The sequence below is a fragment of the Biomphalaria glabrata genome, chromosome 2 (assembly GCF_947242115.1).
Source record: "Biomphalaria glabrata chromosome 2, xgBioGlab47.1, whole genome shotgun sequence".
In the NCBI taxonomy this organism is placed as follows: domain Eukaryota; kingdom Metazoa; phylum Mollusca; class Gastropoda; family Planorbidae; genus Biomphalaria; species Biomphalaria glabrata.
The window spans coordinates 33928742-33988741 of record NC_074712.1 but is presented as its reverse complement, the minus strand read 5'-3'; the positions used below and the strand labels follow the sequence as shown (position 1 = coordinate 33988741).

At 36.0% G+C, this 60000-nt stretch overlaps 3 protein-coding genes across 5 annotated transcripts in view; 2 read left to right on the top strand and 1 right to left on the bottom strand.

Moving 5' to 3' along the window:
- Window positions 1–2693, bottom strand: part of LOC106079747 (chitotriosidase-1-like) — a 174250-nt gene extending 171557 nt beyond the window's left edge. The window contains exon 1 of the mRNA XM_056020174.1: window positions 2122–2693. The gene's annotated coding sequence lies outside the window, so the exon portion shown is untranslated. The remainder of the gene's footprint in view (window positions 1–2121) is intronic.
- A 12513-nt stretch (window positions 2694–15206) lies between these two features.
- Window positions 15207–24591, top strand: LOC106061848 (putative RNA-binding protein Luc7-like 1). Of its 3 annotated transcripts, none has more exons than XM_013220067.2 (9): window positions 15207–15433; window positions 19052–19146; window positions 21974–22072; window positions 22226–22336; window positions 22440–22583; window positions 22835–23011; window positions 23166–23395; window positions 23912–23998; window positions 24167–24591. In XM_013220067.2, the coding sequence occupies exons 1-9, from the start codon at window positions 15373–15375 to the stop codon at window positions 24279–24281; spliced, it is 1119 nt and encodes a 372-aa protein (XP_013075521.2). In that variant the 5' UTR covers window positions 15207–15372; the 3' UTR covers window positions 24282–24591. The 3 variants fall into 3 exon arrangements, with proteins under 3 accessions (XP_013075521.2, XP_055876150.1, XP_013075522.2); XM_056020175.1 differs by having other exon boundaries at window positions 15208–15433; window positions 24164–24591; XM_013220068.2 differs by lacking the exon at window positions 19052–19146 and adding an exon at window positions 19255–19323 and having other exon boundaries at window positions 15209–15433; window positions 24164–24591.
- Window positions 24592–29915: 5324 nt separating this feature from the next.
- LOC106057552 (uncharacterized) lies at window positions 29916–57115 on the top strand. The gene is given in 13 exon segments (XM_056020173.1): window positions 29916–30076; window positions 36088–36281; window positions 36886–36991; window positions 40785–40957; window positions 41792–41892; window positions 43984–44102; window positions 44824–44962; window positions 46934–47080; window positions 47082–50659; window positions 52185–52389; window positions 53702–54118; window positions 54637–54726; window positions 56760–57115. Coding segments are annotated over 9 exon segments (1692 nt in total). The 5' UTR covers window positions 29916–30033; the 3' UTR covers window positions 47752–50659; window positions 52185–52389; window positions 53702–54118; window positions 54637–54726; window positions 56760–57115.
- The last annotated feature ends 2885 nt before the right edge of the window (window positions 57116–60000 follow it).

The following is a 60000-nucleotide window of genomic DNA, read 5'->3' as shown; positions in this document are numbered from 1 at the left end:
ACTTTTCTCTTGACTGTTGTAATAGGAACAACTTTTTCTCTTGACTGTTGTAATAGGAACAACTTTTCTCTTGACTGTTGTAATAGGAACAACTTTTCTCTTGACTGTTGTAATAGGAACAACTTTTCTCTTGACTGTTGTAATGGGAACAACTTTTTCTCTTGACTGTTGTAATGGGAACAACTTTTTCTCTTGACTGTTGTAATAGGAACAACTTTTCTCTTGACTGTTGTAATAGGAACAACTTTTCTCTTGACTGTTGTAATAGGAACAACTTTTCTCTTGACTGTTGTAATAGGAACAACTTTTCTCTTGACGGTTGCAATAGGAACAACTTTTTCTCTTGACTGTTGTAATGGGAACAACTTTTTCTCTTGACTGTTGTAATGGGAACAACTTTTTCTCTTGACTGTTGTAATGGGAACAACTTTTTCTCTTGACTGTTGTAATGGGAACAACTTTTTCTCTTGACTGTTGTAATGGGAACAACTTTTTCTCTTGACTGTTGTAATGGGAACAACTTTTTCTCTTAACTGTTGTAATGGGAACAACTTTTTCTCTTGACTGTTGTAATGGGAACAACTTTTTCTCTTGACTGTTGTAATGGGAACAACTTTTTCTCTTGACTGTTGTAATGGGAACAACTTTTTCTCTTGACTGTTGTAATGGGAACAACTTTTCTCTTGACTGTTGTAATGGGAACAACTTTTTCTCTTGACTGTTGTAATGGGAACAACTTTTTCTCTTGACTGTTGTAATGGGAGCAACTTTTTTTGTGTGAGAAAAAAATGAAATGTTCGCAGCAAGAGACGTCTTATTTTAACACGAAGGTAATTTTTCGATGATCACTTGCTCACACGTTGGCGCTCACTATTCATGGCCGCACTGTCACCATGTACCTCATATATCACTCGTTAATAGTACTGGCCAGTGCTGCCTCATCCTTTATCAGGCTCAATTTGATATGCGACTTTTTTTGTTACCAGTATGAATAGTGAGCTCTGTTGTAAGGAAACACTTCAATATCGGCCTGTCCAATCTTTTATTTTTACTTTAGACCTTTTTGACGGGAGACTTTTTACTATGTGATAAAAAAAAATGAGTTCTGAAGGTGGGAATGCAGAAAAAACGCTGGCGTGGGAGCATCCAGACCCCGCTCGTTGAGCTTACAGCGTTCACCCAGGCCCCCCTTTTTGGGTGGATGGCAACTTGCCTCCCCAAGACTACTCCCAAGAATATCCCCATTAAAAGCCTTTTTTATTATTAAAATTATCAACAAAACATTGTTTTCGAAAAGATTAGGACTAAATGGATTAACTTTAATGAACATTTAATACGTAAATTTAGATTCTTAACATATTGTAAATATTTATGCAAAAATAAAACAGAAGAATTTTGTTATAGCTATGTCCTTAAGGTTCTTTACTTTTTCACTACAATCTAAAAGGCATTTCCGGACTCTGTTATGAGAGCCTACAAAGCGGCACTTTCAAAATTCTTCTCGTTTAGGGGGGGGGGAGGGGCGACACAGGCAAAAGTTTGAGATCCATTGAACAAACCTGTTTTATAGGAAGACGGAAAAATGGGCACACACACACAAAACATGAAGCAAACAAAGTAGCGAAATAATTATTTCATTAACACTTTTATTAACAGATTTAAAAAAAAACAGCTTTAAAAACTGAATATATTAATTCTAGAAACAAAACAATGTGTAAATAATTTTGATAAAAGCATTCCTAATAATTCCACTCCTTTTTTTAAAATTGTGTTTGTGAATGTTTGTTTTTAATTAGAGTGACTTGTCAAATACGCCATGTTTGTGTGCGAGCCCACAGAAACGTACTTGACCTATTTAAAATTTGGTATTTTGGATGAAATAAAGGTTATTTTTTATTGTATAGAATTAGGTTAATTTTTTTTTATTTTGTCCGTTAAGGGAACTAAATATGATTAGATCACTAACACGAAATGTTGGGTGTTCGACTCCCGTGGCCGACACGAATCCCGTAGTCTTCAGTTGGGCCCAGGCAATACAGCAAAAATAAGTAGGCTATTTTGAAAGGAATTACTTTAATGAGTGTTGCAATACCACTACAGTATACAAATTTAATACATTACCTTGTAAAATGTAATTGCGTCTGTTTCAATCTGTGTATAGGCGAACGATCAAGTGATCTAGAATGTATCCAAATGTTTCTTTTCTAGACATTACATCCACAAAGACATGAGATCACCAAAAGGATCTTTTCCTAGACTTAGATAATGTCACTAGATAATTCACCAAAATAAATCAATCCTATGAAATAGAACAAGCAACACCCACGCATGCACATACAAACCACTGTTTAGAATCGACTTGTGTCTCTGAGTCGCAAGCAATGATTTCCTAATGCTGTAATGATCTTTTTTAAAATCCAATAATAACTTGTAAAGGTCAAAGTTAAACCACTTCTAAAAGCTCGTGCACACATGTAGCCACACATACACACATTGACGTGTGAACTTTTTGTGACTAAGTGAATAAACTTCAAAGTATCAAAGAAAAAAATGTCGTCAAGTTGTGGATGGGGCGAGAACTTCCAAACAAATTGCTGATTTTGGGATGAGGAGAGTATTGAAACATAAGCAGGCCTAGTTTTTAAGTAGTCTGATGACCGTTTTCTCACTCTTGAAGCTACGCCGATGAAAACAATGTAAGTAGCCTAAATGTCGACATTTGTATGTCGCTGTTTGAAAATCTTCTTACTTCTGCTGGAGGTCATGTGACTTTCACTACAGTAATTGTCAAACAGGTCTGCTTAACGCGCCTCCCTGGGGGAGCGGGAAAGAGAAAGGATGTCAGTAAATGTCTTTGTAAGTTGTCCTCAATGATCCTCAGCGTGTTTGCAAACATGAAAACTTGGCGGGAATCTTCTTTCTTAGCGTTCGATTTGTAACTTTTTGTGTTTCTTCTTCTGCCTTGGTCAGTGTAGACAGAAGGACATGGAGTAGAGATTAGGTTAACAAACTCAGCAGGGGAGAGAACAAAAAAAGATTGTGAGCCTGTGAGGTGAACGAAGTAGGAGATAATAAGGGATACAATCACATTGTAATATATATATATACACAGTGCTTTTTTGTGCCAAGGTGTGGTGGAAGTACGACCACGTTTCACTTTATTTTATTTTTCAATCGCTCTTTCTTGAAAATGGGCGCGTCATTAGCGGCCCCCGAAAGGGGAAAAGACGCTATTAGTTTTGTGCAAAATGTCTGTCCGTCTGTCCGTCCGTCCCGTTTAGATCTCGTAAACTAGAAGAGATATTGAAAATCCGACTTCACAATATTTTAGACCATTCAAAGTTCTGATGCAACGGCTACTTTTTTTTTCCTTAAAGCGAAAATTCTAATTTTTAAAATTAATTATGCAAGCAGTTTTTTTATAAAAAAAGCTAATTAGTATGCATTATATGTTAGACCTAATTTAAGACGAATAATAATCTTATAAACATCATTTTCGTGAACATCTTTTCTATATAGAGTTTTTTTTTTTTTTTTTTTTTTTTTGAGGATTCGAATATGAGATTGAGCCTTTTCAAAACAATTAACTTGTTTAGTTCGAACCGAGGGTCCCGGGTTCGAATCCTGGTGAAGACTGGGATTTTCAACTTCTGAGTCAACCCAGCTCTAATGGGTACCTGACATTAGTTGGGGAAAAGCAAAGGCGGTTGGTCGTTGTGCTGGCTACATGACACCCTCGTTAACCGTAAGCGACAAAAACAGATGAACTTTACATCATCTGCCCTATAGACCACAAACTAGTTAGGCCAGGTTCACATCTAACTTTACATTCACTTTCACGTATCCTTTGATCTGTGGGACGGTTGGGGCACTACACAAGATCTGTTAACCTTCTTTCTCCATTCTTATCTCACATTTGTCTTTGATATAATTTCATTCGGATTTTCTTTCTGAAAATATTGAAGCCTACCTGGGTGGATCACTGGTCGTGCGGTTTGCGCGCTGGACTGTCGTTTGGATTTATCGACGATCGAAGGTTCAAACCCTGCCTGCTCCCATCCCCCGTCGTCCTGCGGGAGGTTTGGACTAGGAAGTAAACTATCTTCAACTCTGAAGGATTATCCGAATTATGTAAAACATTTTACTTCGGGTGCCGATTTTGAGTTTGTGTTTCCACAGAAACTGTCTTTTGTAACCTTGTTTTTAGCTTTAAAATAGGTTTTATTTTGTTTTCTACTAAAGGCTGACTTCACCCATCCTCAGGATACCATCTCGATAGATTGTGTTCTGTACTTACAATCGATAGCCTATCAATTGTAGTGATGTAGATTAACAAAAATTCACTTTTTTTACATTACCCTTATATTTATACATGTTAAATTTTTAAAGTTTTTAATGGCATTTAATTTTAATTGTATTCTTATGAAATGTCATTTCATTTGCCATTTAAATAAAAAAGTGAATATATTAAATATTGCTCATTTCCTATAAGATAAAATGATCAGTTGATGAAAATAACAGGGTATGAAATGACCGGAGATGAAATAACCGGGGGATGAAATGACCGGGGATGAAGTGACCGGGAATCTATATAAAGTAAAGTTCCCCTTTCAGACCTTGTGGTCTATAGGGCAGATGATGTAATGGTCATCTGATTCTGTGGCCCACGGTTAAAGAGGGTGTCATGTGGCCAGCACAAGGGCCAACCACCTTTACGTTTCCCCAACTAATGTCAGGTACCCATTAGAGCTGGGTGGACTCAAAGACGCCCAAAAATCCCGAAATTCAAAATTCCAATCTTCAGCAGGATTGGAACCCGGGACCTTCGGTACGGAAGTCAAGCGCTTTACCGCTCAGCCACCGCGCCCTCGGGAACCTATATATATATATATATATATATAGTAAAACAAAAGTCGAATAAGTAATTTAGAAAATGTATATGTTTCAAGCAAAATGCGAAATGATGACGACCTATAGAATACTTGACGTTTTCGACAAACTACGAACAGAAGAGCTTAGTACATTTGAGTCTGCAGTGCTAAAAAATGCAAAAAATATATATATATATATCATATCTTTTTAAAAATATAACTTATCAATACTTTTACTTTAAAATTTAGGCATTTTTCTTTTTAGCGGCCCCCGTAAGGGGAAAAAGCCGCTATTAGGTTTGTGCAAAATGTCCGTCTGTCCGTCTGTCCGTCTGTCACACTCAGATCTCGAAAACTAGAAGAGATATGAAAAATATTATTTCATCATTAAATCCGGCTTGAAAAGTTTAGGTGCAACGGCTACTTTTGGTTTTCTAAAAGCAAACCGTTTAATTTATAAAATTAATTATGCAAGCGATTTTTTCATAAAAATACACCAATTCTAAAACAATTACGTAAATGTAAGGGAGGCAATGTTACAATATGCTAACAAAGATGGACAATTTTTGTGTATTTTCAGTATCACTAAGTCAAATATATTTTTAAAATGTACAGGAAATGTTTACAACAAATACAAATAATAGTTAAAGACGTTTTTTCTGGTCAACTAGCTGCTAAAATTAAAAGAAAACATTTCTGTTTGTTTATAAAGGCTAATAATGCACTTTGTATGTAAATATCACGCACATTTTTTTAAATGGACTTTTTATGCAGCGATTTTCGTGCAGTAGCGTAACGTCGCAACATGATCAGGTGCTAAACCAATTCCTTAAACTTTTTTTAAAAATCAGATTTTATTTATTTTTTGTTTAGTGCCCCCATCCGAATAAAAGAAGATTATTTTTGTGCGTTTTGTCTGTTGGTCGGTCTGTCCGTCACGATTAGATTTAAAAAACTAGAACTCTAAAAGCTATTGAAAATCTGATTTACCCTTTAATGTTCCTCCCATAACATCTCAATAGTTTTAAGTATCTAAAATTGATTGTTCCGGATTTTTTTGTGCAAAACTAATCAACGCCAACAAATGTTTGTTTGCTCTTCTAACTTATATTACATTCAATTTCCATGCTTAAACGTTGAAGAAACACATTATCAATAATATGTTGTTCCGTTTTTTATGTAAATAGCATATTAATGCTAAATCATAATCTCTAGACTGACTTATATTTCATTAAGTGTAAAAATGTTCCGGATATTGTTTTATAAAACATGAATTATGCCTAATGATTGTTTGAAATCGCATAAGGCTTTTAAAAAAAGTAATTTACTAGAATTGATTACTGAAAATTACTTTTTAGACATTTAATTTTCTTGTAAAACATAACATCGAAGTTTTGTAATCGATAAAGAAAGTTCCGGATTTTGTTTCTTACAAATCGTCGCCAGAAATTTCCGAATTTATTTAAAAATCTACTAACGCCAAATAATTGTTTGAACTCCCTCTTCTAATTAATAAACAAATAATCTTCTCATTTACGAAATAATGTTTTTACGGATTTTTATGAAAAATATTTTAACTCACTACTCTCTTATAGTACATTTAACTTTCTACCTAAAACATTAAAAAATCTAATTATCGTTAATATTATGATCCGATTTTTAAGGACAACAGAATCCAAACACCAAAGTAAGGTATGAAAATCTCTCCACGTGGCTGTAGTACATCTAATTTTTATACGAGACCATCCAAAAAATTTAATTAACGGTATTACATTTATCTGAAATTCTCTTTTTCTTTTACTATTTATACAAACATCCGGAACAATCTATTATATAAACTTTTCAATTGTGTTCATACCTAAAAATTATTGCGATGTTTTGAAACGTAAAATAAAGGTTAATCAATTTTTAATAACTTTTAGTTGTTTTTTTTATATCAAGATAACGGACAGACCAACTGACAGACAAAACGCAAAAACAATATGGCTTTGATCCTTTTTAAATAATATCTATTAGAACTCAGTGCACCAATGTCTATGAACCCTCGTTAAATATCTCGTGTAAATAAAGACATTTTTTTATGCTACCGGTACTAGCCTATTGTGAGGTAATGGAATTTTTTTTCTTTGACGTCATATGAATGGACTCTTTAAATGTAATGTTAAAAGAACGCACTCGGTGCACCAATGTCTATTAACCCTCGAAAAAATTGCTTGTATTAATGAAAACATATTTTAGTCTAACTAAGCCGTGTGACGTAGTGTTTTTTTTTCCTTTGACGTCACATGGAATGAATTCTTTAAATGAAATGCTAAAAGAACGCACTCGGTGCACCGATGTCTATGAACACTCGAGAAATGGCTCGTGTTGATAAAGGTGATTTTTAGTCTAGCTAGGCCGTGTGACGTAGTGTTTTTTTTTTCCTTTGACGTCATATGGAATAAATTCTGTAAATGAAATGCTAAAAGAACGCACTCGGTGCACCAATGTCTATGAACACTCGATAAAAGGCTCGTAATGATGAAGGCGATTTTTATTCTAGCTAGGCCGTGTGACGTTTTTTTTTTTTTCCTTTGACGTCATATGGAATGAATTCTTTAAATGAAATGCTTAAAGAACGCACTCGGTGCACCAAAGTCTATGAACACTCGATAAATGGCTCTTATAGATGAAGGCGATTTTTAGTCTAGCTAGGCCGTGTGACGTAGTGTTTTTTTTTCCCTTTGACGTTATATGGAATTAATTCTTCAAATGAAATGAAAAAAGAACTCGGTATAGTAATGTTTATTAAGCCTCGTTATTTGACTCGCGTTTAAAAAAGGAATGATATCTTGATTTAGATCTAATCTAGATTTTTTAAACTAGATCTAGATTTTTATTACAGTATATCTAGATCTGGATTTATATTCTAATTAAAATTATTTTAGAGTCTAGATCTAGAATTTCTAGATCTAGTTTAGACTAAAATAGACTAGATTAAGATGTAGAATTTCAATTTCTAAACTTAAAGTGTAAAAAAAAAGTGTAGATTTTCATTTCCAAACGTTTTGATCAATATTGTAATGTTTTAATATACTAAAACTAATCTACTATTTTTTTATTAAATTTAAATTTAAATTTACGGCAAATGAATCTTTGAAACATTATTACTTTTGACCATCGGATGGCTGCCTGGTCGTGCGGTTTGCGCGCTGGACTGTCGTTCAGATTTATGGATGTCCCAGGGTTCAAACCCTGCCCGCTCCCATCCCCCGTCGTCCTGCGGGAGGTTTGGACTAGGAAGTAATTATCTTCAACTCTGAAGGAACATCCGAAACGTGTAAAACATTTTACATCAAAATTAAATCACCTCTTGAATATTATTTGCGAATATGCAGATCCGACAGGGATCCGACTTCGACGAGGGCCGCCTCTGAGTTTGTGTAACACAAACTCTCTTTGTAATCTTGTTTAATATATAGATAGTGTACTCCTCTACAGATAAAAATCTCTAATAAAAAAAACTTTGCAAAAATCTTAGCAATTCTTCCAAAACATTTTTTTTGTTCTTTCATTGCTACCTGTCCTTTCTACTTTGTACCATTGGAATGTACACCAATAGAGAAGTTGGTGGATGTCATCTGTTCTCTTAGCAACTCTTGTTTGTTTGTTGTTTTAATATATTGGACTTACATACGGACTAAATGCATTTTTTTCCTTTTAAATAAGAAATAAACACTTTCTTTTAATTGTTAGTATATTGTAGAACACAAAATACTTAGGCCTAATTTAGTAAATCAAATATTTTTGTTTATAACATAATTTTAGAAAACAACAAAGCCTTTTTCATAAATATGTTAAGACAGTGATGCCCAGACTTATACAGCCTGCGGGCCACATTAATGAAAAGAAACAGAAAAATGAAATAGAGACTAAACCATTTTAAATAGTTTTATACCGTGGATGCAGTAGATCTACTTACAGCCATAAGTCAATTACGTAACAAGGATTTCAGGAGTCTTGTAACTAAAAAAGTTTTTTTTCTACTTAATTAAGTGCTTGTAAACATTGTTTTCGGAAATGTGCAAGGTTAATGTAGACAACAGGGCATAGAAATCTATTGTCTGTATTGCTCGAAATTTCTCAAGCAGGGAAGTCTGGCTTTGAAAGTCAATCAGTTCCAATAGTAATGATTTCACAATCTGCTGCTCTGTCATTGAGTTTTGAATGGAGATTTTCACCAACATCGTCCACTCTTTTTGCAGTTGTCATGTCAGAAAGGATGCACAGCTTCAAATGCATTTTTTTTTCTGGCCAATTTTATTCCATCACTGCTAGCAAGCACATGTTAGTGCTTCATTTCCCATCTTAAAATGTGATCAACTCTGTAGCCTCCATTACAGCCGATTCATTTTCTTGACTTCCAGGTAAATATTTTCATCCCTCGCTCAACTCTAGACGTAACTTAGCGACTCTTTCCTTAGCGGCTCAAGCTGACAGTGCCTCCATATTTTTGTAATGGTTTGTTTTAGAATGCCTTTTATGTTATGTTCTTTAAAACAGCCACACTTTCTGTACAAATCAAACATATTGGCTTGGTAATTTAGATTTAATAAAGATCTGTCTACTTGTCTTGGAAGTTTCAACATCCAATTATCTTTTCTTCGACATTAACGTACAAGTTTGACATGTTACCTATCATGTTGATGTCAAAAGTACTCGAACCAAAAAGATACAGAAAAGATGCGCTGTGATACACACATGAGATGTCAAGGACACAGCTAACTCAAGACAGCCGCGGCATCGTCCGAGACTCTAAAATAACTGTCGATTCTTGTCGCCAAAAAAACTAACTTGTGTTCTTATAGAAAAATAAATTACATGAATAACTAGAATAGCTCTCTCCACCGCCTCTCTTTCTTTAGCTCTTTCTACCACCATCTTTCTTTAGCTCTTTCTTCTGCCTCTTTAGCTCTCTCCACCGCCCTAGCATTGAGAAAATAATTTTTTCAACCTTTTTTTATTTTCTACATTTTGTGCTGATGTTTTGGCGGGCCTGTCAGAACCACGTCGCGGGCCGGGTATGGCCCGCGGGCCGTAGTTTGGGCATCACTGTGTTAAGATATAAGATTGTAGCCGCCCACATTAATACAGTCTCTCTATTTGTTAGTACATGGTTATAAAAATTATAATTTTTATGAAAACCTACTTGCATAAGCAATTCGAAGAATTAAACGGTTCACTTTCAGAAAACAGTAATGTACACATGTCCTTCTTTTTCCGGACGTCTGGTAACCCTACTGTTTGGAATAAATCATACTAGTCCACCGGCGGCGTAGCATACCCCGCTATTTTGCAGTGACGACTTTAGGCCACTGCAACCTATGCGACCTTAGTGGGCCCCGCACTTTTATAGGACCCGTGCTAATTTTAGGTGTATAAATTATTAAATTAAACCATTTTATAACTTATAACAGATTTGCTGCGGCCTCCTGTCGATTTATACATATAATCCCTACCCAAACTTGGCCCCGCGAAATCCGTTTCGCATAGGGCTCTACCATGGTTAAGTCCGATTCTGCTATTAGTGACGGATGAATACTACTTCCATTCCTCCCCGCCCCTCTTTTTTTTTCGCCTCTAAAATTACCCAGGATGACTACCTCCGTCTGAGTTGCAAAAATAAAATAGTGATCTTTGCATGGTGTCGAAACTCTTGAGTGTGCTCTATCGCCTCGATAGTTACTACAGAGTAGATTACTCCCCCCCCCCCCCCCCCAACACCTTTTTAACGTGAGGTAGAAATTTAAAAAAAAAGAGTGATATTTCCTCTTATTTTGTGACTACGTGTTCTCTCCCCCCCCCCCCCCCACCCTGTTTTTTTTTCGTGGGGTGACTATCCGCAGAAATAATAGAGTGATCTTCCCATTTACTTCTCGTCTGACCTTATTAAGGAAGAAGAGAATTATATATAAAAATGCAACGCTTAATTTACAGACTTATGTATTACGCGTTAAAATGGGCTGAGGGAGATCACTGCGGAATTATGGAGTACGGCTCGAGTTGTCAGCATTGGGTTTTTATTTTTTTCAAGCTGACAGTTTCACGAATACTTTGTTAGAGTGATTTAGTGAACGCCCGTACTTTTCGTGCAGACTAATCCAAAGCACATATATATATAATAGGTCATTTAGAGACACAGAAGAAATGTGTCAGTTGTTCGTAATTCATTTGTATCCAATTCTTGGCATCCAACTGAGAGTATGGTAGAATAGGCCTCTTCGAAAATCAGTGTCCTTTAAAGCAATGTTTCTGACCACATTTTTTTGCATGAGACCTGGGTGCTAATTCCGATGCTTCTAGGGCTCCTCAAACTATTCCATCAAAGGTGCCTTCGCTTCATACCTTTGACATCTGTGCAGGATAGGTACTTTTCCAGTATCCGAGTTGTCCGCATAGTAAAGGTGATCTTGCAAGGATGGCGTAAAGAAAGTGCTACACGGAAGTGCTATAAAAACAAGACTACAAGGAAAGTTTGTGTTATCACGCAAACTCAGAGGCTGCCCAGTCGGATCCCTGTCGGATCCGCCTATTCGCAAGGAATAATCAAGACGTCAAAAGTCAAAAGTAATAATATTTCAAAGATTCATTCGCTGTTGTAAAAAAGATTTTTGTTTCTGTTTTACATATTTCGGGTGTTCCTTCAAAGTTAAAGATAATTAACTTCCTTGTCCAAACCTCCCGCTGGACGACGGGGGATGGCAGTGAACAGGGTTTGAACCCGGGACCGTCGAGATAATCAGTCCAGCACGATAACCGCACGACCAGGCATTGCTGTTAACTTAATAAGAAACTAATAGCCTATTAATGATAAAGAGATATATTACACATTACGGTATGACAACTACCGGATATGTACATTATGTCAGACGAGAGATTTTAGTTCATCTTTTGGTATTGGTTTGTAATGGAAAAAGAAAAGAAGAAGAGAACAGGTACTGAGCTTGTACTTCCACAACGTCTGCTCGATACTCATTTTTAGCGGCCCCCGAAAGGGGAAAAACACTATTAGTTTTGTTTGGTCTGTCAGTTCGTCCGTCCGTCCCGTTTAGATCTCGTAAACTAGAAAAGATATTGAAAATCCGACATCATAGTATTTTAGTCCATTCAAAGTTCTGATGCATCGGCTACTTTTTTTCTTTTCTGAAAGTGAAAAATCTAATTTTTTAAATCAATAATGTAACAGTATTTTCATAAAAATACACCTTATTCACAACTATTCACTATTAATAGTAACAAACGCTTTAGTCTTTTTAGTAAGGGAGATTTACATTTACCATATTTTTATCACATTTATGCAAACGGTTTTAGGTTTTTTCTTTAAAAAAAAACTTTTTCTACAATTGTATTGCTAAGTTAAATAATCTCTATCATAATAATTACTACATTTACACAAAAAAAAGTTTACATTTTTTTAAAGAGAAAAAAATCTATTTAGTATGCATATAAGTGGAACATAATTTAAAACACAATTAATAAGTAGTTTTTCATATTATTGCGTGAACGGCACACGGACTCTATCCCTCTGTTGGACTACTAGGCGTGTAAGCCTGCTTAAACGAACCGTTCTGTCTGGAAGAGGTCCAAGTAGATATATCTGGCACTCTGTCGCCGAAGTCCGAGCACACCGGGAACCCCCGCCATTTTCCTATGTTGTACCAAGCTAACCGTGCAGGATTCGCCATGTAACGGTCCCTTGAGAAACGGCGCATGGATTATCGACAGGGATGTGGAAGCTCTCTTTCAAGTCCGCACCGTGTCGAAGGAAAGTATCACTATTCAGATGATTCATACAAAGATACAGCAGTCGAAAAAATGAAAATATCTCTTGATTTCCTTGATTTATAACTCTATAACTGACTCCTAAAATCTGTCTTAGCCATTTTTGTTGAGCTAAATTTAGTGTTTTTCGATTTCGGTAGATGACTATTCACTGCAGTTTATTAATGGAGCCCTGCCACTGGTAAAAATGTGTAACTTCTCTTGAATATGCTCTTGGAATTAAGTGACTGTAGTTTGCTTTAGATTTTATATCGAAAAGAGAAGTTTTAACGTCAAAATCTTCTGTTGGGGGTTTTCCACATCAAAATGCTCTGTAGGGGGATCTTAAACTCAAAACCATCTGGAGGGGTTTTAAACTTTAAAAAAAAAGCCATCTGTAGAAGAAGGGTTTAAACTCAAAACCCCCGATTAGCTTGGCTACGCTCAAATAATTTTAGTGTGTAATTTGCTTTTTTTTTTTTATATTGAAGATGTATTTTTAGCACCAAACCCATCGGAATGGGGGTTTAAACTCAAAACCCCTTTCGGCAACGTTCATAGCATTTTGAGTGCGTAATTTGCTTTTTTTCTTACACTGAAGATGTATTTAAATTTCTCCTCAAACCCCACTGGAGGGGAGTTTAAACTCAAAACCCCTTTGACTACACTCATAACATTTTGAGTGTATAATTTGCTTTGTTTTTATTATTAAAGAGATATTTTTTACCTTCAAACCCCGCTGAAGTGGGGTTTAAACTCAAAACTGAGTCAAAACAATTTAGCCACGCTCATAACATTTTGAGTGAGTAATTAGCTGCTTTTTTTATATTAAAGAGGGGGTTTATTGTAAATTTTAGACGGGGTTTTCAAATCAAAATCTTCCTTAACTGTGCTCTTGGAATTAGGGGATTTTCGTTTGCATTTTTTTTTGTTTTGTTTTATAGAAGAGGGGGAGTTAACTGCAAAAACCCCAGGTAGGGGGTTTAAAACTCAAAACCCCTGGTAGGGGGTTTTAAACTCAAAACCCCTAGTATGTTTTTTTTAACTCGAACCCCTCTGGTAGGGGTTTTAAACTCGAACCCCCCCCCCGGTAGGGGTTTTTAAACTCGAACCCCCCTGGTAGGGGGGTTTAAACTCAAAACCCCCTGGTAGGGGGTTTTAAACTCAAAACCCCTTTGGTTGTGCTGGGGCAAGTGATGGTTCAGTATTAAAATCTCACCTAAAATAAACAAAATCAAAGCAAAAAATCAGTCACTAAATTCCGACTCCCCCCCTTCTGGGGGGGGGGTCATTTCGGGGGGGGGGGGGGTTGAACCCCAACCCCCCCCCCCCTGGCTACGCCCATGGTACAAAGGCATTCTTTGCTCTCTGCACTTTTCCTGAAGTTGACGGATGGAGAAAACCATGTCAATTGTGGATCTCCCTGAGCGAAAGCCGCACTGTGATTCTGGATAGACTCGATCAGCAAGTTTTTTGTAGCCTGGGAAGTATCACTCCAGCAAAGACTTTGCCTCTGCTACAATGCATAGGAGAGAGATTCCCTTGTAGTAGTTGTAGTTGTTGCAGTCGCTTCTGTCACCTTTGTTCTTGTACTGGGTGATGATCTTTGCATCCCGCAGATCCTAAGCACAGCACCTTTTTGCCAACATTTGCAGACCAGTTCATGTAGAGGTTGGCTAAGTGTAGCTATAAGCTCAAGTTAATCAAAAACTATCTCAGGAGCACAATATGGCGCAAGAAAGGCTTAGCATGACTTTAATGTTAGTGGAGTCACAAATAGGCCTACTAGACACTATAGATGTAGATGATGTTATAGATGTCTTTGCTGCACAGAAAGCACGACGTGAAGCGATATGAATTGAATTTGAAAGGTGTTATTTCGCCCATGAACAACTGTATTATTCATTAATAGAGTCTTAATGATTATTTCTTGTTAACTTTACTGATATACTGTATTAATTTGAATGTAGGGTTATATATTTATTAAATACATTATCTCATGTCATGGTGTCGAATATCAAAATGCAAGGGCCCCCAAAGAGGTCAATCCGCTCGGGCCCTCAAATCCATAGCTACGCCCCTGTCAGAGGCGTACCCTTGTGACATAAGCGGCACAAGAGAACTGTGCAACCATTGAAGAAGCGTGTAACGAGGGCAAACTATAGCTACAGATCGCTGTTTCAATTAGCTGTCTGTAAAAATCAAATCATCATTCTCCATTGTAGGCTAAATAAAAATCCTTTCCGCAACGTTTTCGTTGGAACCAAGTTGAGTCGGTTAGTCCTAGATTTTTACATCAATACAATCGGAAACATTGCTGTTTTTGTTGGGTTTTGGGGGGGGGGTAATTATTATTATTTGCTATTAACTTTATAACAATGAGTTGTACAGTTTTGACAGTTTTTGATTCTCGAAAAGATCCACTGCACCGCTCATTAATTTTCGGCCATTTTATTTGTTTTTTGTTTTGATCCCTTTCTTTTTTATTTTATCAAAGAAGTAAAAACTTTTTTATTTTCATAAACAGGAAAACGACACTCGTTTGATACAGCCATTTTGCCAACAGTTAGGGAAGTGTTATTAGATCTAGGTCTAGATCGATCTTATGTAGACTCTTGTTTTACGCATAGTCATAAATATAGATCTAATTACAATTTAATTGAGTTTAGATATCTAGAAACTAACTTCTTTATATAAAGAAATGACTGCTCATGATCAGATTCGAGCTATGCTCGATGAATTAATGGGAACAACTCGCGATGGTAATTTTTTTTTTTAACTTAAAATATTTTATTCATAATTCAGTGTCTACTCTGAGTGTCTCACTAGAATAGATGTCGTGTACTGACTGACTGTCTATTGACTACTACTACATAAAGGCAAATAGACTGAGACTATATCGAACTACCGTAATTTTCTCTAGATCTTACATGTAGGATTGTAGGGAGGTGAAATAAAAAATTAATCTTTGAAAAAACTATTTTTCGTTAGTACATCATTAAAATACTTTGAAAGAACTTTCCATTGGCATTGGTGTTTAAATTATGACTGTATGTTTAATAGTTAGAAAGTTAGGATTTTTTTGTGTCGTTTTGGCTTAACATTCATTGGTTGACATGGAACAAGTAAGATGAGAGCGTCTCGCTCGCTAAGCCAGCGAGACACACCCCCCGCTCAAAAAGTTAAAAAGTTGGAATTGAGTTTCGTAGACAATAGATCTACTTATTAAATAAGAAATTTAATAGTAGATCTAGTATTGTAGTATTCATAGTGAATTTCTAGCTCACAAATCTGATTTCATTTATAATTTATATTTATGAACTTTACTTGTTTAAAATGTAAATATTGATGAAATAAACAAATTATTGGGTCTAGATCTTCAAGAAATTTCAGAGAGGCGGGGACAAAATGGCGGCGTTGTGATGGCAGAAAATAACAAAATATTTAAAAAGTGGGATCAAAATCGTCTGAAACAATTATTTTTCAAATGCACTTTAAAATTCATGCAACGACAATTAATACACAAAAACTATCCAGAATATTAGGCCTTACATGACGAAATTTCCTTATCAAAAACTCACAAAAAACTGTAAATACCATAGCCCACAATGCTAACCGTATTTTCAAGTTTTTGAGCGATGCGACAGAGATATTGCGATAAAACTTGGTAGAATTATTGCCAGGCATGATATCTAGCATAAAAAAAAAAAGAATAATGGGGCATTTTCCTGGACCTTGTATTGCTAAAAACAAAAGAGTATTTTTGATAATAAATTTAAAAATGATAAATAACTTTTAAAAAAAAAACTTAATTAAGCTTTAGTTAGGCCATTGTCTAAAGTAATCGATAACACAAGTTTAAAACTTCTCACATTTCATTCGTAAGTGTAATAAATTTGCAAGTGAGGCCTATGTAAAAGAAAAGTCAAAATCGCAATCTCAACTTTTTCTGTCGTTTTTTACTTCCGCACTTCCGGGTTTTATCGCCTAGCTACATCATGATCATGTACTGATGTAGGGAGGTGAAATAACAAATTTATAGATCTATTTGAAAAAACAATTTTTTATTACTAGAGTCTAGACATATTAAAATACCTTAACAGAACTTTCCAATGGTGTATAAATTATGACTGTATGTTTAGCAGTTAGAAAGGTATGATATTTTTGTTATGTTTTGACCCAACACTGAGCCAATGGAACTTGAATGTGAGAGGAGAGCTTGGCTAAGCTGGGCGAGACACTCCTCCAGGTCAAAAGTTGATATTGAGTTTCATGGATGATAGATCTTCTTATTAAATAATTAAATAAGAAATTTAATATTAGATCTAGCTTATTCTGTCACAATTCTGATTTCATTTATATTTATGAACTTCACTTGTTTAGAATTTAAAATGTAAATATTGAAGGAAATTATCAGGTCTTGGGCTACAAGAAATGTCAGAGTGGTGTGGACAAAATATGGGCGTAGTGATGACAGAAAATAACGAAATATAAAAAAAAATTGGGATCAAAATCGCCTGAAACAATTTTTTTTCAAATGCGCTTTTTAAAAAATTGCAAGGTAAAAACTTTTTAAACAGTATCTTGATCTATAGCTAATAATATCTGCTACAAGATTATAATTTCCTTTGTTGAGGAAACACAATTCCTTCTATAAAAAAAAAATGAAATGTCCATTGAGGTCAATGTTATTTAGTTTTTTCAAATTTGTAAGATGTCGATCCAAAAATTGGTAGGAATATAGCCAGACACATGTACTATTAGCAGAAAACAATCAACACTTTAAGACTTACCTGTAATGAGTATCAGTAAAAATAAAAATGTATATATATAATTATAAACTTTCAATGCAAAATATTTAAATAATTTATTTTTTTTAAATTGTCAAAGACAAAAATGTTCTCCATCATCAAAAGTAATCGAATTCACTCCTTTTAGCAATGATATGTTAACATATACTGAGCATAGTTGATTTCAAAGACCTGTAGCAGTAAGGGAAAACTCTTGTATCAAGATTTTACGCCATTTTTGGACAGTGGAATTTCTGGAATTTCACCTCCCTACATCATGTTTACTTAACTTTCTTCTTCCTAGACTAGTTTTAAGTTTAGTAATTGAGTTTGACAAGATGTTTTTCTTACTTAAGAAGAAAACAAATGAAAGTGGCTAAATTAGTAATTCAGTGTTTTTCAAGCATTTTCTAGTAGTCCCCCCCCCCCCCTTTCCTAGACTAATCCAATCTTACATGTTGGAAAGCAAAATATCAAACCCAAACAGATTCCAATTAAAGCTCAGAATCACTATGCCTGGTTGATGACCTTGCTATTGCTCCCCTTTTTTTCTCATACATCACACATTGATCTTGATCTTTGATGTAGGGGTCTCATATGGTATAGTCTATTGATACAGCCTAACCTTATAATAGAGCATTACTAAAATACAGAGTCTGAAACAGCAGATATACAATATGTTTACAAGTGTATTCATTTACTTTTTTAACTAATTAGATCTATGTTCAAGTCCAATATTAAAAGATGCACAGAATAGTTTTGATTTTAAGTATTTTTACATTTAATAAGCATTTTTTTTAGCTTTTGTAAGGTATGCATTATAGTATAGTAGAGGTTTAGAACAATTTAGTAGTTACCAATTATTTGAATTAATATTTAAAAATCTTCCTCAAAGTCCTACTTGGATTTTAATCGTCTGATAGATTTTCTGAATTTATTATTTAGTTCATGGGATTTTAATCTGAAGTAAAGTCAAGTCAAACTGTATGTATTTATAGATTTAAGCATTGTAAATGTTCCAAGGAACTGAAGAGGACAGTTCAGTTGTATGTATGCACATTAGATTTTGTTTTGAGCTCTGCAAAGTTGTTGTTTTTTTTGGTCAGACATTTAAATAAAATTATATCCTTAGATAAACTCAATTAAAGTTTTTAAAATATACTTTAGTTAAACAGAGCATATTTTAAAATTTTTTTTTTCTTGTTAGCTTACTTATGAAATGAGCAAACCCACACTTTTAAAAATTTTCCACCCATTTTCACCCATCTCCCATCAATAATCTGGCTTTTTTTTTTCTTAGTCTAGATTAATAAAATGAATCACATGCAGTGAGAATTAGAATTTTTGGGCAGTTTTCATTACCTGGGGCTACCAAACTGGTTAAAAATATGCTCTGGTTGAAATAGGATTTCGTTAAACGTTTGTAGAGCTCATGATAGTTTAGCAAAGAACTGGCCAGGTCAGTCTCCAGTAGACTTTCCATCGGAGTCACAGCAACATGTATGTATACCTCCCTAACAGTTGCTTGGGTTTTATTTAAAGATGTACTGACGTTTTTGTTTTTTCTTCATAACTTTTCATTGAATGTAGGCGATAGTGACAAGTATCGAGTGAGGTTTGATGACCCTCGGGTATGTAAGAGCTTCCTACTGAATTGTTGTCCTCATGATATTCTGGCTAGCACGGTGAGTGGTTGTTTTGGCAAGTTCTTGGCTTGCCAGCCCTCTTTTTATCATTTATTTCCTCCAAGCAATTATTTTAATTTCATTTTTTTCTCTTCATTCCTCCTATAGCTTCGAAAATGCTTCTTGGGATCAGGTTGGTGTGTCATTCTGTAACATACATTGACATGCTAGGATTGGGTACGTAAGAAACCGTGAGTTGGACCCATTTTGAATCGCCATCCTTTGTTAAATGACTTGTATATGATTTCTTGGTCTGGACCTATCACATGGTTGGGCGTGTGATAGATGAAACATTGTTCAACTGTTGGTGGGAAAACTCATTCTCTTATCTATTAAGATTTCACATGTTTACTTTGTCACCTGGTAAACATATACCTCTTCTCCTGACAACTTAAGATTTATGCTCTTATAATGCAGCTTTTGCTTACTTGGAGGAAGAATTCATCTCTTGCTAGGATTTTTTATAAATGAATTATTATGTTTGTATTATCTTAATACTACTCAATTCACATCAGTATGTAATTTATTACTGACTGGTGTTAATTTTGAAGAGTCAATAACTTGTGGATCCTAGCTAATAATATATGAAGAAACCTATAAAAATGTATACATTGATAAATAGACTTGTTTCTTCTGTACTGTAAATTTTGTTAGATATTTTTAACTTGTTTTCTTTTTCAGATATAATTCTTTTTAAAAAAATATGTCTTATGCATATCCATGTGTTAGTCATTCATGAATTTAGTGATTTTATGAAAAATTAGTTCAGAAAATTTTTTTATCATGCCTTTACATACATACTATTTAAAACTTATCATTATGAATTTTCTAGGAAAAGAACGTTTGCAAAGAGTTCAGTTGATATGACCAAAACAATTGTGTGATATTAGTAAACTTCCATGCTTTTCCCCCCTTCAAAATCATATTTTTCTCTCCATATGAAGTATTTAGGCTTTTAAGGAAGACCGCAATGGGTGGTGGGATAAAATGGTTATCCCTGACATATCAGACAATGTCCCAGGTGCTAATTGTTATTTGAGTGTGACAGAATCTGCTTAGCTAAACAGGCCAGATCTGGCAAAATTTGTCACAGTTCTTGCATTGGAAGGATGAAACAGCTTTCCTCTTTCCCTTAAGGTCACATTATCCCTTTTGATCTCTGTAAGAGTTGTGCCAGCTTACACTATCTGTCTCATTGCTCTCTTCTTAACATAGTTTTGTTGATAGTTGTGATACTGCAGGCATCCCTATCGGTGAGTGTTGGGTGCAGTGGGCATGTCAAACCAAAGAAATCTTTCTTAATATTTAAAGTGCATAGATATTATGTGTATTGGCCTGTTTCAAAACTTCTTTGTCAGAGACATGACCCTTGCAAGAAATTCATATTATGCTTCTCAGACTTCAATCATTCATCCAACAGCAATATATTAACAATGATCACACTGACCTATTGTAGATCTTATATCTGGACATAAGTGTGAGTGATTGGAAACAGATTTTTGTTTTCTGCAGCTATGACAATTTTCTGTGGCTGTATCTGCAAATATCATCACAGCATTCCTTTCTTTGTATGTTGTGTTTGTTCTATTTTGTGGAAGTTTTTTTTTTTAAAAATATTTCTAGTAAGGATCAATAAAACTGTCTTAGTTTTAGAATGGACAAGACTTGCTAGACAGACTCACCCCAGTTAGTCACTGTTAACCATTAATGTGTCCAGTAGCACATTTCCAGTAGCAAATAAAGCATCTGGAATTTTCCAACTAATTTGGGAAAATTTTTAAAATGTATAAGATGACACATAAAATATGTTTTAAAATAGTAGGGCCGATCTTATTTGCTTTTTTTTAATGCTCTTTGATGCTACGGAAGACTATGATTAGGTTTAACTAGAAATTTAAGCATCATTGTATGTACATCAGTGTATAGAAAATTGCCTAGCTTTTTTTTTCAGCTTGTTGATTACAGTCTGGCTATAGATTGCTAGTTATTTGTCTTAAAAAGATGAGGCTATGAATTACAATGGTTACTATAAGGTCACAACTGAACCATCAGCTTATCTCTGTGGTTATATTTATCCATTTTTTTTTATTCTTCAATATTCCCATAGTGATAATAGATGTTAAGTATCCAGACAGTGTCTTGGTGTGTATGAAAATATCTGCCATTAGAGTTGAAACACTTTTAGTTATAATCTTGCAAATTGAAACCTCAGCATTTTGGGTTATTATGATTACGTTAGAGAATAAGAACTCAGTTGCACTGTACAAGTAAATAACTTTTAAAAAATAAATGGACAAAGTTTTAATGAAAAGTAGAGGCATAGAGGAATCTGGGCAAAAACTAACCTGTGTAAGTCTACTGAGTTTTACATTCCAATATTGAACATGTAATTCAGTTTTTCAGAAACGATTGTCAAACTAACAATATTTTTACATTCCACATCTCAAATTACTTTAATAGTCCACAATTTAATATTGATTTATTGGTACGGTTTATTCCTTTATTATTGAAACACTTTTTTTTTTTTATTGTATTAATTTGTTTTGGGAGAATATGCTTCCATGTGCAATCTTTTGGGGTTTTAAGCACAGTCTAGAATAAATTATGCTTGCAATCTAGGGTTAGACTGTATTTTTAATATTTTACTAAAATAATTTGCAATAGTATACTTATTTATAATACATAAATATTTTTTTTTTTAATCAGAATTTTGTGTTTTGATGTTTGAAGTATATTTGTTCTTATATTAAAACAAATAGTTCACTTTGCATTTTAAGTCAATAATTGCTAATCTTTGGAAGATATTTTGAATTTGTTTGTATTGTAGCGTATGGATCTTGGAGACTGCCCGAACATACATGACCTGGCTCTTCGCGCAGACTATGAGCTTGCTGCCAAGTCAAAGGATTACTTCTATGACATTGATGTAAGTTGTTTTTTTATCTCATTGGTGTGTCAAATGTTTTTTTTTTTTTAAGTTCTTTAATAGTCTCTTTAATACAAGATTTGTTTTTTGTGTTTTTGTATATATTTTTTTTAAAATTAGCTTCTTATTTCATTGTCATTGTTTATTGAACAGGCCATGGAACATCTTCAGAGCTTTATAGCTGACTGTGACAGAAAGACAGAAGTTGCTAAACGTCGATTAAAAGAAACTCAGGAAGAACTGAGCGAAGAAGCTAATAGCAAGGTTTGTGAACAAACTGCTCAATAAACATTAAATTGTAATATGAATTTCTAGAGCATCATTCTTATCCATGGTAGCTTTTCATTATTGAACATTACATTTTTAGGCAGAGCAAATTCATGCTCTTGGTGAACAGATTGGTACACTTATGGCAAGAGCAGAGGAAATTGCTACTGCTGGAGAAGTAGATGAATCTATCAAAATGCTGGAAGAAGTGGAAGCTCTCAAAGCTAAGAAAAGTCAAGCAGAGGTATGTGATTTCATGTCAAGATCGGGTCACTTGTCTATTGTGCCATTGTATTTTAAACAATGAAACAATGTTAGCCCAGTGCAAAAATGTATGCAAGTTAATTGAAATTGTCAAAATTAAGAATTAATTAGCTTTTATAAAACATTTTAACCTTTGTTACCAAGCATTAACTGTGTGGGCTTGTCATTATGATAAACAAACTTGGCAGAGTAATAGTGAGAGTCAATCCTCTTTTGAATCTTTGTTTCTAGATTGAATTCAGGAATTCCATGCCAGCTTCAAGTTATCAGCAACAAAAATTGCGTGTGTGTGAAGTATGTGGTGCTTATCTGGGCATCCATGATAATGATAGACGATTGGCAGATCATTTTGGAGGCAAACTTCACCTTGGCTTTATTACAATTAGAGAAAAGTTGGATCATTTGAAGGTAACCTTTGAAGTTCAATTCCAACAACCATTAGGTTTTATTGTTATCCTTGCAAAGTAGCTGAGCTGTGTTCAATGTATTGTTATGGTTGTGTACATGATATTAGGCTGAGTCTTTATTGATTGATAAAATTGAACTATTTGTTTACTGACAGGTTCTGGTCTCTGACAGACGAGCTCAGCGTGAAGCACAGAAAGAAGAAATAAGACAGAGAAGGGAAATGGAAGATGCTGATAGAGCAAGGGGTATGGCTGCCTCAGACCGCAGTCCCAGTCGGAATAAAAATACATACGATCGAGATGCTGATAGGGGTGGGAGAGATAGAAGCAGGGACAGAATTAGAAGAAGATCCCGTAGCCCTGACAGGCATAGGAGGAAGCGAAGGTATGTACCTACGAAATAATTTATTATACATTTTTTAAAAATGTATTGTCTGTTATTAGCTCTTTATTTATATATATATATATATATATCCTGGGTACATCAATGACTACATAATTTTAATTTAATTTCATTGTAAACTTAAAATCATTTTTTGTATACAGTTAAGGTTGTTGTAATGAAGGACTTGAGTGCAATACATATTTTAATTCTTTCTCATGTTTGAAGTTTAAAAGTGTTGTTTTTAATTCTTGTCTCTTCTCATAACAAATAATTGGATACAAGAAAAAAATAGAACTTAATATTTTAACAAATAGTAGCACTAGCATTAAAGAATTTGAGTAACAGCAAATGGTGCCTTTTAAAAGAAGGGTTGCATATTAATAAAAGGAAAGACTTGGGGAGTCATGAGAGAACAATAAAGTCTACTGATGGCTTCATGACACAAGTTTTATTCCTACTTGGGATACTTCAAGAAATAGGTAGTTTATTGGTATTTGGTTTTATTTCTTTTTTAAGCTCAAGGTCCAGAGATCGCAGTTCCAGAAAAAGATCAAAGCGCAGTCGTTCCCGGTCCAGGCGCTCTCGCTCTGGTTCTAGAAATGGGTAAGGAAAGTGTCATGTTTGAATTAAGAAAAATGCATTAAACATAATCTTGTTTTACTATATTATAAGCAGTTTTAATTAAATAAGCTTGGTTCATTATTTCAAAAGCTTCAATTCATTATTTCAATTGCAATACTTAAAAATATGTTGTTTTTTTGTTTTTAGCAGAAGGCATCGTTCACGCAGTCACTCTAGACGTAAGCATCGTAGGAGAAGCCGCTCAGACAGTCGGGGTCGCAATGATCGGTCACGTTCTGGGTCAGGTGAAAAGAAGGCAGAATGATGATATTTCTTATGATAAACTTTGGGCTTAAGTCTTCATTTTTTTTAATGTCATGAAATGGGAAGTTTTTATTCAATTTACTTTTGAGATTTTACTTATGTATAGAACTGGTAGGATTTTGTTTATGGTTCATTTTTATATCTGGTGATTAGCTTCTTAAAGGAATTTATTTTAAATTGAATATGTCCCATGTTTGATGAATTAGTTTCTGGATTACATCCAGCTCCTTTCCCCCAATGTCCTATTTTGTTTTGTTGGTTATTTTCTTTGATTGTACTTGTAAAAGGTCAAATAAAAGATTGGCTTCTTATTTTGTTTTTTTAATATATTTACAGTGTCTGTTTTTTATGTCTTGATCATTGGCTTGCTAATGCTGTAGTTTTAGCAGCAATTAATATTTTACTATACATGTAAGGATGTGGGGATGTGTAGCTATCAAGGGGGCTCAAATCTGAATGCCTGACTTGAGCTGAGTCGTAATTGCATAAAGGCAGTATGAAAACCTCATAGGTACTAAGACTAAGACTGCTTTATTGATCCTTACGGAAATTTGTTGTGATTACAAGGACTCGTTTCTCATATAAAGACAACACAACAGAAAAATACACATAAATACAACAGACAACATAAAGAGTTCATTCAGCGACTACACACAGGTATCTTGGTGCATTTCATGTTCCCTGATCAATGAGTGGCGGTGATAGAGTCTGACCGAGTGAGGTACGAACGAGTTTTTGTACCGCTCCGTTCTTGTTTTGATTGACAGCAGTCGCCCACTTCGCGACGACCTGGCGTAGTTCTGATGGAGCGGGTGGCCGTTGTCTTCCAAGATTTTTTCGATTTTTCTTAGGCACGTTTGTTCAAAAAGTTCCTTTAAATGTGGTAATGTTGTGAGTGTAATTTTTGATGCTTTTTTAATGATGTTTTCTAGACGTTGCAACAGTTTAGATGAGGCGTTGCCTTGCCAACAACTTATTCCGTATGTTAGCAGATTTTGTACTGTCGCGCCGTAAAATGTCTCAAGGATCTTCTTGTTTAATTTAAAACTGTTGAGTTTGTATAGAAAAAAGAGTCGCTGGGCTGTTTTCTTTGTCAGAGTTCCAAGGTGGTCTTCCCATGAAAGCTTGTTGTTGATGATAATGCCTAGATATTTATATGCCTTTACTTGTTCTATAGATGTAGTGTTTATTTGCAGTTCACGTATAGTTTGTTTTTTCTTTCTAAAATCTATTATAAGTTCTTTAGTTTTTGTTACATTCAGTTCTAGAAAGTTGTCGGTGCACCAGTTTGTAAACTCTTCTATCGAGCTTCGATACTGAGTTTCGTCTCCTGAAATAAGACCGACTATGGCAGTATCATCAGCGAATTTAATGAGTTTAACTGAGTCATAGATGCTTCTTATGTCATTAGTGTAAAGAGTGTATAGCACAGGAGAAAGTACACAACCTTGTGGAGCACCCGTACATAGTACTCGAGTTGACGATTTGGTGTTGTTGACTTTAACATACTGGGGCCGTTGGGTTAAAAAGTTTAGAACCCATGCTTGCAAGTAAGGGCTTACATTTAAGTTACTCAGTTTGTTTATCATTAGATGTGGCTGTATGGTATTGAAAGCCGAGGAGAAATCTACGAAGAGGACTCGTGCATATGTTTTGGGTATATCGAGATGCTTATAAAGCTGGTCCAAAAGCAATAGAATGGCATCCTCAGTTCCTCTAGCTGCTTTGTATGCAAATTGATGAGGGTCTAGGCTGTTATTGACTTTTGCTACAAGTTGTTTAAGAATATATTTTTCAAAACATTTCATAACAATAGGTGTTAGTGCTACTGGGCGGAAATCATTTAAGCAATCTATTTTTGGTTTCTTAGGCACTGGTATGATTTCTGAAGTTTTCCAGATGTTTGGAATTACGCACGTTTGCAATGACTGGTTAAAGATATGACAGAAGATAGAAGAAATTTGCTCCGCACATAGCTTGATCAGCTTGCCACTAATTTTGTCCGGTCCACAAGCTTTTGTTACGTCTACTCTCTTAAATAACAATGTCACTTCATCCTCCGTTACAAAATTGACGTAGGGCTCTTGTTTTCCTTTGGACAGAGTGTTGAAAAGTTCTTTGTGTAGTTCAACAAAATCTTCTTTGTCAAAACGAGAATAGAAGTAATTTAGTTCGTTGGCGAACTGATTCTAGTCTGATTCTAGTCGGTCTAGTATAAAAATTTTCAACATTCTTAACAGAATTACATATATAATTTTTTTTTTTTTAAATTGATCAGAGGGGCATTGAAAAAAAGTTATGTTAATCCTTTTTTTTTCCCCTAGGCTGTAGACTTCTGCAAAAGAAAAACTAAATTTGAATATAAATACAGTAAATTGAGTAAAATACAGCAGGTGTCTTACACTTTATGAAAAGTTGATTAGAGCTAAATGGTCGTTGTTATAGAAATATTAGTTTCAAGATGGGAACCAATTCAGTCTTCTGAGAGCTTTGTAATCACGTTAGACACAGGTACAGTAAGAGTGGAATGAAACTGCCTCGTGTTGACTGAAGAGCCTGATCCTTCCTAATGAAGCTTCAGATTGACAAACAAAATTGGATGAAAATAATGGGCCCTATTTTCATGTTGCCAATGTTATCTAGGGTGTACTCTAGGCCTATCTGACATTAAACCTGACAAACGGATGAAATGATATTTTCTGTGTAAGAGCATTTGTGCATGATTGCTGAAGAAATATAGACATACTTTCCAAAACTACTTGACATTCCAGAAGTCATTTCACAGTCTGTTTGTAGAGATCACAGAAAGAGTCTAATAATGGCCTACTTCACTCACGAAGCTACAATGGATTATCTCATGAAAATGATATGCCTGGGCATTAGCTGTGGTCGGAACGATGTCACCCACACAACAGTTCTCCCCTCTCCACGCTGCTGACGTATCCAAAGGAATGACAAGTGCCCATATAGTTTGGAGCCAGCGGCGTCGCAGGCTCTGCCAGGATGTAGCACTGAGTGATGCAAACTGCCTAAGTGTTGCTAGCTCCTGATTTGTTTTCTCAAGGTTGACTTGCGAAGCAACAGAGTTTATGGAACTAATTCACAGTAATGTAGCGAAATATTTCTCTTCAATCTAAGTTACATAAATCTAGATCAAGTATTTGCAGTCACATCCAGATTAGTCTGTGTTGCATGGTCTTTTTCTACCCTCTTGGTAAAGTCTAAATACAGAAAAAAATGCTTAAAAAAAAACGTTGTTTAGGCTACTGTAACATTCATCAAGATACCATTTTCTTTCTCTCCTATTTTCCTAACTGGTCTAGATAAGTAATAGCTAGGCTCGTAGCATATTGAGAAGGCTAAAGGCATAAAATAGCGCTAAACAAAAACAGTTGGTAAAACTATTTCTAATCGCACAGATTTATTGTTTTTCTTGTTTTAAGATTTCCATCCCCATATAAGGAGTAACCTGAATCTGAGAATCTGTACATTTATTCCCTGTCTCAAACTTAACCCTATTATGTCAGACGGAAGATTTTACGACAATGTGGTCTACTGTCTCCTCATCTTCTCTCTTGAGTCATAATTTGGTGCTGCCAGGAAATCGTATCAGTGCTATAACCTACATACCCACCTCTCATAACCTCTCGATCATCTTCACAGAACCATCTATATAGACTTTGGTGGCTACTTCTGTAAGAATTGATAGTTTCATTCAGTGGCGTAGCTAGGGTATTTGATGCCCTGTGCGGCTATTCCTCATGATGCCCTCCAAAAAAAAAAAAGTTTTAAAACAGCGAAAAGTTTCTAATCTCGAAATAAAGTGTATTCATAATATAAGCATTGCTGTTTCACAAAGAGCCGATTTTACAACAAAAAAAAAAAAGTAAATCTCAGGTGCTTTCTTGGCGGCAAACTATCGATAATTTTATCGACATAAGTTTTTTTCCACTTGTAAGGTCTTGTTCAATAGATGAAATTGCTAAATTAATGAGTTGTAAATTCGTCATCGTTGATTGTAATTATTTCTTCATCAATGTAAGTTTGGAAAACTTGGCCCTATTCGGGGAATGACATTTTAAAAAATAAAACTCTAAAGTTCAATAGATTCTTGTTTTTTGAATTTCGGAGACTTCTGGAGAAACTGTGACAATTACCTGAAGCCACAGATAAAATTCATTTTTGTCTATGTCTCTGGAAGAATCATCGAGATTGATTTCCATCTGAGGGTCCAATAAAGGCGACTAAAATTCATATTTATCATGACTTTATTCTTATGTGTTCATTATTTCATGAACAATACGGTCCAGGAAAGGTAATTCAACCAGTAGCTCTTTCTTGTTTGTTGATAGAAAATCTAAATCTATCTTCATCTTTTTTCGCCTGACAATTTTTTCTTGTGGCCAATATGTCTTTAGCGGGGCGCATTGGCTGAGTGGTTAAGTGCTAGGTTTTCGAACCTGGAGTCCTGGGTTCGAATATCGATGAAGACTTGGACTATAAATTTCGGGATTTTTAGGGCGCCCCTGGGTCCACACAACTCTTATGCGTACCTGACTTTAGTTGGGGAAAGTAAAGGCGTTTGGTCATTGTGCTGGCCACATGACAACCTGCTTGATAACAGTTAGCCACAGAAACAGATAACCTTAACATCATCTGCCCCATAGATCGCAAGGTCTGAGAGGGGAAACATTACTTTATTTTAATACGTCTTTGAGGCTCTGCATGACAATGTACCATAAAATTTTGATCCTGATTTTAGATGTTAATTTGTACTGTGGAAAATAATCGAGAAATATTTGCTTCTTATACTTTTTTTTTCCGTGAGCACTTATATTACAAGAAATTTTATTTTGTGCCGGCCGCACCACCCGCACATTGCTAGCTACGCCACTGGTTTCACTGGCTGCCTGGACTAATCGGGATAGATCGCTTTTTCGGTTAGTCTCCCGATCATGCAGACTTTTGTTTGATTGTTGAAATGTCGAGTGCCTTAGTCAGGGGAAAAGAATTGGTGAATTGCATCTCTCGAACCAGATTCCTTGCCATATCTATGAATGTTCTATGAAACAGGGCCGATTTTATGACGTCGATTACCTTCCCTTTTTTAAAAAAGATTTCAGACCTCTTGGAGGCCTAACCTGGCTCGAATCGCTAGCTGAACAAGAGGGAGCAAACAAAAATGTTGTGATCTAGGTGGTCGTCACCAGTAAAGTTTGAGAAACACGATCATGTAGGCCCAAATCAGTTTTCGATAATTATGTCTAAAAGTCTATTATATCTGATAAAGAAAACATGCTGAGTTGATTAAGTTCTGTTCTGCTAATCATGCATTCAAACACGTGTTAAGTGACACCCATAGGCATGATTAGGTAAATTAACCTCACCGGGTGACACCGACCCTAATGATGCCACTGTCTAGGTCTATAACAAAAAATACATTTTAACTAATACATATTTGAAGAAGCTGAATTCACAAAAATTAAATATTATTTATTAGATCTACCGAAAAACATAGAAAGGGATCTAGATCCAGATCTACGAAACAAAAAGTTTGTGAACCACCAATCGATTATTTATTCATTATTTAAAAAAAAAATCTAAATTGGCAAGAGATAGTATAAAAGTGGGATACATCTAAATATTGAGAACATGCGAAACGAAATCACAATGTTATTGACAGGTTAAATTACTCAGGGAAGAAAGTGAATTTCATGATATTGTAAATATTGTAATATTGTTTTCTCTTGACTATGTTAGCTGTCACCTCTCTGATATTTAAGAGGCTCAGAAAAGGTAACGGAGATGGGGTAATTCAATTTAATGAATACGGTGATAATAAAAATAGTTAATATCTCAGGCTTACTCAACTTACTGTGAATGACACTGAATGTGATACTTTTAACTTAGACTAGTTTAAGTTAGAGTAAAGAGTTAAACTTAGATTACTTAGATATCTACAGTAAGTAACTTACGTTTAAATTTAAGACTTTATCGAACAAGTTAAGCTCAGTCGCCGACATTTTTTGTGTTTGAATTTGTGTATCTCCGTAAAAATTAGACCTAGAAAAAAACTGATTGTATCTATGAATTCCTCATCCATTTTTCTTAAAAACTAGACATGTTTTATTCTATTACTACTCAGAGTTAAACTTATATTTGATGTTAAAGTGGGTCAGGTTGATGCTTTCAAAAGCTTAAATTATCGAACACTGTTTTACCTTTATCTTATCTTATCGAACATATTAAGAAACTATCGAACACACGAGAAGTATGGCGTTTTAAAAGTGTTAAAATCTTAAATTTAGTGAAAAGTATGGTGTTTCAAAAGTGTTACAATCTTTAAATTTTTTTTATTATCATTTTCTTTTTACGTCATGTCAAGACAGACAGATTTTCGCACATGCTCCACATCAAAGGAATCTATCAGCTCTGCTTAGAAACTGACGATACACATAAGTGTAAGGTGCTAAGCCCAGTAACGCATTACCGACACATTACCGTACCGGTACTTATTTAGGTCTTGAAAGCTATTTTGAGATATAAGGCCCTTAATAAATCCTATTATAATTTGGGGTAGAGCCTAATAAGCTTTGGTAGCCAATAGATAATCCCGCCCTCCCCAAGCTATTGCAGGGCACAACAGTTTACGTGGTTGACCTAAAAACAAAACATACGAGGCTCTACATATCTAGCCACCGATCTAGCACGCTCAGTGTATGTAACAGCCCAAAAGTCAGTGCTCTACTAGATATTTTTTGATCGGAGCGGGGGAGGGGTGCTGAAAAGCTATGGTAGCTTGTGAGCTGTGTTACCTATAGATGTAGATAGATCCGCCCTCCCTAAACCACCTGGTTGCCAAAAAAACAAAAAACAACATATTTTAGAGCACGCTTAGTATTTTTCACACACACACAAACAACATATCGATATATACTACGTATCTATCATGCCTAGTGTTTGTGACCTAATTAGCGGCTTGACCGTAGGTACTCGACTGATGGCTCCTCCCCCTTTCCCCTCAACATTGTTCTTACTACAACTTGAACAATGTTTTGGGGCTGTGTTGATGGCCTGGTTTACACCTGTGTGTTACGCTATCACTGACCTTTTTTTTCTTTGTTGTGTGTTAGTCTGGTGGCTGCGTTTAGATTGAGTCTTGAAATTTACGTTGTTACTTTGCACTGAAAAAGTGTGAATGTTGGAGAGTGGAATTGTGTAAGAAGAAGTGCGGGTAAGGGGGTGTAGGCAGAATAAGAGAGTGGTTAAATGTGTTATTGTTATTATTTTGTGTATTTGTGATGTTTCAAAGGAGTGTCTCTGTAGCGCATTATGAGCTTTATCATACTTTATGGCAAAAAAAATATAATTAAAAAAATATATATAATAAATAATTTTATAGACCTGGCGTCACACATCTAGATCAAGAAGCACAACTGACTATATGTATTTGAGGCTGACGTCACATGTATTTTAATGGTCGATCAATTATTGATGATCTCTGACTGTTTCTCTCTCCCCCCCCCTTTTTTTTTTACCTGCCCAAGACATTTTTATTTCAAAATACCATATCTACATTCTATACCTCCCCCTTTGCCCTTTCGTTTTATTAATATCTCTTCACATCAAGCACATGCGCTAGGTATTGGTTTATAACACATAATTCAGAAGTTAATAGAATGGGGCATCTGAAGAAATAAAACACAATTGAATACATTCCACTCTTGTAGTCATGTTGCCATCTCAATAATGTTATTAGGATCAAGCTATATGTGTCATAAAATCAAGCTTTTAAAATGGGTACAATTAGCTATTTGTGGTTTACCGTAAATGTGCTATATTTTTTTAAGCAAATAGATTTACATCGATATGCACTGATACAAATTGTAACATATGAGTACTTTATATCTGTACTTTGCGTTTTATTATTTAAAAAAATAACAATTAAAAAATATATAATTTAAATATTTTGTCTTCTTTGGGTTATATCCCTTTGATGTTTATTTTTAACATTAAAATGGTGTTCGATATTTTACGAAGCTGAGATTGCTTATATAAAAACAGCTACTATCCAACACCCCCTATTTAAACCTCAATTTTAATGTTTGGGTAGCAAAGGACACTTTAAAAAAATAGTTGCAAATATTTCTCAGCCTAATTAGAAGCATATTATATAGGTTTTGTTGAGCTGAAGCATCATTGGCATTAAAAAATACCCTTAACCCGAGACTCATTTCACTCTTCCCAAGAGGTCAAAAAAAGTGAAATTTTTATACCAATATAACCAATGCACTTTGAATATAAGTAAAAAATTATCCTCAGGTGAAAATGAAACTAAATATAACACAAACTATAAAGAAATGGACGATGCACAATAGGATGGACTAGTTTCGTCATAATCATCGAAATAAAGGAGAATTTTAAAAAATACAACATGGGGTGTTCGATAAGTACCTTAAAACGAAGGTGTTCGATAGATGTAAGTTAGTCTAAGACTCAGACTGCTTTATTATTGATCCTTACAGAAATTTGTTGTGATTACAAGATCTAGATCTAATAATAATCTATTTGACTCAAGATAAGACTTACTTATCATTATGTCACTTAACTTATGATAAGTTATGATGGGCCTACTAACTTACCCTTTTTTACTAGTCGACCTGCGGCATAGCATACACACCGCTATTTTGCAGGGCCAGCCTTAGACCACTGCAACCTATGCGACCGCAGTGGGCGCCGCACTATCATAGGACCTGCGCTAATTCTAGGTGTACAAATTATTAAATCAAACCATTTTATAACTTAACAGATTTACCGCTGCCTTCTTTCGATTTACCAGGAGCTCCTGGAAATCTCCTGAAATTGCAAAATATAAGAAAAGGTCCTGGAAATATCCGGAAATTATTAAAATCTTTTGAAAAGTCATTAAAATCTCCTGAAATATATAGACAAAATTGTCATTTTGGAAAGCGCCAATCCTACTTGCGATAAAAATACCTGGCATTATGCAAAACCCGTAATTGTGGAATCTAGTGAAAGAAGCTTCTCGCGCGTCAAACTAATGAAGAATTACTTGAGGTCAACAATTCTCATAGATAGGTTAAAACATTTGGTAATTCTTGCTATTTAGCGAGACCTATGTAGGAAACAGAATTCTTATGATATACTGTATGACATCGCTACACGCAAGGCTCATGTAATAATTCTGTTCATAGAAAAGAATGAATAAAATGCAAAGACGACTATATTTTCTAATACAAACTCTTAATTTTCACTTATTATCCTTATCTCTACCCAAACTGGGCCAACGAAATCCATTTCGTATTGGGTCCAACAAAGGTTAAGTCCAGCCCTGCTATTTAGTGACGGGTGAATACAGGGTATATTAACTCTTTCCATGACTTCTTGGTCACAATGGTTAAGTCCGGCCCTGTTATCTAGTGACGGGTGAATACTACTTGTTCCCACCCCCACCCCCCCTCATTTTTTTCGCCTCTAAAATTACGTGTGTTAACTCTAGTCCGTCCAACTTGCAGAAATAAAAGAGTGATCTTTCCATTACTTGGTGTCCAAACTATTGAGCCATGAAGAGAATTATATATATATATATATATATAGATACTTATAATTATAAACTACTTCTATTAGTATTATGATTAACCTTTAATAATTTTTATGTGATTATCTCATAAATGAAATCTATTCTAGTCAAGCAACATTTATGTGTGACTAAAGATAAAAGTATTAAAAGAAGCCAATCCTTGAATTTTTGATACAAAGCTCAGTTCACAGCTGCGGTCACACAAGAAGTTGCAAAAAAGATCATCTTGAGTCGAGACGTAAAATGCCACAGAACATATTATGCATGTTAATCTGTAACAGTCTGAATCATACTATAATTCATACTGATAATCAGTCAGTGATAACTGTGTATATAGTGACATAGTCACATAGTGTAACATAAGTCACAGTGATTCGTGTAACTGTGTACTCACTGAACCACTACTCAGACTACTGTATAAAATATAGATCTATAGTAAAAGTATAATAATGATATAATGTATACTATACATTGTATAAAATATACATCTATAGTAAAATTATAATAATGATATAATGTATACTATACATTGTAGTATAAAATATAGATCTATAATAAGTATAATGATATTATAATGTATACCATACTGTAATATTTATATGTTACGGTTTAGTCACTCACACAACATTGTCTTTAGGAGGCACCATTGTTAGTAGGGTCAAGGTAGCCTGTGCCCGGGGCATACTGATGTAGATCTAGATCTAGGAATCTAGTCAATCTAGACCTAATAATACTAATACTATTTAAATAATCGCTATAAAGTATATAGATAGACTATAGTGTCTATAGGTCGTGTTACTCTTAGTTAGTATTATATATTATAGTCATTATTATAGTTATAGTGTGTTTAGAACTGTTTTACTTATGTTTTACTGTCTGTACATTTTAAGTCAGTAATCTTGATTATTGAATTTTAATCTAGACTAGAATATCTTTTTAGTGAGTCTATAATAGCCAATATCTAGATTTACTCACAGCTTTGATCTAATTAGTAATCTAGATTAGTTCTAGCCACTATGAGACCAGTCTCTAATTAGATTAGTTCTAGCCACTATGAGACCAGTCTCTAATTAACTTAGTCTTACAAAAACTATTGTTTCTTGTTTAGTGTCACGAGTCAAGTCTCTGACCTATTTCGACCAGTTTCTAGAAGCGAGGTCAAACCAGTGCTAGTGTCCAGCGTAAACAAGTTAATTTTAGGTATCCAATCAAAGAAAGAGGTTAAGGGAAAAAAATAGCACACATCAGCTTCTAGAAGGTCAAAGTTACTAAAATAATTAGGGGAGAAGTTCCATGATTCTAGAACATCCGATTTAAAAAGTATAAATTAGGGGAAAGTCAGACGGTGTCCTCGCATAGTAGTAGTTCTTGTAGAGCGATGGCCCTCGCTTAGTCCTCGATTAGTAATAGTTTGGTAGAGTAATATTAGCGGGTACATTATTTAAAGTTTTATTAGTTGAAGTAATATTATTAGTTGAAGTTGAATGTTATACTAAGTGAAGTTTCATGTATCTTTAAGTTTTATTTATGAAGTATCAAGTCAAGTTGTTATTGAATTAAGAAGTTAATTTTATATGAAAGTTGAAGAAGTATTATTAAAGAAGTTTGGAAGAAAATACAGAGATGTTTCTTCATTTTATTGAATTATCAAGTTTGATAATATAATCCCCGGCAAGTGTGTTTGTCACATTTAGTAACCAAAAAAAATTAAGCGCTACTGGAAAATAAAAAAAAGTACCTTGACTAGATAGATATTATATAGCATTCCAGATCTAGATTTTAATTTCAGTAAATTCAGTGAGCTAACGACTCATTGTCAATAAACAAGTCAGACATTATAATAATTGAATTGAATGAACAATGAGTTGAATATTCAGAATAAGATTACGAGAAGAGTAAATAGACTGTTGATTGACTTGAATGAATCAATACTGCCTTTATAGTTTAGTTTTCATAATGGAGATGGGTTAGTGCTTAATGTAAGTTTAGATTTAGTCTCACATTTCAATTGAACTTTAAAATGAATGTAGTAGATCTTTTATATAAATGAATAGCCTGGGCAGTTGTTTTTTTTTTAAATATCTTTATGACATTAATAGCTGTTGTTATTTAAAATATCACTGAATAATTCACATATTATTTAATTTACATATTATTTTATATATCAGTATACATATACTATCTGCTTGTTTATATTTATACCCAGACAACCCCAGAGCTTTATTACTTAAGTTGGCAGTTAGTTCAAGTAGCGTTGTAGAGCGTCCAGTTATGAAACCACATACCCTTCAGTTTTATAGACGGCCACTGCCTCCTTCTTGCATTGACTTTGCCTCAGCGGAAGGAAAAACAATATTTGCTGAAGCTCTAGCTACTGGACATATGAACTCTTTTTTCAAAGTAAGATAATAACACACAAAAAAACTAGTTGTTTCATGTCATTTTATTTATTAAATCTACATTTAAATCTGTAAAAGGTATGAACAATTTGAAAACACTTATAGAACTAAACAGCTTCTGGTTTCATTATAGGTATTAAAATCATCAAAGAAAATTAGATTTCTGTATTTTTTTTTACATGATATTTTATTTCTTCTTTGTGTTTTCTATTGTCCTTAGTAGTCCAATGTAAGATTACCATCAAGTCCTAGTTTTTTGTTGAAATTAATAGATCTTTATCAATCTAATCATCTGTCATTTATTTAAGTTAAAAAATAGAAATTTTTACAAGAATGAAATATTTGAAAGTTTGTTAAGTAAAAGGGAGTAGTAAATAATATAGAATAGCTTTTTCTTTTCTTAGCTAGTTCTAAAACAGACCTTTTTTTTTAAATTTACATTTATTTACTTAGTGATTTCAAGACTATTTTTTTTTATAACAAAAAAAGTTGTGTATTAACAAGTTTTAATTAATTTGTTGTTGGTTATTTGGCTAAAAGAACATGTGTAAGTTATAAGAATAATTTAATTTTTTTTAAATTGATTTTTTTTTCTGACCTCACAGTTGTCATCGCAGTATCGAACTCAAGATGAACCTGCATATTGTGGTCTTACATCTCTTGTCATGGCACTTAATGTTTTGGAAATAGATCCAGGCCGGGTCTGGAAAGGTAAGGTTACTTAGATGCTGAAAGCATTTATCTATTTAGTTGAACACAAATTTCATTCATTTTTGTTGCATGTCCTTTAGTGACTTCAGATTAAATAAATAGATTGCCATCGGTATAATGTTCCATGAAATAGAATATAATTAGTATCATCGGTACAAAAAATTGCTATGACATGTACAGATGCCATAACTGTTTATCTAGCCTGGTCATGCGTTATGCGCGCTGGCTGTCATTCAGATGTCTTGATAGTCTTGGCTCATACCTTGCCTGCTACCATCCCCCATAGTCCTGCGGGAGGTTTGTACTAGGAACTGGATCTCTCACATGCATTGACCTTACCGTATGCGTCCCTGGACTTCTGGACGACTTTAAATGGTCAGTTAGCAATGATCTACGAGGAATTGATCACTTTCCAATCATCATTACTAACAATCTCCCGTCATTGGGACGACCTCAGCTGTGAAAACTGAATAAGGCCGATTGGGAACAATTCCAAAAAAGATGCTCCGAGGATATCACAGAAAATATCCTCGATGAACAGAACCCAGCTGATACCTTTGATAGCAAGCTACTTAGTATAGCCAGGAAAGTTTTCCCCCTAACCTCCGCAAATCCAAAACGGCCTAGCAAACCATGGTTTGATACAGCTTGCAAAAGTGCTATTGGCGATAGGAAAAAACGACTGGCTGCATTTATAAAGAATCCTTCCCAGGAAAACCTAAAGCTATTCAGGATAGCTAGAGCAAAGGCTAGACAAACCATACGGTCAGCCAAAAGGAATTCCTGGAGAAGTTTTGTCGGCAGTCTGGATGCCAAAACTTCTGCTAGAGCAGTTCGGAAGGCAGTAAGGCGAATCAAAGGGAAAGAATCAAATGCAGTAGGGCATTTGAAAAACCAAGGACGAACTGTCACGTCCCCCAGAGAAATAGCTGACTGTCATCCACTGCACACTACATGCCAGAATTCCAAAAAGTCAAAATCAGGGAGGAAAGACATCCCATTGATTTCAGATCAGAGAACAATGAAGACTATAACAAACCGTTCTCGCTTGAAGAACTGAGGGACTCACTGGACAAATCACATGACACAGTGCCAGGAGAAGATGAAATCCATTATCAGTTCCTCAAGCATCTTCCCGAACACTCATTGGCAACCCTGCTAAAAATCTATAACTGTGTATGGCAAACAGGCACTTTCCCAAACAGCTGGAGGAAAGCCACAGTTATACAGATACCTAAACCGGGAAGAGATGGGTCTGACCCAACCAACTATCGCCCAATAGCACTAACAAGCTGCATCTGCAAATCCATGGAAAGGATGATAAATAATAGGTTGGTCTGGTACTTTGAGAGAAATAAATAAATAAATCTCTAACTACCAGTCCAAATTCCGGCAGAGACAAACAATAACTGACCACATGGTAAGGCTGGAATCTTTTATAAGAAATGCATTACCTAGACAAGAACATCTAGTAGCTGTTTTTTTTTATATAGAAAAGGCCTATGATACAACCTGGAAACATGCATTCTACGTGACCTGGAGCTTATGGGGCTTAAGGGACACCTTCTCTACTTTGTAAGGGAATTCCTAAAGGACCGGAAATTTCAGGTTTGAGTGGGCAACTCCGCTTCTGACACTTATGACCAGGAAATGGGTATACCCCAGGGCAGCATTCTCTCAGTAACCCTGTTTAACATTAAAATAAACAGTATTATAAAGGCTCTGTCCCCTTGCATAGAGTGCTCTCTGTATGTTGATGATTTTGTCATTTTTACACATGGCAAAAACATGAATAGGGGCCTAATTTAGAAGGAAAATTACAATTATGTTTAAATAAAATTCAAAATTGGGCAAACGATAATGGTTTTAAATTTTTGGACTCCAAAACAGTTAGCATGCATTTTTGTAATTTAAGGGGAATCCACCCAGACCCTGAACTATTTATACACAAAAAGAAGATCCCTGTTGTGAAAACTACAAAATTTTTATGCCTCACCTTAGATTCCAAATTTAATTTTCTCCCCCACATTAAGGAACTTAAGAAGAAATGCCAAAAGTCATTAAACATACTTAGAGTACTCAGCCATACGGACTGGGGAGCTGACAGAGACACCTTGCTGTTGCTATATCGGAGTCTAATTTGATCCAAGTTAGACTATGGATCCATAATATATGGAGCAGCAAGGAAGTCTTATCTAAAAATACTGGAACCCATACAAAATGCTGCCCTGCGTCTCTGTCTCGGTGTGTTTCGTACATCACCAATCCCAAGTCTCCACGTAGAGGCTGGAGAACTCCCCATGGACATAAGAATGAAAAAGCTTGCAATGCAGTATATAGTCAAGTTAAAATCCAACCCCACGAACCAAATAGAAAATAGAAAACCCCACAGAACCCTCCTTGGTTAATGAAAAAACCTAAATTAAATTTATCCCTTCTTAATTTCAAAAAAAGAAAATACAGACCCAAGTATACTATAGGTCCACTTTAGGGAACTGCAGGAGAGCTACAGAGATTGTGGCACCATCTACACAGACGGATCCAAAATGGATGGAAAGGTCGCGTGTGCCTGCTCCTTTCAGAACAAAACAATCTCCCGTAGACTCCCCGATGGCTGCTCCATCTTTATGGCTGAATTACATGCAATATCGCTTGCACTTATGGCCGTCAAAGCATCAGAAAGGAGGAAATTTATAATCTGCTCCGACTCCAAATCTGCATTGCAAGCTTTGCAATATCGCTTGCACTTATGGTCGTCAAAGCATCAGAAAGGAGGAAATTTATAATCTGCTCTGACTCCAAATCTGCATTGCAAGCTTTGGGGCGGATGAAGACTGACATCCTATTGGTACATAAGAGCCTGAAGCTGTTGGACCAAATGACAGCCGACCATAGGGATGTCACCCTCATCTGGGTCCCCTCCCATGTTGGCATTGAGGGAAACAAAGCCGCAGACAGAGAAGCAAAGAGAGCCCTAAATCATGCTGTGTCAGGAACCCAAATTTCCTGCTCGGACATGAGACAAAGTATTGCCTCTGCCACCTATCAAGAGTGGCAGAACCGATGGGAGGCTGAGACTCACAATAAACTCAGGCAGATTGTGGTGGATGTCAGGTGGCGGCCCACATCTAAGGGTCTGACAAGGCGTGGTAGCACGACCATGTCCAGACTTAGGATTGGCCACACCTACATCACACACTCTTTTGTGCTGAAGAGAGACGAGCCCCCACTTTGTGAGTACTGTGACTCTCGCCTCACCGTGGAACATATCCTCGTTGATTGCCCCAGATACCAGGATGTCAGGGAGAAATATTTTAGAGCCACTAACTTAAAAACACTATTTGGTAATGTCGACCCTGGGAAGGTACTGGGCTTTATCCGGGAAGTGGGGTTGTCTACGAATTTGTGAACATGTACTATTTACATTAGATTTTTACCAAATAATTAAATTTTTACTACCTTTACTATTTTAACTGTGAATAGACCTTGATTTTAATGATATGACTGTATAGAATTTGGCCCTTGTTGTTTTGGCCCTTGTTGTTTAGAGAGTAGTCCTTAAGGGACTGCAGGCACGACATGGCCTAAACTGTGCCGATGTGCCTAAAATCAAAATCAAATCAAACCAAACTCTCTCCAATGGTCTCTGGTTCCATTGGTTTTGAAAGTGCTCTTCACTAATTTACAGAACAGTCTTAAGATAACATTGAAATTTACTCTAAATTTTTTTTTTTTACTTTGAAGAAATAAAAAAATAAAATGTTTGAATTTCTACTAAACCTCTAATCCCCAGGCCCATGGCGATGGTACCATGAAGACATGCTCGACTGCTGCACATCACTACAGTTGGCCAGAGAAAAAGGCATTAACATGGAGCAGTTTATTTGTTTGGCTCGATGTAACAACCTTTCAGTCCAAGCTGTGTCAGGTTCCAGTATACTTTCCTTGGAGGAACTAAGAGCACAGGTTTGTCCTTCACTCTACAATTTAAAATGAACATTTTAGACACATATATTATACAGACTAATATGAAGGCAGCTAAATCACAATATTAAAAACTCCATTTCATTAATGTAGGTCTACCCCCTTTTTTTTGTTTTTGTTTTTAAAGTTATTGTTAAGATGGTTTATAAACTAAATATACAGTTATAATATTGTATCAGTGTTTTAACTCTTTCAATGCAGCATTACTCTGAGTGTAACTTAGCTAGTGCTGGTGACAGTGCTGTTACTTCTAAGTGATTTATAATGGTTAATATTTTATTTTTCGAAACTACTGTGAATAATAAACTTATTATAAATATAATAAAGTTCTTAGTGCATTTGTTCATCTTTTATGAAATTTCAAGTGACATAATGTGTTTAGTTTTTTATTTTTCTATATGTATAGAATAAGTGTATAATTAAGAGCTTAAATCTTTTATTAAATTTATTTTTTTATGAATTTTTTTTTTGCATTTCCTTTTTCCATACTCATTTTAAATTTAATTTTAAAAAAATTTTTCTTGAATTTCTTTATTTTATTTATTACATATTTATAGAAGTCCATTAAAATAAAATAAAATTTGTTAGCTAATAAAACTAAAATTTTTAAAAAGTATATTAGTTTTATTAACACTACTCCCTTGCACATTTTTGTTTGTCCCAGAAAATTCTGTTGTTTTTTTTTATAAAAAAATATTCACTAAAAGAGTTAAAGCAAGACGTATTAAGTTTTGACTGTATATAATTTTATTTAGAGTGTAATTTAGGATAGACTTTTGATATGAACATATATATTTTGTGTTTTTTTTGTTTCAGATTAAAGCAGCCACTCTGAGAGATGATGTTGTATTTGTTGCCTCCTACTCCAGGAAGACTTTGTCACAGACAGGAGATGGTCACTTCTCACCCATAGCAGGGTAACTTAATTAAACACTTTTTGGAGGCTTAGAATTGGTTGTCTAACAAGTCAAGTTAGGTTGGTTAAAAAAATGATTTTCATAATTCGTCCTATTAGCTTGCAAACTCTTCATGAGTTTAAAAAAGATGCAAATGGGACGAGTATTTCCAAAAGGGCCTCAAAAGTTTTAGACAGTTATGTACATTTTTGGGTAAAAAAATAGCTACCTAATTGGCCATGCAATGGAAACTCTGGTTTGACTGTTATAATTTTTCAAAATATAATCATCTTATGATATTTGGCTTGATTTTTTTTATTTGAAAATAAGTTAAGCACTAATTACCACACTCTAATTTTTCTTAGTATTCAGTAAAGAGTTAATTAGATGTACATGAACATTTCGCACACTGTCTTGTGTAGAAATCACGTTGGACTGTTAATAGAAAAACTTGATAGTACAAAGCTCACTGGAAAGACTCCTTGCAACAATGAATCATTACAAGAAATACATAAAATGAGATATTCTAGACCAGGGCTGGCGAACCTTTTTCAGTCCGAGTGCCAATTATTTTCAATTTAAAAACAATGAAGATTGTTGCGTGCCCAGTAGGACTACTAATGACGCCGCTATATATAAGAAGTGATACAGCTAGTAAGTCAACTGCATGTATAAAAACATCTTAGTAACAATATTACTTGTTTATTCAATTTTATTATCCTGACCTACAGATTTGAAGTCTTAGGGCAGGTCAATCAGTGCGACTTCTGCTGTTGTGCGGTAGACGATAACAGTTTGATATCTGGTGTATACCGTGTGTTCTTCAAAGTTACACACACCGCACTGAGTTCATCGGTCAAGCAACTTCTGGCATCTGATTTAATATAATTCATTGTAGAAAATAAAGATTCGCATGAGTAAGTAGACGAGAAAATTGACAGCATGGATGCTACTTTTATCAGAGAATTGAAAGTTTTAGGCAGGTCATTCCAAACTTGAAGAATCTCATTTTCTGCTAATATCTGAGGTTCTAATGATCCATTTAACCGTTCACGTTCGATTAATTCAAGTCGGATTCGTAAGTCAATAAATTTCTGTCTCCAAATTGCGCTGGACTGAAACTCAACAAGTTGCATTTCAAAGTTGTGTAATCCCATCCAAGAAAACGTGGTCAAATCCAGAGTTTCAAAATCTACTGTATCTGGATATTTTATAAATTTGGAGGTGTACTCGAATTTTCAAAATTGTTCAAAGCTCAGTGAAAATTGTTCAGCAGTTGTGTCAATTATCTCTAAAAACAATCTTTTCTGATAATCTTTGCCGGTAGTATCATGAACTTTTAAATCATCATAAAATTTCTTCAGTTTGTTAAAATATTTTAATTCTTCCTTCTCTATGTCACGTTTGTAAATCTTCAACTTTTTCTCAAATGCTGTCAAGATGTCAAATGCCTGATCGACAGATTTTCCGTAACCTTGCAACTTCGTATTAATTTAATTTAAATGGGATGAAAAATCGGTAAAAAAAAAAACATTAGTCTGATAAGCCAGTCAACATTTGTCAATTCTGAGCAATTTTGTTTGTTATCATCCATAAAGATTCAAATTTCATAAAGGCATTCCACAAACCGTTCCAGAACGTGACCTCGGCTTAGCCAACGTACGTTGTTGTCCATTAATAAGCCAGAGTAACTGGACTGAAATAATTGAACGTTATTAATTATGGTAATTTGAGATATCCGTGATTTTTCCAAAAAAAAACAACACATTTCTTAATATCATCGTCTTCGCGTGCCACACAAAATCGTTTCGCGTGCCACCTTGGGCATGCGTGCCATAGGTTCGCCAGCCCTGTTCTAGACCTACATCGTTTCATATAGGAGGAATTGATTTAAAAAAAAACTATTTTTTTGTTTATTTAAATTATTTTGATGAGTTAACCCTGGACAGATTGATGTTTAGCTATGTGTTAGTCGACCTTTGTTATTTTTTCTCTGACACATCTTTAGTTATATGTGTGTACGTTGAAAAAGTGGTTTATGTTTTTTTTTTTACTAGGTTTTTCTTTCTTTCTGTTAAGTCAGCTTTTTAATTTGTTTTGTTGAGGTTCCAGGTATCATGAAGGCAGAGACTTGGTCTTGATTCTAGATACTGCTCGGTTTAAATACCCACCTCATTGGGTCCCAATTCAGACATTGTTGGATGCAATGAAAACTGTTGATCCGGATACAGGTAGTTGGATTGATACCTATATAATAAGCTTATGCTTATTACTGAATTAGTAACTAAACAGATAGTCCCTTAAAGTATTTTCAAAAAAACAATTTGATTCAATTTGAAAGTTAATTTTGAACTAAAGCATTATTTCAAAAAACAAAAATTAGATTCCTTTTATACTACAAACTTGCATGCAAACATTTTTTTATTCACATTTGCTTCATCATTTTTTTTATCTTCTTTATCCTTATTTTTAAAAAGTGGTTAATCCTAAGTCAGTTATGCCCCCCTTCTTGTGAATTTGAATAAACATAGAAAATTTCTTTTGCTTAGTATAGCTTTTTTCATCCACTGATTATCTTGTGGTATTACCAACCTTCAACACATGTTATGTATCATTTTTTAACATTGCAGTATGTATGGCCAAGGTTTATGGTTGACTTTGAGTGGCCTAGCTTGAGTGAAACAAAGACTGGCTGACTGATACCTCTTCCTTCCCCCCTCTCTCTCTCTGTCAGACACACACACACACACACACTCTGTTTGGGTTTGAGGGTTATCTTTGTGTCCACCGCAAGCAAACTAGGGGATATCCCTTCTCTTCCTTTGTTACTGAACATAAAACAAAACCCTGCACTGCCTTGTATTTCAAAACACTGATCACAAGAAAGCCTTCAGGTGTTGCATGTTTTGTGTATTTGAGTCTTTTTAAGTCTTCTTTTATGCTACAATCTAGGTAGATCCAGAGGGTATGCAATCTTGTCTAGTGCCAAGAATCAACCCAGCTTACTCCTGTTCAGACCTTCCCCAGCATTGACTATAGAGAAAGATAAATGTAGTGCAAGGATTCTACAGTTTGCCAAAGACTGGGCTAAGTATGATCTAGTTTTCTGTAGATTGGATCTAGTAGGATTTTAGTGTTCTTTAGATTTCATTCATATTTGAAGTTTTAATATCACAGCCTGGTATGGCAATCTGAGCATTAAAAATAAACTTCATAGAATCCTAAATGCTACTGGTAAGGTCATTTGCAAAAAACAAACCCCATTTAGGCAGCTGTTTAAAAACATTCACAAGAAAGCTATTTAAAAGATTTTAGAAATAAAAAAATCACCCTTTGTCAGGATTTTTTTATTTTACCATCACAAAAGACCTAACTCTGTCCCCCCTTAGCAATCAAATTATTAAATAAAATTCAACTATCTGATATAAACATTTCACATGTAAATTATCACTGGGTCTGGTGTGAATATATATTTTGGTTTTCTACTGTTATAATGTTGTTGTTTTTTTGGTGTATTGCACAAATTATAAGACATACTACCAGTATGTTAGTCATACTGCACAAATTATAAGACATACTACCAGTATGTTAGTCATACTTTAATTGTCAACTTTTTTTTATATGCCTGGAAATATTCCATGTTCAGTTTCTACAAAGTAGTGGATGACAAGGGTTTAGAGTAAAAGATACAAAATAAAAAGTGACTTTTGAACCTTCCTTTATTCAAGTTTCCCACCTGCATGCATGAAAATATTGATTGATATTCGTTTACACAACCAAGAAACAAATATTTATTTTTATTATTACAAAAAATAAGACTTGAAACAAAAAGATCCTGGAAAAAATATGTAATCATCGAAATATAATGAACTACACTTGATGTAGTAGTCATGGAAGCTTTTTCTCATTATATAAAAGTTTTTCCTTTTGTCTTTTTGGTCAATAATATTCCAGAAAGTAGCCAAATGAAGTTGATGTATGGTTGTGTGTTGTTTATATGACAGTCCAGACTTCATCTTATTTAGTGTACAGGTGTTGTTCATTCACAGACAGATAAGCTACACTTCATTTAATTAGCACATTTCACCAACCTCTACATACATAGATTTACTTGATACAAATATCTTACAAAAGTGAATAGATATTTGAAATTCAATGACTAGACTTCACAAGGTGTTATATTAAAACATCAACTCTGAATAAAATGGTTAAATGCACAAGCATAGCTGTGGGGGGGGAGGGTGCCTAATTAAAGTCACTGGGCCCAATTCATAAAGTAAATATCTAAGAATTCAATTTTCATTGTTAAACACGTTATTTCACAATATGAAATTTTTTAGTTTGATGATAAAGTACCGATGTCCAGTTCCTCAAGTCTGTCTCTTGTAGCAACTGCTTCCAATCACATCAGGAAACCAAATCCTCATACTCTTTCATGTTTTAAAGGTTCATATCCAGTTTTTCAATAATAATCCTATGATTTTCCTTTCTTACATTGACATCAAATTCTTTCTTAGACATGACGGCACCTTTCAATACTTCTTTTTCTGCTATTCTCTCTTTTATTCTTTTTCATCTTGTCTCTTTTTAGCGTCCATGGCCTCTCTTTCCATCATTCCTCCTCCTTCTTGATGTGTTCCTCCCCCTTTGTTGCTTCCTTATTCATTCTTCCTCCACTTTTTGTTCCTTCTGAGCCTCTTGACCTGTAAAGCCTAACACCTCTCCATCACTTGATGAACTGTGAGTTTATAGATTACAGAGTCTCCATTCTCAGAATTACAGTAATGTTTGCAAAATTTTAGTAACTAATTAGAGCACAAGGTATATTGTTAGTAGCAAAGAAAAGAAATAACTTATCCATGCTTTTCCTGAGAAAGTGTTTCAGGAGTTCATGACAATGAGGAGGTGGGGAGACTCCAGTATTATGTCACAAAGGATGTAGCCTATAGTCATCATCATTACATTGAAGTGGACAGAATGTTTGGAACTTTATAAAGAATATAATGTTATTTGTTGTTTGTTAATGGAATTAGCAGTTTATGTTTGTTTTCCTCCTGACCAGGTATTTGAATACACAGACGTCAACAGATCAAAAAGAGGTTATACACATGGCTTTATCACACCTGAAAGATCTCAAATGTAAGAAGTTTTTGTCTGTTGCCTTCTTTGGGCTGACCCTGCCCTACGAAGTGAACAAGGTTAGTGAACAAGGTTAGCGGTGATAGTTTCACAGTCCACTGTCCACAGATGGGGAAAGGAGAAGAGAAAGTCACCTGCCTGATCAAGAATCTGATAACAGAACTGGAGTCGCTGGACACTTTCAAAGCAGTGAAAGAGTTTTTCATAAAAGAGAAGATAGAGAATAAATCTGAATTTTTAAGCTTCATTCAGATGGATGGTTTAAGCTGTGAGGCTGACTCCCCTTATGTAGCACTGGTACAGACAAAGCTATCCAATGAGACTGCATGTTGTTCCCAAGAGGTTCAGGACAAGTGTACAGCTTACAGGAAACTCAGGAATGAAGTTGTCCTCAAGGAATCTGGGAACTTGAAGGACTGCACAGATTGCGAGGGAGCATTGACCATCCGCCCAGAACATGCTGCCACTCTGTTCCTGCAGGTATGGCCACACATGGCTGTCAACTTACCTCCAAGCCTCTCAGACTCTGCTGCGCAAGTAGAGGAGTCAAGTGGTTCCTCTTCTCAAGATAAGTTGACTCTTGGTTCCCTTCTGAAAGAGTATGTTTCTTTGGATTTGACTAAGTCAAATGGCCGTCTGGTAAAAGATGAGATCAACACAATTAAAGTTAAAATTGGGGAGCTGCTGACTTATCATGGTCAGTGTGGGACACCTCCTCAGTGCTGCTCTCCTTTAGCCTAGGCTCATAGTGAAACTTGTGCCTTGACATTTTTATAGCAGTACATTTAGGAATAACTTATTTTGATGCTGCCAATTTGATTTTTTTTTTAAATGTAACTATTTAAAAGACTTGAGGACTACAGAAAGTTTGACCTTATCTAAATGGAGATGAAAGACTTTTTAACCACACTTTCTGTATGAAAAGATCCAGGCTAGAAAATAGTTAAGTGAAACTCATTAGAATCCTGGGAATGGGAGAAGTTCAGAGCTAAGCACATAAGGGAGCATTTCATATTTTTCTACTGCCACTTCTATGGGAGAACCTCCTAGGATGTCATTGATATTTTTGTTGAATCATTGTGATGGATAGAGCATTTGTTTTCATCTATTTTTTGTAGAGTGCAAAATGCTATGGAAGTTGATGTACAGGTATACTTGTTTACAAGACTTTAAAACTAAGACTTCAATTTGGTTTTATGTATTCATCATTATGTCTAAAGGAAAGGTATCGATGCACCCACTAGGCTTAATCATTCCATACACTACAAAACAATCAATACTTAATGGCAGACTCTTTAAAAAAACAACAAATGTACTGTCCATTAATCTGTTAAATATATGTTGAACCAGACCAAATTGCAACACTGGGGCAGGTTTAGATATAATGGATTTTGTGTCACATCATCAACAAGGAAGAATATATTTGCTCGTATGTCCGGTGAGCCAAACTTGTTATGAACTGTGTGAATTGATGTCATTTATTTTGGCTGTATATTTGAGAAGAAATTTGGCTGTAATTTTTCCTTTCTTTCTATGCCACTTGTATATACTTGACTAATTTATTGTTCAGTCATTTTTTTGAATACATGATCAGCATTCTAGTAATTATACTTGAATTGTATTATTATCTTACCTAGAGTTTTAACTTTATACATTATGTAAATTTATAATTTATGTCATTTTTTTAAATCTTAGGAAAATAATGAGAATACCAATTTGGGGGGGGGGGGATAACTAACAATTTTTGACTATCTTGTAAATTTTTATTTCTATACTGTTTTTTTTTTTTGTTTGTTTGTTTTTATTCTAAATAATGACACGCAAAAAAAAAAAAAAATGAGACATACACATTTTTGTATCACCATGAAGACTTTGAAAATTGTATTTATAAACATCATTCTAGACTACCATCACAAGGTTGTAAACCATTTTTTTAAACATTCACCAGCCATTGTAAATAGTGCAAGGGAAACCATTACAAAATCGGGGCTAAAAGGCAAGATAAGGAAACAGGAAGAACCAAGTGACTATAGATTGAATGTAAAAATTAGTTTCCAACTGTTCAAAGTTCAGAACAAATCTTACGATTGGTTGAGTGACTTAACATTTGAAAAAAGCTTTCTATATAAATATGATAATTTAATGGTCTTATACAAATTGTGTCTCAAATATAAAAAATACAATCATCTCCATGTGTCAGACTCCATGTTTTGTCTCGTACACACTACCCCCCCCCTGCTGCATTGTTGGATGGTCTTTAACTGAAGGATATTTTCATTTCTCTTAGATTTGGTGTAGAAGAAATAGAATAACTAAGTCTAATGAGTCGACGGAACAACTTCTAACCGTGTCGCAGTGTAAGGATCAACTAGGGATCATCATACAATTCTCTTTAATGAGGAGAGACTCGCATTTTAAAATTTTTTTTTTTTCATTTCTGGGTCGAAAAACTTTGCAGTTACGCGTAAAAAAGAATCCCTGCTGGACATTGAGCGGTCCAACATAGCGCTACTATTTCGTGGGATAAGTGAAATAGGTTGATCTTGCAGTTGTAGATGTCTGACTTGGACAAATGACTCAGAAGATGTTTGCCTGTCTTGTACGGGTGTATTCTTGCAAGTTCGGTGTAACTGACAAACTTTATCACAATAACAAGTGAAGAATTAAGTCCAGACTGTCAAATAACTTGAAAAATGATTAATACGAAAAGACCACAGTCTAGTCTCTGCCAGTAATCGATGTTATTACCTTGAAGTCATATCAACTCTATAATACTAACAAACTAGCCAAATTCCACTATCCGAAACGCCACTGAATGTAGCTTTCAAAGTGTCTCATTTATGGTGCGTCGCTAGACTAAATGTCTAACAGACTACGGAGTGGGCTTGAATTCTAATTGTGATTCCAAACCACAGTTTCTTAAAAAAAAAAAAACACATTTGTCAGCTTGCGCATTGCGTTGTAAGTTCCAGTCAACTCTGGAGAAAGCGCCAAATGTTCAAGAAACTTCTCTTCAGCGCCTGACTGCATTACTGTCTCGATAAAACTGAAAGGCTGATCACACGACGACAAGATTCTATAGGGCAGGGGCAATGCTACATGTTGATAGCCCAACGCTTACTTCAAGAAATGTGATAATCATTGATGCATAGGGAACATTCTGCCAAAGAAATGTTAGGAACAGAACACTGACTGACCGCTTGCGTCGACTTGATTAAAGCCTCTATTAATGTACCGGTACTCAGAAAACGATTGATGAAAGAAAAGAAGATGAAGAAAGATTGATGGATGCCAATTTGTATGTTAATTAAAGGTTAAAGTGCAAGTGATGTGTGGCCACATATGAACTTTACTAGAGACCCCAATTAATACGATTCAGGTTGATAATGCATTGGTCATGTTGTATAACTCTATATAGAATACCGTAATTGCAAAACAAACTAAAGACTTTACGCATCTTAGTGGGATTTCAAGAAAAACTCTGGCTAGTGCTCATCGCTATAGTATAGATGATAGAAGCCAAAATTAAACAATACCATTTATACATAATTACATTTTAGATCTCTAACTAGATCTAGTGTTTTTTTTTGGTTTCTCATTCTGACCAATCTAGGGACATTCCAGTGTCTATAAACTCTTCCTGTTTAAGGTAATTACAAAAAATATTTGTTTAAAAAATGTTGTTTAGTCTAAAATATTCTATGAATACAAATATATATTTCATCTAGATTCTCTAAATTATTCTGGATTTTTATTTTCAATTCATAGGCCTGTGAGATACTTATAGAATACTTAAAGATAATCTTTAGATAAATTGTTACTAAATAGATCTAGGTGTAGAGAGAGATCCATCTCTTTCAATAATTATACATTTCTCAGCAGCGCCCTCTCCTCTTGTCAAATTACAATTTAAATTTTAGTTATTTCCCTTTGAAATTGTTTGTATAAGAAAATCCAATAATGAAGGTTTTTTTTAGAGACACTCATTGTGTTAATGAATTGTCACGGGACCTGAATTCATGACCCCAATCTGTGACCACTGACTACGGATGTAGATCTAGATCTAGTGTAACGGGACCTGAATTCATGACCCCAATCTGTGACCACTGACTACGGATGTAGATCTAGATATAGTGTCACGGGACCTAAATTCATGACCCCAATCTGTGACCACTGACTACGAATGTAGATCTAGATCTAGTGTCACTGGACCTGAATTCATAACCCCAATCTGTGACCACTGACTACGAATGTAGATCTAGATCTAGTGTCACGACTGGACCTGAATTCATGACCCCAATCTGTGACTACTGACTACGAATGTAGATCTAGATCTAGTGTCACGGGACCTGAATTCATAACCCCAATCTGTGACCACTGACTACGGATGTAGATCTAGATCTAGTGTCAAGGGACCTGAATTCATAACCCCAATCTGTGACCACTGACTACGGGTGTAGATCTAGTAGCCTAGGCTACCGTTATCTTACAAACACTTTTATCCAAGAAAGTTGTTTCCTACTGTCACACACTCAGAAATGTCTAAAATTTCATAAAATACTCTTAGATCCAGTTATTTTGGTTACACGTACAGTTTGTTGAATTGTTCAGTTCATGACACGCACACTTTTCATACATGAAGGAAATTGTTTTTACTTTTACAATAAATTTTGAACTATTCCAATAATGCAACTAAATTGCAATGATTTTAGAAAGTTTAGACTTTTAATATGAGAAGGAGAACAAACAAACAAAAAACGTTTTAAAACTACGTGCATGAGCACTTGAATGGTAGTTCTGACTTGACTTTACACACACTAAACATCAGTTGAGCTTCAGTGCATGACATGCATGGGCCTGGAGTTGTTTGTCACAACTGAGAAGTAGGCCTACAACTAAGGCCCTTTACATAAGATTTAGCTGAACTTGTTCTTTATTCGGCTACAGGTCTAGCCGTGCTATAACAGTGAAGTGAAATTCACAGGCGGAATAAATAACTTGACCATTGATTACGTAACTTAAGATGTCGATTGTCGAATCCCCCCCCCCCCCCCAACCAAAAAAAAAAAAAGCGACTGCCTCTCAAAATTGCATGCTGGAATGTCCGCGAAATCCAGGACAATGAAAAAAGTTATCTTGTAAATTATAGAGACTTTCTTTCTTTCTATACACAGTGCTAGTCACACTACAAGCTTGGTATTCAAAGGATCTGCCCATAATAAAAACTATTTACCATCTACAAACTATGGTCAGTTTGATGCCATCTGCTGGGGTCAACCCACTGGTCAGTGACCAATTTCGTTTTCAGAAAGTCCTTAGTGGTGAGACTAAACAGTCGTATATATGTCAGTGTGGTCATTTGGTGGAAGGAACTCAAGCGTAAGTTCAGTTCTGTTGCGTCTACTTCTATTAATAGATCGTGAAAAGTGTTGAACTGTTTTGTTTTGCTAAGTTTTGAAGATACAATTTGACAGAAGTTCCCAAACAGGAAGACACGCCACTCTTTTTTTTTTCTTTCTGTAATGTATTCAAAAGCTACATGCTAATACGAAGTGTAGTTGTATCAATTAGTTTGGATCAGTGACGTGATTAAATTGTAATAGATCTAGACTAACAATAATACATTTGTGCGATTAGAAATATTTTTACTAAATGTGTTTGTTCAGCGCTTTTTCATGTTTTTAGCTTTCTCGATGCACTTTGATCCTATCACTTGTCTGGACCAGTTGAGAAACAAAAGTGTGGGTGGTGGAAGAAGTGGGTATCCGTGTCAATTACCGTCATCGCTTTTAAAATGCATAAGAAAATTGTTTACTCAAGGCTCAAACCTCCTCAAGGGGACTAATTCAACTAATAGCACCAAGTACGATTTCTTTCCCTTGTTCTATACCGAACAAAATAATTAAATACCTATAGCTACTTCACTGTTTTTTTTTTATATTATTATTTTTTTAATGGAATCTTGCTTTGTCAGGTCCAAGAAATAATTGTGAAAATTTTCAGCTTGATCCGAAATCAGTTGTGGGAGAAATAACGTGTACAAACATTTTTACCAGACAAACAGACAGAAAGGGTGAATTGGTATAAGCTTTGTAAAAAAAGTTAACGCCCTGACCTATGAGTTGTAAGTGTCCAAGTTCGAACCCTAGTCAAACTTGGTGTATTTAATCTCAATTTATTCTCTTCGTTCTACTTCAGCAATTGAAGTTTTATCTGATCCTAGACTGTTTGTTGACATGTGGGGTTAAGGCAAATTTAGGAGGTTTCAGAGCTTTCGTCAGGCTTTGGGAGAGTTTAGTGCTGTCGTCAGGCTTTGGGAGGAGGTTCAATGCTGTCGTCAGGCTTTGTGAGGGTTCAATGCTGTCGTCAGGCTTTGAGAGGGTTGAATGCTGTCGTCAGGCTTTGGGACGGTTCAATGCTGTCGTTAAAGTTAAAGGCAAATTTTAAATTTCCATAGGTATTCTTAATAGAAGCAACCCGCTTATGTCATTCAGCCCAATATGCACAATGTCAAAAAATATTTAGTACATAACTTGTTTATTTGTTTTTTAATGGTATATAATTATTTTTTGATAATTTAAATTAAAATGATCGATGATGATCAATTACTAATAACTAGTTAATGAGTTTTTTCTTCCATGTATCTATACTTATTCCGCAAACAATAACTGGTTTGTCATTTATGAAAAAGGTTTGAACTTCAACCGGAATTCGGCCAGCCACTCTCTGTTAATACTGCTCAAGAGATAGGCCTATCAACTCAGGGGCGCTACGCCCAACAAAATGCCGCCACAATATCTCAGCCTTGGCACCAAGCCAGAGAGCCGACCATGTACCTACCGGACGCCTCTGCAGACGTCTGCTGCTCATGTCCCAACTGTGGGTGCCTGCAGCACAGGCCAGCTGCCCCCACGCCCATTTCTATGTCGTGTGGGTGCGACCCTTGCAGACAGGCTGGGGGAGCCAACACGTGCTGCCCCCCGCAACCCAATCGTCCTCTTCAAACACCGGGCGTAGGCTGGGGGTACTGTCCGCCCATTCATATGGACCCAAAAGCTTTAATAAGACCAAGAGATAAAAGTCTGCCAGACAGTACTCGACCAACAGGGTGAGTGTTATCAATAAGTGATTTTAATAGAAGCCTCTTTATATTTTTGGGAGTCAGTTATATAGATTGGGTTTCAAATAAGGAAATCCTTTGTGAGGTTGTGACACAGCGCCGTGACATGTTCTACGACAAAATGAACTACGCACAAAGAGAGGGCTTGAGGGACTTGAAAGAAAAGACTGGCTTCTCTCTTCATATTCTAGCTGCTGTCCTGAAAGGGGGAAGGGGTTTTGTAACCCTAACCATCACCGAACCCCTACGACACATGTGAAAGGACTGATGACGAATCAAAGAGACGTATTTTGAATACTTTGTGTTGTTTTGTTGTTGTAGAAATACAAAAAAAAAAAAAAATTCATTAATATTTTTTGTTCTATATAGGCCTTATGAATTTGAAAGAAAAGAAATAAGGCGTAAGTTATTACTTACCTTTAAGCCGTCCAGTCATTTGTCCAATCAAAACTTTAAAAGAAGGCCCAATTTTATTAATTATTACAATCGAATGCTTTATGTTTCAGAGCTCCTTATTTCGCGCAGGAAACGAACAAAAGTTGTCCACCATTCCAAGTTCCAAAGCCAATGAAAAGCTCATTCACATATAAAGATTGGTAAGCCAATTGATCGAGTCAATCTTGACTGGACACAGTCGAAAGACGTCAACATTTTAAAGTAGTATAGCAACATTTGGATTTCTTGGTTTTGTTTCTTTGTATTTTCGAAATATATTGCCGCGTTAAAAAAAACCGCCCATTTCTTTAGAGACTAGGCTTCTGAATGTCTGCTAAATAAAAGATTAATACCCTTGACTGTCTGGCTATGGGAAAGACACTGTCGTCACGATAATCCCTAATTCGAACATCGCCCGCTGCCCCCCCCCCCCTCAGCAGCCCTGTAGTAGGATTGGTCAAGCTCTAGGACTTATTTCTGTAAGAGGGACTAAAACTGACAAGGAGTAGTGTTATAAATGTTAAACTAGTCTAAATACACATCTTTACAAACATGCATTAACATTTCTATAGGGACTGATTGAGTAAACCTTCAAAGTGTTGTGAGGGTGTTGACTCCTTCCTTGTGTGTTCCCGCTAAACGATGCTGCCGAGTCGGAGGTCTTAGCTTAGTAAAAAGATCTATCATTCACCTGTTTCACTCTTATAAAAAAACAATGTTCTTTAGTGCTGTCATTTTATATTTAGCATGTTAGCAATACTTAGCATATATATATATATATTGTTGTAACCCTGCCTTGCACCAGTGCTTGAGGTGCGCACTAGCTCACTAGTGAAAGTAAACAGGAGGACACTAGAATGGAGAGAATAACAGTGCATCAGGGATAGTGAAGAGTCTGAATGTTTGGAAACTAAGAAGCCAGCTTTCGGTGCTGCCTGAAGGTTGTAGAAGGGACCTGGAGCGAAGCGGGGAAGGCTGTCGTTGGTCCACAATCGGGTTGCTCAACGGAGACGCCGTTGATGGTAGTGTTGTCTATGACTGTAATAGCGAGCCGTGCAAGCTTGGCTCCTACGACAAGAATCCTGACATTTGTTGTGACAGCGCTGAGCACAGATCTGATCATGTCATCGTGATTCCTGCATGCACCCAGACGTTCAATAAGAACTGTGCTGACGGGGCGCCCTCGAGGGGAGAGTATGATCACCGGAAGACCTGCCAACAAAGTCTTGACCAAACCGACGTTTGTCCTGATACCAGTAGCAGCAAGAGAGGCGCTGATGGGGGTGCTGCAGCTGGACTTGTGCACATAGGACGTTGCCCATGTGCCCCACAGACTTGTCTTTCGGACACGCTTGAAGATTATTCCGTGTTTGAAAACATGGCCTCCTGTGTGCCTGCGGTGCGTCGAGGAAACGTGCTGGAGCAACGTGTAAGACCAATGGTCTTGATGACCACCGCCATGACATCCACTGCCTCTCTTCCTGCCATGAAGCTGCCGTCGGTGCTGACTGAGAGAAAGGCCAGACAACGAAAACGACGCCCCCAAAGGCAGATCAACTGGAGAAGGAGAAAGCGGCACCTGCAGAGAGCAGTGTGGATGGCTTTGTGGGAAGCACGCTCCATTCAATCTGTGACTCTCACTGACCGACCTCCACCTACACTGACCAACCGTGAACATGTTTCTTTTCGAGACGAAAAGACTAAGGTGGGGGTAGTGTTGTAACCCTGCCTTGCACCAGTGCTTGAGGTGCGCACTAGCGCACTAGTGAACGTAAACAGGAAGACACTAGGATAGAGAGAAGAACAGTGCATCAGGGATTGTGAAGAGTCTGAATGTTTGGAAACTAAGAAGCCAGCTTTCGGTGCTGCCTGAAGGTTGTAGAAGGGACCTGGAGCGAAGCGGGGAAGGCTGTCGTTGGTCCACAATCGGGTTGCTGTCTAAAGGACTGGTAAATTAGTAGCAAGACTCTGAGGAAGCTGAAGGATGTTATGTGTTTGTCCTAGTGAATAAACACCTGAATTTATTTCCTGTTAAACTGTGTTGAGTTGCATCCTATTCGTTGAGTGCCTAGCAGAGAGTTGCAACAATATATATATATATGTTTATTTGTTGTAAGTTGACCTCCATTGACGCATATCATTTTTTTCTATAAGATGACCTCCATTTTACATGTCCATTTCGTCGTTCTGCCAGGTTGAATACAGTGAAAGATCGTGAACCTAAAGACTGTCTAGGGAACTGCTGCATTCCTTCCCTTTGCACCTGGTGTGCCCCGAAGTATTACGACTGCTGTGCCAATGTCAATGATCCCAGGTCATACTTTCTTACAAGGCAAAGTCTACCTCCATTCTACTGATGAGTCAGCAGCCACAGGCCATCGCAAAGATAAAGTTCAATTTGCTACATCTCCACAGATTCACTCTGTATATACGTTGCTTAATACCTTATCACAGCTATACAGCTGTTAGCTGTAGCTATGACTTGTCTCTATGTTTTCATCATCTTTTCAAATAAAGTAGTTCTTGCATACCATTGACAAGAAAATTTCACGTGAACAATGTTGTTATGGACAAGTTACAATTCAGTGTTCCTCAAACTAGTGACGCTCGCTGAGTCCAATGAATAATAAGAGCCCCACACATTGAGAAGCACAGATCTAATTATTTTTGTGTTAGGCGCTTCCGCGCAGTGTCTAATGCAGATACTTCAAACGGAGGTAACACTGAACGAAATCCAATAACACAGGCGGAAGGCCAACAACACTAGAAGTTAGTCGACGCTAATACTGAATCTCGAACAAGAAGTTTAATAATAACGAAGGGAAGTGTCGAATGTCGTCAATCTAAATGTCTACGTTTATATAAAGCTCCTTATATTTAAAGCCGTCAAGAACAGTCTGTTTACATCGGTTGATATTTCGCTATTCTTGTCCTATTTTTGTTTTTACTAGTCGCGATATTGTCTCTGTCAAAACTTTCCCTATTTACGAAACAAATAACGAATACCAAATCGTGCCATAACTAGTGTTAGTAATTGTTGATACGTCATTCTTCCTAATTTATTAAGTGTCGAAATATAGAAGACACTATGATCTCATTGGATAGTTTAGTCTTACTAAGCACACACACAATATATATATATATTTAATAATAATAATAATAATAGCAATCATAAATGAATTTATAATGACACTGTCAAAAAAAATATATTTAAGCACAGGTCGCTATGACAACAACCACAACAGCAAAAGTGAATAAGACAGAGTAATCCAAATAAGTCACAGGTTCCTAAATGTTGTCAAACTTATGACGTGTCTCAGCTCAAATGAGGAGCGAATTGAAGGAATTCCAAAATATTGGTCGGTGCAATTTACACACAAGTCTTTCAATCTGTCTGCTTCTATATCAGTATTTTTACATGCATAGGATGAAAACACAAAGGCTCTAATAATTTTCCAACTCATTTCAACATAATAATTTTTTAAAAAAGGAGTTTTGAAAGATTGGGGAGCAGAGTAACGTTTTGGAAGTAATGGATCAAAATTATTCTTGAAGATCCAGAGGTTCGAATCCCGGTGGAGTTTTATCCGAAGCTTTACGACATTCGCGAGAGCTCTCAGGGAAGTGTAAAGACATGCCTAGAACCGGTCAGGGAAGTGTAAAGACATGCCTAGAACCGGCCAGGGAAGTGTAAATACATGCCTAGAACCGGCCAGGGAAGTGTAAATACATGCCTAGAACCGGTCAGGGAAGTGTAAAGACATGCCTAGAACCGGCCAGGGAAGTGTAAATACATGCCTAGAACCGGCCAGGGAAGTGTAAATACATGCCTAGAACCGGTCAGGGAAGTGTAAAGACATGCCTAGAACCGGCCAGGGAAGTGTAAATACATGCCTAGAACCGGCCAGGGAAGTGTAAATACATGCCTAGAACCGGCCAGGGAAGTGTAAATACATGCCTAGAACCGGCCAGGGAAGTGTAAATACATGCCTAGAACCGGCCAGGGAAGTGTAAATACATGCCTAGAACCGGTCAGGGAAGTGTAAAGACATGCCTAGAACCGGCCAGGGAAGTGTAAAGACATGCCTAGAACCGGCCAGGGAAGTGTAAATACATGCCTAGAACCGGTCAGGGAAGTGTAAAGACATGCCTAGAACCGGCCAGGGAAGTGTAAATACATGCCTAGAACCGGCCAGGGAAGTGTAAATACATGCCTAGAACCGGCCAGGGAAGTGTAAATACATGCCTAGAACCGGCCAGGGAAGTGTAAATACATGCCTAGAACCGGCCAGGGAAGTGTAAATACATGCCTAGAACCGGCCAGGGAAGTGTAAATACATGCCTAGAACCGGCCAGGGAAGTGTAAATACATGCCTAGAACCGGCCAGGGAAGTGTAAATACATGCCTAGAACCGGCCAGGGAAGTGTAAATACATGCATAGAACCGGCCAGGGAAGAGTAAATACATGCCTAGAACCGGCCAGGGAAGTGTAAATACATGCCTAGAACCGGCCAGGGAAGTGTAAATACATGCCTAGAACCGGCCAGGGAAGTGTAAATACATGCCTAGAACCGGCCAGGGAAGAGTAAAGACATGCCTAGAACCGGCCAGGGAAGAGTAAATACATGCCTAGAACCGGCCAGGGAAGAGTAAATACATGCCTAGAACCGGCCAGGGAAGAGTAAATACATGCCTAGAACCGGCCAGGGAAGAGTAAATACATGCCTAGAACCGGCCAGGGAAGTGTAAATACATGCCTAGAACCGGCCAGGGAAGAGTAAAGACATGCCTAGAACCGGCCAGGGAAGAGTAAATACATGCCTAGAACCGGCCAGGGAAGAGTAAAGACATGCGTAGAACCGGCCAGGGAAGAGTAAATACATGCCTAGAACCGGCCAGGGAAGAGTAAATACATGCCTAGAACCGGCCAGGGAAGAGTAAAGACATGCCTAGAACCGGCCAGGGAAGAGTAAATACATGCCTAGAACCGGCCAGGGAAGTGTAAATACATGCCTAGAACCGGCCAGGGAAGTGTAAATACATGCCTAGAACCGGCCAGGGAAGTGTAAATACATGCCTAGAACCGGCCAGGGAAGAGTAAATACATGCCTAGAACCGGCCAGGGAAGAGTAAATACATGCCTAGAACCGGCCAGGGAAGAGTAAATACATGCCTAGAACCGGCCAGGGAAGAGTAAATACATGCCTAGAACCGGCCAGGGAAGAGTAAATACATGCCTAGAACCGGCCAGGGAAGAGTAAATACATGCCTAGAACCGGCCAGGGAAGAGTAAATACATGCCTAGAACCGGCCAGGGAAGAGTAAAGACATGCCTAGAACCGGCCAGAGAAGTGTAAATACATGCCTAGAACCGGCCAGGGAAGAGTAAAGACATGCCTAGAACCGGCCAGGGAAGTGTAAATACATGCCTAGA

Coding starts and splice junctions, on each gene's coding strand:
- LOC106061848 (XM_056020175.1), top strand. CDS start 15,373: ATGACTGCTCATGATCAGATTCGAGCTATGCTCGATGAATTAATGGGA. Junction 22,584..22,834: donor CTAAGAAAAGTCAAGCAGAG/GTATGTGATTTC, acceptor CTTTGTTTCTAG/ATTGAATTCAGGAATTCCAT. Junction 23,012..23,165: donor AAAAGTTGGATCATTTGAAG/GTAACCTTTGAA, acceptor GTTTACTGACAG/GTTCTGGTCTCTGACAGACG.